Source organism: Nicotiana sylvestris, chromosome 6 (genome assembly GCF_000393655.2).
Source record: "Nicotiana sylvestris chromosome 6, ASM39365v2, whole genome shotgun sequence".
NCBI lineage: Eukaryota > Viridiplantae > Streptophyta > Magnoliopsida > Solanales > Solanaceae > Nicotiana > Nicotiana sylvestris.
In genome coordinates, this window is record NC_091062.1 from 72,648,497 (window position 1) to 72,720,585 (window position 72,089).

Genomic DNA, 72,089 nt, shown 5'->3' on the forward strand with positions numbered 1-72,089 from the left:
TGAAAGAGTTGAAGGAGCAGTTGCAAGACTTGCTTGAGAAAGGTTTCACTAGACCTAGTGTTTCGCCTTGGGGTGCGCCAGTGTTGTTTGTTAAGAAGAAGGACGGATCGTTGAGAATATGTATTGATTACCGAAAGTTGAATAAGGTTACAATCAAGAATAAGTATCCATTGTCGAGGATTGATGATTTGTTTGATCAGCTTCAGGGTGCCAAGGTATTTTTGAAGATTGACTTGAGATTTGGCTACCATCAGTTGAGGATTAGGGCATCTGATGTCCCTAAGACAGTTTTTCGCACTCGGTACGGACATTATGAGTTCTTGGTGATGTCATTCGGGTTGATAAATGCCCCAGTAGCTTTTATGGATTTGATGAATCGAGTGTTCAGGCCTTACTTAGATTCGTTCGTGATAGTCTTCATTGATAATATTTTGAACTACTCTCGCAACCGGGAGGAGCATGAACATCATCTTATAGTGGTTCTTCAGACTTTGAAGAATAGTTAGTTGTATGCCAAATTTTTGAAGTGTGAGTTCTGGTTGAGTTCAGTTGCATTCCTAGGTCATGTTGTATCAGCAGAGGGTACTCAGATTGATCCGAAGAAGATTCAGGCCATCAAGAACTGGCCTAGACCAGCATCAGCCACAGAGATCCGGAGTTTCTTGGGATTGGCAGGCTACTATTGTTGGTTTTTTGGAGGGGTTTTCATCTATCACAGCCCCAATGACCAGGTTAACCCAGAAGGGTGCCCAGTTCAGATGGTCGGACGAGTTTGAGGCGAGCTTTCAGAAGCTCAAGACAGCTCTAACTATGGCATCGGTGTTGATTTTTCCCACAGGTTCAGGGTCTTATACGGTCTATTGTGATGCATCTCGTATTGGACTTGGTGCGGTGTTGATGCAGGATGGCAAGGTCATTGCCTATGCTTCACGACAGTTGAAGATTCATAAGAAGAACTATCTGGTTCATGATTTGGAGTTAGCAGCCATTGTTCATGCATTGAAGATTTGGAGGCATTATCTATATGGCGTGGCATGTGAGGTACTCACGGATCACAATAGTCTGCAGTATTTGTTCAAGCAGAAGGAACTAAATTTGAGGCAGAGAAGGTGGTTGGAGCTACTAAAGGACTATGATATCACCATATTATATCATCTGGGAAAAGTCAATGTGGTGGCCGATGCTTTGAGCAGGAAATCAGCCAGTATGGGCAGTCTTGCTTATATTCCAGTCGGTGAGAGGCCGCTTTCTTTGGATGTTCAGGCTTTGGCCAATCAGTTTGTGAGGTTGGATGTTTCTGAGCCCAGCCGTGTGTTAGCTTACACAGTCGCTCGTTCTTCTTTATTGGGGCATATCCGAGATCGGCAGTATGATGATCCTCATTTGTGTGTCCTTAGAGACACGGTGTGGCACGGAGATGCCATGCAGGTTACCTTAGGTGATGATGGAGTTTTGAGATTGCAGGGTCGAATTTGTGTACCTAATGTGGATGGGCTTCGAGAGTTGATTTTAGAGGAGGCCCATAGTTCCCAGTACTTTATTCATCCGGGCGCCGCGAAGATGTATCAGGATTTGCGGCAGCAAAATTGGTGGAAAAGAATGAAGAAGGACATCGTTGCATATGTGGCTCGATGTTTAAAATGTCAGTAGGTTAAGTACGAGCATCAAAGACCTAGTGGTTTGTTCCAGAAGATTGAGATTCCTGAGTGAAAGTGGGAGCGTATCACTATGGACTTCGTTGTTAGACTCCCACGGACTCAGGAAGTTCGATGCAGTGTGGGTTATTGTTGATAGGCTTACCAAGTTAGCACATTTCATTCATGTGGAAGTCTCCTACTCTTCCGAGAGGTTAGCTGAGATTTATATCCGGGAGATTGTTCGTCTTCATGGTGTGCCCGAGTCTACCATTTCGGATCAAGGTACGCAGTTTACCTCCCATTTCTGGAGAGCAGTTCAGCGAAAGTTGGGCACACGGGTTGAGTTGAGCACAGCATTTCATCCTTAGACGGACGGGCAGTCCGAGCGAACTATTCAGATTTTGGAGGATATGCTCTGAGCTTGTGTCATTGACTTTGGAGGCTCGTGGGATCAGTTTTTTCCTTTAGCAGAGTTTGCCTACAACAACAACTACCAGACGAGTATCCAAATGGCTCCGTATAAGGCTTTGTATGGTAGGCGGTGTCGGTCGTCGGTTAGATGGTTTGAGCAGGGGAGGCTCGGTTGTTGGGTACGGATCTGGTTTAGGATGCCTTGGACAAGGTCAGGATTATTCAGGATAGGCTTCGTATAGCTCAGTCCAGGCAAAAGAGTTATGCCGACCGTAAGGTTCGAGATTTGGCATTCATGGTCTGTGAGGGGGTATTGCTTCGGGTGTCGCCTATGAAGGGCATGATGAGATTTGGGAAAAAGGGCAAGCTTATCCCTAGGTTCATTGGCCCGTTTGAGATTCTGGATCGAGTGGGAGAGGTGGCTTACAGACTTGCGTTGCCGCCAAGCTTATCAGTCGTGCATCCAGTGTTTTATGCATCCATGCTTCGGAAATATCACGGCGATCCATCCCACGTGTTAGATTTCAGCACTGTCCAGTTGGACAAGATCTTGTCTAATGAGGAGGAGCTGATAGCTATTCTAGACCGACAGGTTCGTCAGTCAAGATCGAAAAGTTTTCCTTCTGTTCGTGTTCAGTGGAGAGGCCAGTCCGCTGAAGCATCAACCTGGGAGTCCGAGTTCGATATGCGGAGCCATTATCCCCATCTTTTCCCTGACTCAGGTACTTCCTTCTTCTGTCCGTTCGAGGACGAATAGTTGTTTTAGAGGTGGAGGATGTGATGACCCAAATGGGTCCTCACTTGTTTTAAAAGTGAATTCTACATTTTGAGGCCTCAAAAACCACATTCGACATCACCTCGATTTGCGTGTGCAGTCTGGGCACATAACCGAAAAGCCATTTTGTGAAAATCTGTGAAAAATGATGAATTTTGTATTTAAAATGAGTTTAAGTTGACTTCGGTCAACATTTGGGTAAATGGACCCGTGATTGGACGGTCCCAAAGGGTCTGTAGGAAAATATGGGACTTGGGCGTATGCCCGAAATCGAATTCCGAGGTCTCAAGCCCGAGAAATGAATTTTTAAAGAAATATTATTTTCTAAAATTGTTTATGAGTTTTGGAAATGAAAAGTGTTTAAAACTTGATGGTATCGGGCTCGTATTTTGGTTCCGGCGCCCGGTACAGGTCTTATATGTGATTTAAGATAAGTCTGTGAAGTTTGGTAAGAAACGGACTTGAAACGATGTGAATCGGATCATTTTTGATAAAAATGGAAAATTTAAAGTACTTGGGAAATTCCATGATTTTGATGCTAAATTTATAGTTGTTGATGGTATTTTAGCGATTTGAATGAACGAGCGAGTCCGTATGATGTTTTTAGGTTGGTGTGCATGTTTGGTTTGGAGCCCTGAGGGCTCGGGTGAGTTTTGGATAGGCCACGGAGTGAAATTTTAACTTAGGGAATTGCCGGTATGCTACAGGCTTGCAGGCTTCGCATCTCACAAATGCGAGCAATGTGTCGCAAATCAAGATGTGGTCTGGGCTGCCTTCTTCGCAAATGCGACAACTGCCGGGAATTCCCCTTGGTCACAAATGCGAGACTTCAGTCACAAATGCGAACTTAGCAGAAGTCTGGGTTCGCAATTGCGAACCCTGGTCGCAATACCCATATCTGCAACCTGCAATTTTATAACTTAGCCAAAAATCTTTCATTTTTAACACTCTTTCAAAACCAAAACACTCTTGGGTGATTTTTCAAAGACAACTCTTCTTCCAAATCGATTGTAAGTCAATTCTAACTCGTTTTCTTCAATCATTAACATCTTTTCACATGATTTCAACTCAAAATTAATGATTTTCATGGGAGAAATTGAGTGTTTTGGGTAGAACCTAGGTTTTTCAAAAATTGGTAATTTGGACCTCCATTTGAGGTTCGATTTCAAACAAATTATATATTTGAGTTCGTGGGGGAATGGGTGATTGGGTTTTGGCCATATGGGCCTGGGGGATTTTTGACTTTTTGGGTAAAACTTTGAAAAACTCATTTTCATGCATTAGAATTGATTCATTTAGCATTTATTGATGTAATTAAGTAACTTGTGTCTAGATACGAGCGAATTGGTGGTGGAATCAAGAGGTAAAGCGATAGTAGAGGCTTGAATCATGTTCGTGGCATTGAGGTAAGTGTTTGGTCTAACCTTAGCTTGAGGAATTAGGAGTTGTGTCCTATTTGCTATGTGTTATTTGTTGAGTACGACGTATAGGCATGGTGACGAGTATCTATACGTTAGTGTCAAGCATGCCCGTGAGTCTTATACTATGATTAATGTGACTCCGTTTCGTATTGTTCATGCTCTATATGATAATTTCTATTGAGGAATATGACTTGTGGAAGTATTATTATTAATTGAACATGGTAGAGCGTTGGCTCAAGTTGAGAATTTAATTGTTAAACGTGGTAGAGCGTTGGCTCAAGTTGAGAATTTAATTGTTGAACATGGTAGAGCATTGGCTCAAGTTGAGAATTTAATTGTTGAACATTGTAGAGCATTGGCTCAAGTTGAGAATTGAATTGTTGAACATTGTAGAGCATTGGCTCAAGTTAAGAATAGAATTGTTGAACATTATAGAGCGTTGGCTCAAGTTGTGAATTGAGTTGTGAAGTAAATGTGAAAGAAGAAAGGAGAGAGAGAATCATGATATGTCTCCCTTGCCGGGATGTTATTGTTTTAATATTGTTTCCCTTGCCGGGATTTGATTGTTGTACTAGTGTTCCCTTGCCGGGATTTTATTGTGATTTCATTTATTTCCTTGCCCTTATTTCTTGTGATTGTTGTTTGGGTGAGGAAGAGTGTTAAAGCACGAAGGGTGATGCCGTGTATGATTTGTGAGGAAAAAGTGTAAAGCACGAAGGGTGATGCCACGCCGCACGATGTACCATTCCGTGCCTATTATATTGATTTTATGGTGAGGATGAGAGTAAAAGCATGAAGGGTGATGTTGTGTAGTTTATGTTGATTCTTATGGTGAGGACGAGAGTAAAAGCACGAAGGGTGATGCCGTGCACTTGTCCTTGATTTTCCTGATTCTTGCTGATAATTGAGTTATGTTGTCCTTTACGTTTACTTACTGATTTTCTGTTGTTACTTGATTTTATTTTGATGTTATAGATTCCCTTACCCTATTTGCCTTATAATTTGTTGCTTGGGTGAGGAAGAGTGTAAAACACAAAGGGTGATGTCGTGTATTGTTTGGTGAGAGAGTGTTAAAGCACGAAGGGTGATGCCGTGTATTGTTTTGGTGAGAGAGTGTTAAAGCACGAAGGGTGATGCCGTGCACCTGTCTTTGATTTCCTGATTTTTATTGATAACTGAGTTACGGTTTCTCTACATTTACTTGCTGGTTTCCTGTTGATACTTGTTGTACCCCGCAGCATGATTTCCCCTTTCTATTTTCAATTGAACTATGGTGATCCTCATATTTATTTGTTATTCTTCTGTTATTATTCGATGTTTCCCTGCAACATGTTCCCCCTCCCATAATTGACTGTATATTATTGTTCTTCTTTTCCGCTGTATATAATTAAACTGCACAGGTTTATTTGGTAGTCTGGTCCTAGCCTCGTCACTACTTTGCCGAGGTTAGGCTAGGCACTTACCAGCACATGGGGTCAGTTGTGTTGATACTACACTCTATACTTTTTGTGTAGACCCCAGTGTTGTAGACTTCGGACCGTAGTGAGATTGTTGTTTCTGGTTCATCAAGCGATCCGAGGTAGTCTTGCAGGTGTCCGCAGGCCTTGACGTCCCCTTCTATCTACTATTCCTGTTTCTTTCATGTATTTCGAGAGGCAGTGTTGTATTTATTTCTTTCAACCTTATTTAGTCTTGTTTAAACAGTTGTATTGGTTATACTCAGTAATTTTATTATTTTTCTTCCGCTTGATATAAATTCCACTGTCTTTAAGTTATTGCTCATAATTTCTTGTAAATGATTAAAATGGGTAAAAAGGTAATTTGTTCAATAGTCGGCTTGCCTAGCTCACATTAGTAGGCGTCATCATGACTTCCGAGGATGAAAAATCTGGGTCGTGACAGTTGATCATTTGACATCAACGACCAGGATCAAAGAGAAGCGGGGCAGGTCATTTAAACGAGTCGCGACCGAATTATTTATAGAGGGTTGTTTGGTTTGGGCTGGTGTGTTGGGCTAATGATTTGGGCCAAATTTGGTACGAAATTAGTCCTATGATGGGGCTATAAATTAAATATGCGAAATTATTTTAAAATAATTTATAAAAGAAATTAATAGATAATAAAAACGTAACTTATGTAGTAAAAAGATTTAGAATACTATCTTGGCATTATAAAACTATAAAAATACTATTTTAGCACAAATAATGTAATAAAATATAATTATGCATAGAATATAGGCTATTATTGCAAAATTATGTAAATAGCTTAAAAATACAAACATAATGATATGAAATAAAGTAAAATATTATGAAAAATATATATGAATGCAAATAATAAATTTGGATGATTAAGTCATCACAAAATAATTTGAAGGGGTAATTAAACCACATTCAAATAATTTAAATGCAAGAAAAATTAATTTTAAAGCTTTAAAAGTTATGAAAAATTATAGAAAATACTTATATGACCCCTATAAATTGGGTAATAACGCAAAAATTTTGTTTTGAGTATACATGATATTTATAAAATGTGAGGGCAAAACTGGGTATCAATAGTGATATTGGGCACTGAGGTGCGATGTGTGATATGTTGTGATATTGATACGCATGCGATAGTATAAGATTTGGGGATTGAAACACATACGATGAGATAAGGTGGGCTTGATACGTGTGGCTAGTAGGATAACTACTAGAAGCCATGTGGTATGATAAGTAGGGGTGTTCAAAATCGAACCGAAACCGAAGCTTAATGGCTTATTGGTATCAGGTTAACGGTTTACCGGACGGAAAAAGGATTGAAATTTTTTTATTAACGGCTTATCGGTTTGGGGGCGAATTATTCAATTTTCTTAACGGATAATCCGTTAACCCGTTAAGTATATATATAACATATAAAATTTATTTTATCCATATATATATATTAAATAATCAAAAAACCCTTCTTCCTCTAGTACTCTATCAAAGTGAATTAGAATAAAAGAAAGCCAAATAAAAGGAGTCATCTAACTGTGATAAAAGACAGAATTTGTTGTCTGAAACAAGATTACAACACCAGTTACACCACTGCTTCATCAACTTTGCTTGGGTTTTAACGCATCCTAGAATTCTAAGCATGACGAACATTTATTTTAACAACGGCCAATTGAAAATCGTTCACATGGACTAAGGTCAAGGTGTGTCTCTTTTGCTTCGTCCCTCTTAGTACGTCAACCACCTATTTAAACATACAGAGACTAAATTTTATTTTATTTGATTGAATTAGGCCAATAAACCGCCTGATAAGAGCTAAACCGATATCAATCCGTCCGATATCTTATCAGTGACCAGCGGATTAATACATTTAAAAGTCGATAACTGATAAGCCAAACCATTAAGAGTAAACAACCGTCCAATCCGCCCGATAAGCAGCCCTAATGATAAGATGGGCTAAAACGCGGAATGTTATTTCGGGAAAATAATTTTTTAAAATTAAATGCAAAGGCTCCCGCGATGATATAAGGAAATATTGTGAGTTATTCTTGTGATTTGGAACTACGAGGCGGTACCTCGATAGTGGCCCTTGTTGATCTTTTCTCTATTTGTTGTATTTGACTTTGGTTGTTTGTTTTCTTTGCATATTATTTGTTATTTTTCTCCATATTGCTCTATTTGTTTTAGCTCCGTGTAGCTAGCCTTTACATGCTATCTGTTGTTTAAATTTCATTATTATCATTGCTACACTATCATACTCTTGTACAGTATGTCCCTGACCTGACCTCGTCACTACTCAATCGAGGTTAAACTTGGCACTTACTAGGTACCGTTGTGGTGTACTCATACTACACTTTTGTATATCTTTTTGTGCAGATCCAGGTACCTCCAATCAGTCCTGGTACTAGTGATCTGAGTTCGCAATTGGAGACTTCAAGGTACACTTGCCGGCGTCCGCAAGCCTCAGAATCCCCTTCTATCCATTTTTATATTTTTTCCCTCTTTTACTAGATACAGTTGTATAGGAATAGTTTGGATATTGTCATAGAGCTTGTGACTTGTATTATGTCGGGCTTTGGGCTATTGTATATACATTGAGCTGTGAAGATTTTTCTTTATATATGTTGTTGGGTTTTTGAGATTTTTAATTATTGTTTCAGTCACTTCGGCATGTTTGTTAGGCTTACCTAGTCTTAGAGACTAGGTGCCGTCACAACATTCTGTGGAGAGAAATTATGGTCGTGAAAAAAAAATTACCACCATTAACGCTACTGTTCCGTTATTTTTCAATCACCTCTTATCTAAAGCCCAGTATCCTCAAAACCCTTAAGCATGTGAAAACGAAAATAATAGTTCTTTTTTCTTCTTTTCTTCTTTATATATATTCGTATTTATTTAATCTTTACGTATAAGCTTTCATTCTAAATCTCCAAGCAATTGGCAAAGGAAATCCAGAAAGAGGCCATGAAATTTACCAAGAAGTTGAAGGCCCAGAAAATCTATATATACTCCAAAGACAACAATTGATTTGGTGACTCCAATCTCGTCGATAAATTCGTGTGACCAAAAAAAATTCAAATAATTCTTGAAGCAAAAGGTACAGAGCAAACAAGACAAAATTGAAAAGGCAAAGAAAAGGAAAGGAATTTGGTGGAATTTGCATAGAGATGTATGAAGATGGTTAAATGGTATAAATTAATAGGGAAAAGAAAACAAGAGAGAAAGAAAAGGACAAAAAGAAAAAAATGCCATTCTGGTGCTTTTCATGCATAGGCACCAAGTACATCACACAACAAGTGTCACATAAGCTCAAAATGAAGTAATAATTTCACTAAAAATAAAAATAAAAGTCATAGGCCTCCCACAAAATTATATGGTGCATTAGGTAATATGCTACAACCTCAATAGGGTAATTATGTATTATCCCTTTATAGTTAAAAGTATGTAATAAAAGCGAGTAATAAAATGGTAAAAGAAAGTCAAAAAAGTCGTAGGTTAGGTTTTATATACTACTTAATGATATTTTTACCTTGTAGTTGTACAAGGTAAAAACATAATTAATTTAAAGTACTAAATATTAGGTTTTCCTACCTATTAAATAAGGAAAGATTTCAATATGTAAAAAATTAATTATTTTTAGAGTCCAAAATATTAGGAAAGTAATATAAATACTTAATCTCCCTATTTTTTTTTTTTATCTTTACTAATATAATATATTAATTGGTTATAATCTTAGGAGATAGAAGAATTCAAATCTACAATGAGTAATAGCTATCTTTTACTTATTATCAGTGGATATTTTTCAATTTTAGTATTGTTTATCTTTTACAAAACAGTTTTATTACAAAATTGAATTAAGAAAATAGGTTGCACAATATATTTAATATAATGATTTTACATATAGTTCAAATAAGAAAGTATGTAATGCATAATATTTAATTAATTTAAAACTCATAAATATTAGGGAAAGACTTAAATTCTCGAGGAAAAGTGTATTGCTACTGATTAAAGACGTCCAAAATCAAACAAATAGATACTTTTGTTAACTATCGTATGGAAAGCTAATTACAGCTTGTTTGGATGGTTGTTACGCATCGTTCATAATGTATCGTATTGTACTGTATTGTATTGTATTGTACTGTATCGTTTGATAAATATAATGTTTGGATAGATTGTGTCGTTTGTCTTCGTTTCATGATATCACGCACCAGCAATATGAAGTTTTAAACTTGCAAATATTATAAAGAAAAAATATGATACAAGGTAAAATTACTATATAAAAAGGTAGGGTAAATGATAAAATAAAATAATTTAATAATAATAAAGGGTGAGATTGAGAGAAAAATATAAGGTACCGACACAACCACACCAAATCGATCGTTATATAAAATTGCACATTTCGTCGTTATGTAACGACGGATTTAACGATACGATACAATAAAATTTAAGTAACAATCAAAACAAATATTGTATTTAAAGTAAGAATACGATACGATACAATGGGTAACAACCATCCATAGGCGGCTCAAGGGTAAGGCAGCACAAACAATGGCTTAGGGTCCCCAAAATTTGGGGGCCCCACTTTCCCTTGGTAGTAATTTTAATTTTTTTATATAAAATTTGAGTATCTTAATGTTAAAAAGTAAATAACTTAATACATAAAGGAAAAGAAAATTTTAATTTGTGACTAGCCTTGATAGTTGAGATTTTAATAATTTAAAGGGTATAAATATATTTTTGATTTTTTTATTTAGTGGGTAAAATTTAATTTTTTATTTAAAGGGTATAAAGATATCTTTTATTTTTGACAAGAGTGGGTTGCTTTAGTGGTGAGCACCCTCCACTTCCAACCAAGAGGTTGTGAGTTCGAGTTACCCCAAGAGCAAGGTGGGTAGTTCTTGGAGGGTGAGAGCCGACGTTAAAGGAAATATTACAAGTAGAAGATAATACTCCAATCTGTATACTCAATAAGATAACAAGAATTAATTTTTGTTACCTATAGCAATTTTGCATTAGGATCAATAATGTATTAGGAGAATCTAAATGGATCGGATTAGCTATATTATCATTTAAAAAGGTTAAAAAAATAGATTTCAAACAAAAATATACAAATTTATTTTGTAACAAATTAGGGCCCCTCATCGAAATTTTGCTTTAGCCCACCAATAATGTTAGGCCGCCCCTGCAACCATCCAAACAAGCTGTTAGTTTAATAACAAACTTTGAATTTAATATCATATAACAATAACATACTCAGTATTATCTCACACCGTGAGATTGAATTGAATATCTTAATAAGCATTTAAAACTGCATGCCTAGACTATGCATATCCGATTTTGCATACGAAATATATATTACCATATTTATAAGTAGAAATATATTTGCTTTTAAATTTATAAATATTAGGGCAATTGAAATAAGAAAAGATTTAATAATCAAAATTTTAGCTGATTTACAATCCCAAAATTAGCAAAATAATTAAATTACAATTTTGTCTAATGTAAATATTACTTTTAAAAGGTAAAAAAAGTGAACGATATTTTGCTAAGGACATATCCGAGAGATAGACAGATATAAATAGAGATTAAGCGAAAGTTTGATAATTTAGGAATAAATTTGGACCTCTTTCCAAGATAAATGAAACATATTATACACAAGGGCGTTTGATCTTAGAAATAGAAATTTTTGAGTATTTTTTTAAAAAAAAAAAAACTGGCAAAAGAAAGAATTGTTATAAAATAAAAACCGTAAAGTAAAGACAAGTATAGAGAGAAACTGTTATATTATTCGAATTCAAACTAATGTACATAATGAACTGAAATCTCTTCTATTTATAGAAGAAAGGAAGTTGATGTGTAAGCTGCTACTATACTAGATATGGACAATCTTCTACTGAGAGCAATGTTTATCCATAACGGAGTACTGAAAGGATAAGCTTATTATACTTGATATGGATAATCTTCTACCGGGGGTAATGTTTATCCATAAATGGGTACTGAAAGGATAAGCTTATTATACCTGATATGGATAATCTTCTACCGGAGGTAATGTTTATCCATAACTGGGTACTGAAAGGATAAGCTTATTATACCCGATATGGATAATCTTCTACCAGGGGTAATGTTTATCCATAACCGGGTATCGAAGTGATAAGCTTCTTCAGGAAGCTTATTTCCAATCGAGTACTTAAATAGATAAACATATTTACGGTGGAGTCCCATATGGATAAGCTTCTTCAGGAAGCTTATTTACAACAACGGAGTACTAAATGAACATCCATAATATAATATATTTATAACACTCTCCCTTGGTTGTTCATTAAAAGATAATGTGCCTCATTAAAACCTTACTAGGAAAAATCACGTGGGAAAAATCCTAGTGAAGGAAAAAGAGTACACATATTTAGTAATACGCATTGCTGACTGCCTCATTAAAAACCTTATAAGGAAAACCCTGTGGGAAAAACCTTAGTAAGGGAAAAAGAGTACAACGCGCATTTTACTCCCCCTGAAGAAAACCTTATTTCAAATATTTGAGTCTCCGCATTCCAATCTTGTATACCATATTCTCAAAAATTGATGTTGGTAAAGACAATCTGTTGAATTGTCACTTGAACTAATTTGATGCACATCAATGTCACAATTTTCCAGAAGATCATGTATGTAAAATAATTCTGGTGAAATGTTCTTCGTTCTATCTCCTTTTATAAATCCTCCCTTTAATAGTGCTATGCATGAAACATTGTCTCCGTATAATATTGTGGGTCTTTTATCATATTCCAACCCACATGTTTCTCGAATGAATCACTGATCTCAATCATATGCACTCCCTGCTTGCCGGTTTGAAATCGAGCTTTATGGGTATCGGATAAATAACCTGCATCTGCATTACCAATACGATCTGCACCACTTTTGTTAGCATTAGCAAGATAAATAAGTGCACCATCTACACCGAGATAGAGTATTTCAGGACCAAGGAGCTCCTCATCCTCTTCTAGAGGTTGGAACGGATCCTTATTCACTTCAAGTGATTGAATATTCATTGGTGTACTTAATGGGTACACTTTGTCCATGTAAAAGTATTTTTAAGACCCTCTTGGAGCTCTTCCGGAGTTCCAATAAGATTTATGTCACCAACATAAACAGCAAGTGTAACAAATTTTGATGACATTTTTTTTATAAAAATACATGGACAAATAACATAATTTATGTAACTTTCTTTCAGCAAATATTTACTGAGGCGATTATACCACACACGCACAGATTGCTTTAAACCGTACAAAGATCTTTATAATTTGATCGAGTACATTTCTCAAGACTTTGAATTATATGCTTCAGGCATTTTCAATCCTTCAAGGATCTTCATATATATTTAGCCAAATAAGTCATATAGGTTAAGACTTGTATCTAAATGGTATGACATCTTCAAGTGTCTGGACTGCTGGTCCGATCCTCACAATCTTTTATAATATTGTGCACTATATTGTATCAAATATATCGTCGACGATCATTTTGTGTCAGTTCCGAAGCGACATAACTTGTGGAGATCTCATCACTTTCTTTATTTTCAGGTACCTGAACTTTTTCGGGAGTTTCATGAAATGTTATGTCGTGGGCTCTTCTAGAGCTTATTTCCTCCTCATTATGATCATTTTGATCATTAGCTCCTACTATTTTTCAAGGATTGTTACCTTTGGAACCGATTGGTCTACCACGCTTCATGCGTACAGTAAACTCTATCCTTCAGGGACTTTAATTTTAATAGGAGCATTTGTAGCTGAAATATGATATTTAATTTTGGATCAGCAAATGCTTCTGGCATTCGACTTGAATTATCTTCTAAGTGAGGATCATATTAATGATAATTCGATTCATATAGCATATTTTTCAACTGTTTATTCCATCCCCAAATGTTAGAAAAACTAACATATATCCCCAATCATCTTTGGGACACATATCTTTGTGTATTATGGTAGAGAAATTAATCATATACCATACAACAAAAGATAGTAAAAATATTTGGTTTCTGATCCTAAACCAATTGTGAAGGGAGGACTTATCATATATTGTTGATCTGATGCATACAAGTGCTGCTATATGCAATTTAGAAAATCTTAGACCAACACATGAAGCTTTGTTCTCATAAGCAATGGTTTAGCCATTAATAGGAGGTATTCAATGCTAAACCAGCTTGGATATAAACCAGCATTATCAAGATGAACTGTCTTGATTTCATAATCTGAAAATTATGCTCTTAATCGAGAAAAGCAATTCCAAATGCCAAACTGCAGGTTGACAATAATTACACATGTAACCATCTCATATATGCACCTATAAGTGGTTCACATGATAGGTGAACGAGCCCATATTCACCTTTTATATATTTCAGAATCAGGGGTCTTAGTCCCAACTTTAGCTGGTATAATCAATTCATTATGAGAGCAAGCAACACATGATAATTCCTGAAGAATCTTCTAGTTCTTTAGTATATGCTTATCTGAATTCTCAAATAGCTCATTTAAAAATGGCAAATGAAAACTTTGAGTTTATCATGTCATGTGCTATCTCTTAGTAAACTTCTGGTTTACTATGGCATAAACTTTTGCTTTAGTAAACTTCTGATTTACTGTGATACATGATATAGTACAAATTAAAGAATAAGACGGGTAACTTCTCACATACATATTATTTTACCCCCTATGATTGTGGAAACATGAAGATTATCAATCTTCCAATCATTTGTAGTCTCAATATGATAGTCATTTGTATTAGTAAACTTCAGGTTTACTACAACATATGTTTTGACCATAATCATATAATATGAATGACATATTTGTATATAAGCTCTTCGAGAGCCTTCATTTATTATCCACAATCTAATATTTATCGGGCACTACTGGTGTCATGTATCCTTTAGGCAAACAGTTAGCTCTTCAGGAGTTGTTGATACATTTTGTACTATCAAATATTTCTCATACACTTCTGGTATCATGAGAGAAAATCACAATCAAATAAACAATGTAAAACAATTGTTTAAGCACAAGAAAACTCTTCTTCATAATATTTTCCTACTTCAGGAGGCAATTTCAATTGTGTTACTTCTTCAGGAGCAAATTTAAAATACGAAATATTGAGTATATATTCTCTCAATTATATTACCTCTTCTGAAGGTGAATTGTGATATATTCACATCAAGAGTGCATTCATATTTACCCGATTTATTAATATTGTCACATTCACTTCAGGGAATGGATTAATATTATCCAAAGTTCTCATCCTTCAGGAAATCGAACATAATTATCTGAATGCGCATTAATCACATCAAATTGTGATGCCTCAATCTCTTTTAAAATATTTACTACTTCAGGAGCAAATCGAGGCGTGCATTTAATATAGAGAATATTTATGTAGCTTATCTTCAATTGTAACCATAGAAAGCCTAAATTATCACTTCTAGTGATCATAGACATATACCACTTCTGGTGGTTAATTACAATGAGATATATGAAATATAACTACTACTAGTGGTTGTATATTTCTTGCAAACTCTGCTAGAGTTTAAGTTGATCTAATAATATTATCCATATTCTTCAAAATGACATAAATAAGATATATTATAGTAAACATCATTATCAAATCATAATTTTTTCTTTATGTACAACAATTACATAACCATACTATCTATTACAAACAACAAAAATTAAAATATTTACATTTCTATAGATTCACCACCAATTACATGACTTGTTTCTCCTTCTGGGAGTGCAAGGTAATCAGTTATATCCAAATGCATGAAGTCTAAATTATCTTCAGAAATAAAATTTGCTTCAGCATTTTTCTCTGTCTTTTTTAGGGAGGCTTAATAAAGCTCAACCAGGTGCTTTGGCGTACGACATGTACGTGACCAGTGCCCTTTTTCTCCACATCTATAGCATGTATTTTTTGCATTTGGTGCTTGCACCGCTTCATGCTTTTGTTCCTTCATTTTCCACTGCTAGTGGTGAGGAGTGTTCTTTGGTGCATTATTATTACCATGATTAGAGTTTCTTTCCCGACCACGACCATGACCACGATTGGGGCCACGACCTTTTCCACGTTTAGCCTGGTGGAAGTTCGTCTCATTCACTTCAGGGAATGGACAAAGACCAGTAGGTCGGCTTTCATGATTTTTCATTAATAGCCCATTATGTTGCTCGGCTATAAGAAGATGTGAGATAAGTTCAGAATACTTTTTAAATCCCATCACTCGATATTGCTGCTGCATGAGCATATTCGAGGCATGAAAAGTGGTAAAAGTTTTCTCCAACATATCATGATTAGTAATATTATCACCACATAAATTCAATTGGGAAATAATTCTGAACATAGCAGAATTATACTCACTGATAGATTTAAAAACTCTTGTAGCCTTAGATGAGTCCAATCATGTCGTGCCTGTGGAAGAACGACCATCTTCAGGTGCTCATATCTATCTTTCAAATTATTCCACAGTATGACTGGATCTTTAACAGTAAGATATTCCATTTTCAGGCCCTCATCAAGGTGATGGCGTAGGAATATCATTACTTTGGCACGGTCTTGGTTTGATACCTGATTTTTGTCTTTGATGGTGTCTGTCAGACCCATCGCATCAAGATAAATTTCAGCATCAAGCACCCAAGACATGTAGCTTTTGCCCGATATATCTAGGGCTACAAATTCAAGTTTAGAAAGATTTGACATTATTTAGGAAAAGAAAGTTCTTACCTCAGATACTTTCAAGATATTTGCTCGAGATGGCAAAGTCTCGTGTTGATAACGTGTTATAAAATAAAGACTGTAAAGTAAAGACAAGTATAAAGAGAAACTGTTATATTATTCGAATTCAAACTGATGTACATAATGAACTGAAATCTCTTCTATTTATAGAAGAAAGGAAGTTGTTGTGTAAGCTGCTACTATACCAGATATGGATAATCTTCTACTGAGAGCAATGTTTATCCATAACGGTGTACTGAAAGGATAAGCTTATTATACCCGATATGGATAATCTTCTACCGGGGGTAATGTTTATCCATAACTGGGTATTGAAAGGATAAGATTATTATATCCGGTATGGATAATCTTCTACCGGGGGTAATGTTTATCCATAACCGGGTATCGAAGTGATAAGCTTCTTCACGAAGCTTATTTCCAATAGAGTACTTAAATAGATAAACATATTTACGGTGGAGTCCCATATGGATAAACTTTTTCAGGAAACTTATTTACAATGGAGTACTAAATGAACATCCATAATATAATATATTTATAACAAGAATGAGTTTTTCTAGTAAACTCTAGTTAGGCAAGGCTTTAGGCGCCAACTGCCAAGCGCTTACGTGGTTTACCTGAAAACCCTTGCTATGTCACCGACCAATCCATATGTGAAACCAACGGTTTAGATCTTTCCAACAGAAAATAGAAGCTGATTGGCATCTCTCCTCTCCTGATTGGTCCATGTCATCTCCCATGACATGCTCCGTCTATTTACACTTCTTTTTTCCTCGTCATTTTAGCTCCAAATTCGTTTAAAAGCAAAGTGGCAGCTGCTCATTGGCTCTCACTCTCACCTATCTTGCATCTGATTGGTCCACGTCATCAGATATGACGCCTTCAGCAAAAAATGTTTTTTTTTGGCACGAGGGAAGACGAACCCTTTATATATGTATGCTGGATCTCTAGTTGATATTTGAAGAGTCCATAACCGTTTGTGTACGGAATAGAGAACGAAGAAGAGAGGCGAAGGAGGAGTTGTTAGCCTGTGTTTAAAGAAAGTTGATAAGTGGAACGTGTTCAGATCGTGGAGCAATGGCTGGTGGTGCGTGGAATAGACGCACATCCTTGATCGTCTTCGGGATCGTCTTGTTCGGTAAGCTTTTCGATTGTTTTGCATGCAAATCTTATCTTCAATTGTTTTTTACCTTTCTGTGTTGATGCAAATCTCATAGACAAAATTCGAATTTGAATGAGTTTTGAGCAGCTCAAAACGTGTTTAGCAATGATAGTTGCAATTGTCCGACAATTAGGTTAATAGATTAAATGTCATTTACTTTTAGATGTGTAGACTATAGTCAGTTTTTGCTATCATATTCTGCAATCTTCAGATCTACTACCTCTCTGTTAGTTCAGAGGGTAGTGGTATGAAATCACTTGGATGCAAGAGACTGAATGCCTAATTCATTTGATTTCTGATCATCCTGATTATTTAATCAAAAAAAAAATGAAATGGCATCTTATATACATTTATTGTTAAAAATCATGAAGTTTGAGTGGGTTTCAATTTTCAGTTCCTATTCCTTTCCTTTTTGTGGGCAATCATGTTTGATTAAATGCATATACAAGAGCCACTCTGTTATACTACTAGAAGTGTGATTGCAAAAATAATCCTCCAATGCCTTCTGATATATTCTTAAACCTCTTTTAAATGAGATATTTCTATTATTCTCAGCTTTCCAGCTTCCTCTCTGGGGAGCACTACAGAAATTTGTCGTATGTGTTAAAAATTGTAATGACTAGCAATGCTATTTTTGAAAAACAAATGTGAAAGAGACACCTGGATATGAAGGGACACTGAAGGACGTTAAGAAAAAAATTGCTATATTTGGTCCTAACGTTGGAATATTCTTTTGTTTGGGGAAAGGGTGTAGTTTAGTCACTTAAACTGGAAAAAAGTGATAATTATAGATGTTCATAGTCATAACTCATTACAATGTATTGACTAGCAAGGTTGTTTTGTTTCTCTACAGGGTGCTTGTTCGCATTTTCTATAGCCACTGAAGAAGCTACCAAGTTGGGAACAGTTATTGGAATAGATCTTGGAACAACTTACTCATGTGTTGGTGTTTACAAGAATGGACATGTTGAAATTATAGCGAATGACCAAGGTAATCGTATCACCCCTTCATGGGTTGCCTTCACTGATGGTGAGAGGCTGATTGGTGAGGCAGCAAAGAATTTAGCCGCTGTTAACCCAGAGAGGACCATCTTCGATGTCAAAAGACTTATTGGAAGAAAGTAATGCATTTTCTGTTTTGTTGAATATTATATCTGAATGTCTGTTTGATATAATAGCAATGACTCTAACCTGTCTATCTGATAGGTTTGATGACAAAGAAGTACAAAGGGACATGAAACTTGTTCCGTACAAGATTGTTAACAAGGATGGTAAACCATATATCCAAGTTAAGATTAAAGATGGGGAGACCAAGATCTTCAGTCCTGAGGAGATCAGTGCAATGATCCTGACCAAGATGAAGGAAACAGCTGAAGCTTACCTCGGAAAGAAAATCAAGGATGCAGTTGTCACTGTTCCAGGTAACATTGAAAGTTCCTTCTCTGGATTGTGCTTGCTCCAATTATTGTGTGATATGATTGTCGAGATTCTTATGCATCCTCTCCTTTAAATCCTGCAGCATACTTTAACGATGCCCAGAGGCAAGCCACTAAGGATGCAGGTGTAATCGCTGGACTAAATGTGGCCAGAATTATTAATGAACCAACTGCAGCAGCAATTGCCTATGGATTAGATAAGAAAGGTGGTGAAAAGAACATCCTTGTCTTTGACCTTGGTGGTGGTACATTTGATGTTAGCATCCTCACCATTGATAATGGTGTTTTTGAAGTTCTTTCCACAAATGGAGACACTCACCTGGGAGGTCAGCACCCTTTTTCTTAGCTCTATAAATTGCTGTACTTTTTGTTGATAGGTTTCTATATTTTCCCCATTTATTGATGTGATACTAAAAATTCCACTAGTTCTTTGTTTTTTTTCCCTTTCATTATCTGAACTAGCTTGGAGAAAATTTATGCTAGTTGATGAATTTCAAGTTGTAAACTAGTTCAATAGCTCTCAGTGTAAATCAGCTTTGTTCACAATTCACTTTTTAACACATTTATGGCTTCTTGATTGCAGGAGAGGACTTTGACCAGAGGATTATGGAGTACTTCATTAAATTGATTAAGAAGAAGCACGGAAAGGATATCAGCAAGGACAACAGGGCCTTGGGTAAGCTTAGAAGAGAAGCTGAGCGTGCCAAGAGAGCTTTGAGCAGTCAACACCAAGTTAGGGTTGAGATTGAATCTCTTTTCGATGGTGTGGATTTCTCTGAACCACTTACTCGGGCACGTTTTGAGGAGCTAAACAATGATTTATTCAGAAAGACAATGGGACCTGTTAAGAAGGCTATGGATGATGCTGGTCTGGAGAAAACCCAGATTGATGAAATTGTCCTTGTTGGTGGAAGTACCAGGATTCCAAAAGTTCAACAGCTTTTGAAGGATTATTTTGATGGCAAGGAGCCCAACAAGGGTGTCAACCCTGATGAAGCAGTTGCTTATGGTGCAGCCGTACAAGGAGGAATTTTGAGTGGCGAGGGAGGTGATGAAACCAAAGGTATTTCTTCTTCTTTATCCCTTTGATGGAGTTTTTTGAGAAGAACATATATCTGACAAATGACTTCTGGAATTTAACCAGATATTCTTCTTCTGGATGTGGCTCCACTCACTCTTGGTATTGAAACTGTTGGTGGAGTGATGACTAAGCTGATCCCAAGAAACACTGTTATTCCTACTAAAAAGTCTCAAGTCTTCACCACTTATCAGGATCAGCAGACAACAGTGACAATCCAGGTATCTCCTCAGAACTAATTTTTTTGGTGAGCTCAAAGTGTTGTGGAAGTCTCGAGAGATGACTTATGACTGGACTATTCTGACATGAAAATTCTTACCTTCAGGTCTTTGAAGGTGAACGCAGTCTCACAAAGGACTGCAGACTGCTGGGGAAGTTTGATTTAACCGGAATAGCTCCAGCTCCAAGGTACTTGTCTAACTGCACCTAGTTGAGATGTCCAATGAGCTGCTCTGCCTGCTTGACTTAAATAATATTATTGCCTGCTTGACTAAATTTTTTCATATGTTTTCAACAGAGGAACTCCTCAAATCGAGGTTACATTTGAAGTTGATGCAAATGGTATTCTAAACGTCAAAGCTGAAGACAAAGCCTCTGGAAAATCAGAGAAGATCACAATCACCAACGACAAAGGTCGCTTGAGTCAAGAAGAGATTGAGCGTATGGTCAAGGAGGCTGAGGAGTTTGCAGAGGAGGATAAGAAAGTAAAAGAAAGAATTGATGCCAGAAACAGCCTGGAGACATATGTGTACAATATGAGGAACCAAATAAATGACAAGGACAAGCTTGCAGACAAGCTAGAGTCTGATGAGAAAGAGAAGATTGAAACCGCGACAAAAGAAGCGCTTGAATGGTTGGACGACAACCAGAGTGCTGAGAAGGAAGATTATGAGGAAAAGCTGAAAGAAGTGGAAGCTGTGTGCAACCCAATAATCACTGCGGTGTATCAGAAGTCTGGTGGAGCACCAGGAGGAGAATCAGGTGCTAGCGAGGATGATGATCATGACGAGCTGTAGATGATTGCTAGTTTACAAGTTTTCTGTTATCACAAGTGATAGGATACACAGGGTTTTCTCATATAATTTTCCTGTTGACAGTGACTATCAGAAATAGATTAAGATGAGGAGGAAGACGTTTTCTAAATTGATTAATTAAGGACGGCGAAAGAACCTTCCTCTCGTTCATTCTTGGAAGACATGTATAGAGACATTCATCAATTTAGAGTTGGAACTTTTGTGTTCTTTCAGATATGAGATTAAAATTAAACTTTGCAGTGAAACATTTAACTATGATTTTAGTAGTTTTAACTTTGTCCCAAGTCGAAACTTTAAGAAAAAGCCTAAAGGATAAGGAGTAATTATGACAAGTTGACAACGTAGGAATCAGTCGTCTGTTCAGTTGGCATTTTATACCACTTCAACCGGCTTGCTGTAGTGCGGGAAATCATGGGTGCTTAAATATATCCTGGAACTAACATAACCGTCATGCCAGCTGAAAACATGAACTAAAGAAAGCGTTGCTGCTAACACTGAGTTGTTGTTTTTTTTTTTAAAAAAAAAAAAATCGAATAAGGCACACCTCTGCCGTTAAGAGAAGATTGTAATTATTTGATTGTAACATAAAAGAAAAACCAATAGAAAAAAGAAAGAAAAGAAAAACAGGGTGGAATTCTTGAAACCAAACGAAAAGGATTAAGAAAATTGTATCACTAACGAGTGAATTCACTTGGCATGCGCTATGCATCTCGATATCATCGAAATCAAGAAGTATCATGGCCCAGAAGCTGCTTCTAATTACATGTCCAGCATGTTACTAGAGTATGCATATCATCTTCAGAGCAACCAAAGATGGATATGGGTTTATCATGAATGGCGAATTAGTAGTTCTAAGGATTGGATGGCTTGGAGAACATGGGTGTCGCATACTTGTCTAGGCAGAGCTAGAGAGGTAGATACAGGTTCGGATAAATCTAGTAGGTTTGCTTAGACTATGTATTTGTATTTTGTATTCGAAATTCACTTAATATGTATAAATATTTAATCGCGAATGCAGTAACTAAAATAAGTTATGAGTCGGGTGGCAAATTCAAAACTCATAAACTTCAAATCCTTGTGTCGCCTCTCACGGACTCTATATATATTCTCCAATGGAAGCTGGGCTCTAATTTGAGAATACACACGACACAAGGAATGTGGTGTTGAATTTTGGATATGATGGTACAAAGACAACAAGGGCAGTGTGATAGAGTTTGCACAGACACGGACGAGGCTCCCAATCAATTACTTATTGGGAGCTAAATGTAACTCATTGCGAACAAGCATTACTAGACGTTGCTGCAACCTTGTTTGTGAAAGAAATAAGAAGCTGAGTGAGATACTCTTCTCTGTAAAGAGGTGTGCTCCCGCCAAAGAATATCCAATGGCTAGATGTAATAACTATATGTAAATATATCATCAAATTTTCAGAACTAAAAGAGCAACCATCAAGCACTTGCGCATCCGGGGAATCGAACCCCGGTCAGTACCGTGGGAGGGTACTATGATACCACTACACCAGATGCGCTTTGCTTGTTTTGCCTGTTCTCTTTTAAATCTACGTCCATCAAACTAAAAACGAATAAAAGTAAAAGGATATACTCACTATAATTGAATATGCCAAGGTGTCTTCTCCAGAATTACTATTTACCATATAATTTAACAAATTGTTGTGGTAGCTAGCTTAATTATATTACCTCCATTATATTATTGTATGAAAGATGACCGGCATTTCATGTTAGCACGTTTATCTTCGTGCAGACCAGCTTTGGAGAATCAGTATGACCAATTACTTTTGCACAAGAACATCATATATAAAAACTTTTGAGGTATTAGCCCTTTCCAGTGATATATATGGGGTTGTCAAACTTTTGCACAAGTCCAGTGTCAAATTCAGAGAAAGCTAGTGGCAGCCTAGCAAGGGACATCCTACCATCATTTGCTGAATATAATAAAATATTGCAGCTTCTAGCCTGTTTGGCCAAGCTATTTTTGGGGCCAAAAGTTCTTTTGGCCAAAAATTGAGGTGTTTGGCCAAGCTTTTGGAAGGAAAAAAAGTGTTTTTGAGGAGAAGTAGAAGCAGTTTTTGAAAAGCAGAAAAAAATAGCTTCTCTCCAGAAGCACTTTTCTGAGAAGCATTTTTGATAAAAATATACTTAGAAGTAGTTTTTAAAAGTTTGGTCAAACACTAATTACTGTTCAAAAGTCTTTTTCAAATTAATTAGCCAAACACAAACTACTTCTCACCAAAAACACTTTTTTTAAAAGTACTTTTGAGAAAAACACTTCTCAAAATAAACTGATTTTAAAAGCTTGGCCACGCTAGAAACTTTTGGTTTTATACACACATTAATAGCCTGTTTGGCCAAGCTTTTTTTTGGCCAAAAGTGTTTTTTTTGGGCCAAAAGCACTTTTGGCCAAAAATTAAGGTGTTTGGCCAAGCTTTTGGAAGGAAAAAAAGTGTTTTTGAGGAGAAGCAGAAGCAGTTTTGGAGAAGTAGAAAAAAGTAGCTTATCTCCAAGAGCACTTTTTTGAGAAGCACTTTTGAGAAAAATACACTTAGAAGCAGTTTTTTAAAGCTTGGTCAAACACTAATTGCTGCTCAGAAGTGCTTTTCAAACTAATTAGCCAAACACAAACTGCTTCTCACCAAAAGTACATTTGAGAAAAGTACTTTTGAAAAAAAACACTTCTCAAAATAAGCTGATTTTTACAGCTTGGCCAAACGGGGTATAATGCTGGGTATCTTCATTTTACATTCCCATTTAACATAAGAAAGCTAGAAGCAAAATATATAATAGTAATACCTTACTCCCTCTGGTTCACAATAAGTGACCAATTTGCTTTTTCATTTTGGCTCAAAATAAGTGTCAGGTTATGTAAGCAAGAAAGAATTCAATTTATTTTTACAAAATAACCCCTATGTATATATCCCTAAAAAGTTTTCTTATTCATCACATTAAATGTTTAATTAGGGGTAGTTTACTCATAGTAGGTATTTTTGTATAGAATTTAGGATTTTTTTAATGGGCGTGCTAAAAGCAAATTGATCACTTATTATGAACCGGAGGGAGTAATCTGCTAAGATACATGTATTCCTCTAAAGTTGCTTTAACTTAAATAAGTCGGGAAAAAAATCTTTCCTCAAAACTTTGAAGCTAACACCAACAAAGAATCTATGAGGGATATTGACCCAAAACCTTCACAGCTAAATTACTATTTTCGGTCCAAAAAATAGTATCTTTAGCCAACTCAATTTGGTCCAAAATAAAGTCTTAATTTGAAAATTAAGAAGACATTGAATATTTTTTTTTCCAGATATACCCTTAATCCATTACATGATATAAGAAGTGTACGGAGAAATAGAGGGTAATTTGATGAGATACAAAGGATAATCTAGTCAAATAATTTCTATGATTAATGTTATTTCTTACTAATAGGTACTCAAAATCTTAAAGGTTCGGAAGTAACAGTGATCCATGTCATTCTTAGTAAACAAAGTTTCCTAATTCTTTTGGGATAATATATAATTACCCTATTGGGTTGTCTACCCAGATACTTTGCGGGAATCCTATAATTCTCTTATATTTGTCAAAAGTGTAATAAGCATCACATTTTGAGCTGATGTGGTGATAAATGACTAAAAATGCACATTTTCTAGTATAGTTTCATATCATTTTGTATGTGAGTTGTGGAAAATCACATGTCTATAAACGTGAAATATATTCATTATGTGTTTATCATGTGTAGGAGTAAATTTGGATAGAAGTTGGCAAGAATTAGATGATTTGATACAAAAAGATATAGTTGCAAGAGCTGGAAGTGTGCAACAATTAGTGCATTGCGTGAAAGTAGGCACGAAATGACTTAGAAAATAAATAAAAAAACAGCGAAGTATGGAGGTTGGCACAAGACCTGGCACACGAAAGAACAAAGGAAAAGAAGAAATAACTGGGAGCGTGCCAGAAGTCGCGCGTTGCACCAACTCTGGCACGCGACTCAGCGTATTATTTTTTAATTAAGGGAAATCAAGGACGCCCCACATCAACCCTATTCAGTATAAATACAACTTCAAGCCATTTTTTAAGGGTTACACAATATTTTGAGAGGCAAGAACACACAAGGAGCAAGATGGAGAATTCTTCTATGAGTTTTTCACCTTCTTCTTTTTATTTCCATTATTCGTTATGACTTTCTATCTTTTAATCTTGCATAGTAGTATGAGTGGCTAAACCCATCATCTAGGGTTGATGGAACCAATTGTTGGATGAAGTTTTGATTGTGTTTTGATATAATTAAGCCGTTTTTACTCTTTAATTATTCAACTATGTGTTTCTTGTGGTTAATTGAAGGGCCCTTGATTAATCGTGTCTAGTTATCTTGTGTTGCTTGAGAGAGAACACTTGATTAGATTGTTGTTGAACAAAGCCACTTTCGAGTAAGTTAAGAGATTAATTACTTGAATTTAAAAGCGGGATTAGAGATAACGAAACTTTGGCATGTTATTTATGAGTACGAATTGTCAGCTAGAGTAGTTCGAGAGAATACTTTAGTAAATAACTTAATTGATCGAGAAATAATTTCAGTACATAAGAACTCATCATCTTTAGAGAGTATTGCGGCGAGAATATAGCTAACATGTCAGGAATTAATCCGACAATTGGGGAAATCATAAACCCTATACCCTTTTATCCTTGAATTCAACTTCATTCTTGCTCATTGATAGTTGTTATTGTCATTTTTCCCTAGTAAAACATCATACACATTGATCATATTATCCAAGTAAACATATCTTTTTGTGACATTTTTATCAAACACTGAATAGGTTTTTTAATTTTGTCCCGTAGCAGCAACTCCTAAAATAATATAGAATACTCAAAGGATTCATAATCAAATCCCATCACAAGCAATATAGTAAAAGTCAAATGAAGGAATTAAACCCAGTACCTATTATTACAAAACGAATATCAAACAAACGCAAAGCTAAAAACAAAAATCAAATTTGAGAACAGTTAATTTCTACCAAAATGGAATACATAAAATATTCTATCTATATAAGGATGTGGATAGCAAATGACAAATACAAGTAGAAAAATTTGTAAAAGAATCAGAGAGGTAACTGACAGTGATAGAGATGACGACGATAGTGATAAGGCAGAGGGTTTCGATCTATAACTAGTTAATCGGGCTTTGTCAATGTTGTAACGTTGATGTTCATCATTTTTCTTCCTTTTTGGTTGCTGCTATTATCTTCAATATTCATTGATTTCCAAAAGGTCTAGAAATTCTGAGATGTTTTAAATGAGAAGAAAGAAGAGAAACACTATAAAAAGAAAAAGGAAGAGGCATGAGGAGTAAGTTAGAGTGAAATGAAAAACATAGAGTTTACTTTTGGAAGCAAGATTAAAAAGTTCTTTTACTGGCCATTTCTTTTAATTGCTAGTAAAAATATAGCTTTTCCTGTCTAATATACATTAGCCGCTAACAATTTGATATAAGAAACTAATTATCGACAATTATCTTATTGCCACTAAATAATTGTCGTTAAAAATACTTTTTGTTGTAGTGAGAGTTGACAGAGTGAGTCATGGCTCTCGAAGGTCAAGGGTTCTGGAAAAGGGAACCCTAGTTCGACCACTATACTTAAAAGAAAGAGAAACACCACCTGCGAAGCCATCAATAGAGGAGCCACCACAGTTAGGCCTGAAACCGCTTCCAGCTCACCTCATGTATGCTTTCTTAGGGCCTAACTCTATTTTTCCTATTATTATCTCATCTGGTTTGTTAGCTGTGCAGGTAGAATAACTCTTACAGGTGTTATAGGAATGTAAGACTGCTATTGATTGGACCATGGAAGATATAAAGGGTATCAGCCCGGCCTTTTGCATGAACAAGATTCTCTTAGAAGAGGGGCACAAACCTTCTAGGGAACATCAAAGAAGTTTGAACCCGAACATGAAGGAAGTGATTAAATGGCTGGATGCGGGCATCATTTTTCCGATCTCGGATAGCGTCTGGGTAAGCCCAGTCTAATGTGTTTCGAAGAAAGGTGGTATGACTGTTGTACAAGATGAGAATAATGAGTTGATCTTTACTCGTACAGTCACGGGTTAGCATATTTGCATGGATTATAGAAAACTGACACTGCCACTCAGAAAGACCACTTTCCCTTGCCATTCATTGACCAAATGTTGGATAGATTGGCTGGGAGGTCTCACTTCTGCTTTTTGGATGGACATTCGGGGTACAATCAGATCATAATAGCCCTTGAGGATAGAGAGAAAACATCATTTACTTGTCTGTATGACATCTTTGCCTTTTGGAGATATCGTTTGGCCTATGCAATGCACCGACCACCTTTCAGAGGTGTATGTTAGCCATTTTCACTGATATGGTTGAAGATATTATGGAAGTCTTTATGGATGATTTCTTAGTGATGGGTAATCCATTTGAAGACTGTCTTCACAATTTGAGAAAAGTGTTGAAAAGGTGTGTGGCGACAAACCTGGTGCTGAACTGAGAGAATTGCCATTTTATGGTACAAGAAGGTATAGTTTTGGGACATTGAGTGTGAAGCAAGGGTATTGAGGTTGACCATGCTAAGATTGACGTGATTGAGAAGTTGCCAATGCCCACTTTGGTCAAGGTAGTAAGAAGCTTCCTTGGGCACGCCGGTTTTTACAGGCGATTTATAAAGGATTTCTCTAAAATTGCTAACCCCTTATGTAAACTGCTTGAAAAGGATCACCCCTTTGTGTTGTCTGATGATTGCAGGTTAGCATTTGAGGAGCTGAAGAAGAGACTGGTGACTGCACCAATCATCGTTGCACCCGACTGGGATCAACTGTTTGAGCTCATATGTGATGCGAGTGACTATGCTATAGGAGCAGTTCTGGGGCAGCGAAAGAATAAAATGGTGCACCCAATTTACTATGTAAGCAGAACGCTAAGCGGTGCACAACTCAATTATACCGTGACTGAGAAAGAGATGTTGGTTGTGGTGTTTGCATTCAACAAATTCAGGTATTATTTGATTGGTTCAAAAGTGATTGTTTATACTAACCATGCAACACTTAGATACTTGATAGCAAAGAAGGAGTCAAAGCCACGCTTGATACATTGGGTTCTTTTGCTACAAGAATTGGATTTGAAAATCCGCGATAGGAAAGGAACGGAGAACCAAGTGGTAGATCACCTTTCAAGGTTAGAGGGAGCTGAAAAGAAAGTAGAGGTTGAAGATGTAACAGAGACATTTCCGGATGAACAATTACCAGTAGTGGCAATAGAGGAGACGTCTTGGTTGCTGATATTGCTAATTATTTGGCAAGAGGTATTGTACCTTATGAACTCTCTTCGATTCAAAAGAAAAAGTTCTTGCGTGATTGTCGGTCTTATTACTCGGATGAACCTTTACTTTTTAAAATATGTGTAGATAACATGATCCGGAGGTGTATCCCCAAGAAAGATCAATCTTCTATTTTGCAGGCTTGCCACGCTTCACCATATGGTGGGTACTTTGAAGGAATTCGAACATCTTCGAAGGTGTTGGAGTCGGGTTTGTATTGGGTGACTCTATTCAAGGATGCCCATGCCTGGGTGAAAAGTTGTGATGAGTGCCAAAGAACTGGCAACATATCTCGCCGTCATGAGATGCCAATGACTACAATTCAAGAGGTGGAAGTATTTGACATGTGGGGGATTGATTTTATGGGACTATTTGTCAGCTCGTATGGTAACAAGTACATGTTGGTAGTAGTTGACTATGTCTCCAAATGGGTTGAAGTTGTGGCTCTTCCAACAAATGATGCCAAAGGAGTGATAGGATTTCTAAGAAAAAATATTTTCACACGTTTTGGCATTCCGAGAGCTATAATCAGTGATGGTGGAACCCATTTTTGCAATAGAGCGTTCACAAGGCTATTAGAAAAGTATGGAGTTTGCCATAAGGTTTCCATACCTTACCACCCGCAAACAAGCGGGCAAGTGAAAATGTCCAACAGGGAAATCAAAAGTGTCCTGACCAAGACAATGAATGCGACTCAGACTGATTGGGCAAGGAAGTTGGATGATGCATTATGGGCGTACCGCACAGCATTTAAAACTCCAATTGGTATGTCTCCGTACAAGTTAGTATTTGGAAAAGCATGCCATCTTCCAGTGGAGCTTGAGCATAAAACCTTATGGGTACTGTGACAATTGAATTTGGATATAGAAATCGCAGGCACAAGTAGAGTTACAGAGTTATATGAACTCGACGAATTTCGGTTCCAAGCATTCGAGAGTGCAAGATTGTACAAACAAAGGATGAAGATGATGCATGATAAGCACACTCTAGATTGGAACTTCAAACCCGAAGATCTAGTGTTGTATACAACTCGAGATTAAGATTGTTTCCGGGTAAGCTGAAATCTAGATGATCAGGACCTTTTAGAATTGTGCAAGTGTTCCCAAATGGAGCAGTAGAAATTGATTCTGAAGATGGAACGAATAGGTTTAAAGTAAATGGGCAAAGGTTAAAACACTACCTTGGAATGATTGAAGAAAAAAGGGAGAAAGATGTGATGTACTTGGAAGAGCCCCAATATGTGAGCGAAGTGTAATCCTGAAAGCATGCATCGTGCCGTGACGTTAAGCGCGCTTCCTGGGAGGCAATCCATGGTCTTGTTATAAGTCATCGTGCCGCAACGTTAAATTAAGCGCTTGTTGGGAGGCAACCCAAAGTTCATGATTTCTTTCATTTTTCTCTTTGATTTTGATTTTAATTTTTGGGGTGTATGACATGTTTGTGAGTGTTGCAGGTATAAAAAAAGTGCAAGGAAGCATCGCTCAAAAGAAAGAAAACAAACCGTGACTGAGTGTGCTAGGTCTAGCGCATTGCACGAATGTTTGGCGCGCTAACAGTGGTACCAACTTCACAAAACAGTGAAGTACAGAGAATTGCACTGGACCTGGCACGCTCCCAAGTAAGTTACATTAATAAAATTTTAAAAAGAGGAAAAAGGGAAATTAGTATAACCCAACTCCCCGCCTCTCTTTCTCACTTAAACCCCACGACCCTTTCCCCCTCACGCCTTTCTCTCTCTGTCTCTCACGATCATCTCCCCCCACTGCCCGCTCCTCTTTTCACCAGCAAAAACTCCCACCGCTCCTTGTCGGCTAGCAGGTAAAAATGTTCCCCTCCCTATAATTTTTTTTCTTCTCCCTCTCTTTATTCTCCTTCCCATGTTCCATCCCTCTTAGGTTAATTTTATTTTTCTCTAGTCTTCTTTTCTCTTTGTTTTTCTTTGTTTTTTATTGTTGTTGTATTTCGAATGGGGGGGGGGGATTCTAGCTTGCAATTGGTTGATTGTTGCTCATAGTGAGGTGGTTAACTATAATTTCCACCACCTCACTATAATTGGGAGGGTTTTCAACTACAATTTGAATCACAAATAGCTTAGGAAGAGTAGGCACCTCACATGTTTGATGAATTTCCCAAATGAATTGTTATGATAGGTTTAGCGAAGTCTGAGTAGCGAACATAATTGTAATGGTGGCATCAGTATATTTTGAGTGTAGGGTGGCCATTTGGAGGTCATTGGAATTACATTCTATTCGTCTTGAGCGAATGTACAACCACAACCGACTTATGCACAAGTCGTGCGCGACTCGTGCATCACTGTTGCCCACTTGCTTTCCAATTGTGATAACTAATCTTTAAATAGATTCTAGTGCTTTCTAGTAGTGGTTCGTGACTCATCTTGCAAGTGTATGTTCAGGCGTGCAGTATGAGGTGCGATGCGAGCTACTTTGCTTTGAATTTGCAAGCCTAGATAATCTAGTTTGGTAATTATTTTGCAGGTACTATGACTACTTCTAAGAAACCTATCTGTAGCCACGGCGTAGGAGTACATGAAAAACTTATTCCAAAAAAGATGCAGAATGAGGCACACACGAAGAATGTGCATGACAGAGCTATGCCAAAGAATATTGGAGTGGTATCTGAGGCCACCACGGTGCATATGGAGCCGCCTTCCCCACCACCATTGAGGGCTCAGTGAGCACGACAATATAGGCCTAGATAGGTCTATATTCAAATTAGGGAAGGCAATTCACAACCACAACAGGCTAAGAAGCATAAGAGGATTGAGGTTCAATGAAAAGGGAAAGCAAAGAAAGTAGTTGACTTCAACTCTGAGGAGGATGATGAGTTTGAGGACGAGGTCCAGCCGCCAGTGCTCCTGTTGATAAATCTGTTTGGAATACAGACTTTGTAAGTGAACTTGCATGGCGGAAATGGGGTGCAATTAAGCAGAAGCAGGTAAATCCAAATTTGTTTGAACGCCCGTTGAACTTTGATGCTGCTAGGAGGAGTTGCCTGAATATTGTGACTGGGATTGAAAAGAGAGGTTGGACGCGGTTTGATCAAGGTCCTAAAGGTGAGGCCAACCTGACACTTGTGCGGAAATATATGCAAATTGGAATCCGAAACAAGGTGATGACATGGTTTGGGTCCGTGGACAGATGGTATATATTTCTGCATCTACTATCAATAGATACTACCGCGTTTGCCCACAGCTTGTGTCTGGGTACTTGAGGAGGGCACATAAGCCAAACACTAACCACATGCTTGCTATTCTAACTTATAACACAGGAAGAGCTAAATTTGATACCAAAAACAGGTTGATAAAGACATACTTCAACAAAGAAGCCCGATCATGGTTGAACTGGATCTGCTCGCGGCTGATGCCGGCCACTCACAAGTCTGTTGTGATTTGTCCACGAGTATTTCTTGTATATGCCTTGATGACAGGGATACCAATCAATATTGGTGTGGTCATGCGAAGTCAAATGCAAAAGACCCGCACTAACATGCAGTGGACGCTCTACTTCGCCCACATTTTAACTGCATTATGTGAGAAGTTCAAGTTAGGTAAGGCGACTGATGAGTTGAGCAAGGTCATAGAGGATCAAATCCATGACTACTGCAACGTCCGAAACCCGAATGAGAAATAGTTAAAGAAATTGGATCAGGGTGATAGAATAGAGATTATGGAGCGTGAGATCCACCAGTTGAGGTTGGATTTAGAGGCACGGGATAGTGCATTGCAGGATGCTCAGGATGTCAGAGATTGATGGATGCGAGAGCAGTTTGCCAGGCTTCTTGATGCAGTTCGTGGAATGAGACATATAAGCATGTTAGAATCCAAACGGATTTTGACGCGACCTTGATGAGTGCTATTGAAGACACCCTTACTGATGAGCAGACTGAGGTTTGCGAGGAGGTTGTGATAGAGGTTGCCCCGACTAGGGAGAGCGAGTTGATAGCGGTGGTTGACACATCTGGTGTCTCACTACAGGATCCATCAACATTGAGGACTGAAGCTCATGACCGGTCCTTGCCACCGCCAGAGTGATAATGAGGGAGTTTCTGACAGCCGCTCTACTTTTGATCTTGCTTATTTGTATTTTTGTGATATTGTGCAACTGAGGACAATGCACATTCTTGAGAGTGGGGTGGGGTGTAATATTTTGATATTTTTGGCATGTGCTTAATTGCTAGTGACACATTTTTAATAGCATGATATGGCCATAGTAATTGTATAATTGTAGTAGTTTTTTTTAAGTGGCTCAATCCCGGGTTTTCTTTAAACCACGGTTCTTTCCCGAGGATGCCATTTTCTTGAACCAGGTATTTTTAGGTAGATTTCTCAAACTTTATAATTAAATTTGTGGACTTTTCCCAACGACGGATTCCCTAGATAATTTTCTGGAGGGACTAAAGTCTAAAGAAAAATACAAAAAGATTTTTTTTTGTTTTGTCTTCTTTCGTCTCTCCCCTATTCTTTTCTTATTGAACTGATAATGGAATGGGAGAGCTTGAGTAATCTGTGTTTTTGACATGTTTTACATCGGGGCTTAGGTCCGGAGCATTTGCGTTGAGTACTTTCTTCTTAATTCTTGTGACTATATACCTTAGAGAGTATATGTGACTTTATTTTGACACTTGGGTTTGTCTATTGACTATGTTGTTAATTCCTAGTGTTTGAATGATATGATGATTGTACTAGTTACTTTAACTTGAGAGTCGGGTCTGAGCCGTCCTGAGTAAGTCATGTGCATTGTGTGAGGTGAGATTTTAGTTGTACTCTATGACATCCCTTGTTAGTCTAGAACTTGCCCCGTATATGAGTCGAAGCGAAATAATTAAGTCTTGTGAGTCTAGGAAATGATATAGGCATTTCTTTGATTGACCCTTCAGCCTATATGTCTACCGCTGATAATATTATCCGTAGTCATCCCTTTTGAGCATGCAAACCTTTTTCTTTGGCACCCATATTACGAGTCAACCCCTATTTTGTTTTAAATCGTATTTTGTTCACCCATTACCTTTGAAAGCACTTGGTCGCTGAAACAGTGAAGGAAGAGATTGGGTAGCTTTTGAGTGGAACCATAAAAAGGCCGAAAAGGTACACTTGTGTTTAAAAGCCTTACTAGCCGGAAATAACAAATTAAGGAGAGTGTGAAAAAAAATAATGGCACTCCCATATCTTTATTCGGGCTAGTGAGTATCTATATGTTGATGTACTTAATGAAAAAGGGCGTAATTGTGTATGGTTTCCTAGCAAAATATTGAGTTGGTCATGACAAGAATGTGCTTGAAAACGTGGTGTATTGAAGTGCTTAGGAGGGTTGGTCACTATTTTCCTATATATATATATATATATATATATATATATATATATATATATATATATATATATATATATAGGAGGGCTGGTCACTATTTTCCTCTATATATATATCATACCCCTCCCTTAGCTTACATTACAACCTATAAAGTCCTACTTGATCCTAGATTTTTCAAGCTTAAATTAGTCGAGTCTTACACTATTTGAATATTTGAATTTATACTTGAGTGTGTGGACTATTTTTCTCTGTGATTTGTTGGTAAGGGAACATGATTTGCGAAGGATTGGTAAAGTCCTTGGTTTTTGAGTTAGCACAAGAAGCAAGTCATAGAATGGAATATATTAGAGTCGATTTTTGAGGCTAGGATATGAGAAGAGTCACACAAATATTTTAAATAGTTGTGGCATTGGTCTAAAAATGAGGAAAGATATCAATCACTCTTATGCTGGGTTCTAAACGTTGATATAAACCATTGTCATTGCTCTGATGCTTGAGTATGCTTTGGAGTTGTGTTACTTGCCGATGTGGTTAATTTTGAGTTGCTTGAGGACGAGCAAGAGTTTAAGTATGGGGTGGTGATAAATGACTAAAAATGCACATTTTCTAGTATAGTTTCATATCATTTTGTATGTGAGTTGTGGGAAATCACATATCTATAAACGTGAAATATACTCATTATGTTTTTATCATGTGTAGGAGTACATTTGGATGGAAGTTGGCAAGAATTAGATGATTTGATGCAAAAAGATAGAGTTGCAAGAGCTGGAAGCGTGCCACAATTGGTGCATTGCGTGAAAGTGGGCGCAAAATGGCTTAGAAAATAAATTTTTTAAAAAAACCGAAGTATGGAGGTTGGCACTGGAACTGGCAGCCGAAACAACAAAGGAAAAAAAGAAATAACTAGGAGTGTGCCAGAAGTCGCGCGTTGCACCAACTCTGGCACGCGACTCAACGTATTATTTTTGAATTAAGGGAAATCAAGGACGCCCTACATCAACCCTATTCGGTATAAATACAACTTCAAGTTGTTTTTGAAGGGTTACACAATATTTTGAGAGGCAAGAACATACAAGGAGCAAGACGGAGAATTCTTCTACGAGTTTTTCACCTTCTTCTTCTTATTTCCATTGTTGGTTAAGACTTTCTATCTTGTAATCTTGCATAGTAGTATGAGTAGCTAAACCCATCATCTAGGGTTAATGGAACCAATTGTTGGATGAAGTCTTGATTGCGTTTTGATATAATTAAGCCGTTTTTACTCTTTAATTGTTCAACTATATGTTTCTTGTGGTTAATTAAAGGGCCCTTGATTAATCATGTCTAGTTATCTTGTGTTGCTTGAGAGAGAACACTTGATTAGTTATCTTGCCTAGTTATCTTGTGTTGTTGAACAATGCCACTTTCGAGTAAGTTAAGAGATTAATTACTTGAATTTAAACGCGGGATTAGAGATAACGAATCTTTGGCGTGTTATTTATGAGCTTTACGAATTGTCAGCTAGAGTAGTTCGAGAGAATACTTTAGTAAATAATGTAATTGATCGAGAGATAATTGCGGTAAATAAGAACTCATCATCTTTAGTGAGTATTGCGGCGCGATTATAGCTAACATGTCAGGAATTAATCCGACAATTGGGGAAATCATAAACCTTAGACCCTTTTATCCGTGAATTCAACTTCATTCTTGCTCATTGATAGTTGTTATTGTCATTTTTCCTTAGTTAAATAATTTCTGTTCAAATTAAATCTTGAACTCTGAAAGTTGTTTGAGCTTATCATTAGCGATACTAAAAGTTGTATTAAATAGGTTAGTTCCATGTGTGATTCGACTCCGGACTCTTGAACCGGATTATTTTTGCAGTGACCGCTTAGTCCTTTTTATAAGGCATAGCTGGACGTGACCATGTGACACTTCATTTTATTTGCACATGATGATTGCACATGAAAACTCTAAAATTTTATTTTTTTCATTTCTTTTTCTTTTCTCTTTCTTTTTTTTCTTGTCGTTTATTCTCTTTCTTGTTTACTTCTCCCTTATTAGTTATTACTCAATTTGCCATTTTTACACACCAGCTAGCTTCTACACTTTTTTTCTGCTTCCTTTTTTTTTTCTTTTCTATCTTTTCTCAATTAATACTTTTTTTTTTATTTTCACATTTATTCCTTGCTATTACTCGCCGGAAAAGTTGATGATTCCGGCGAGAAACAAATCTTATTTTACAATTATCTTTCCTCTTTACTAATTTATTTCTTTTTTTATTTTCTTTCTATCGTTTCTTCTTTCTTTTTCATTTTTTTGCTTACAATGTTCTCACTGGAAAAAATGGTGATTCCGGTGATGACATCTTTTTGCTAAGTTATCTCCACCATTTATTGTCTCGTTCTCCACATATTTAGAAGATCATTTTTATGTTCAAAGATCCTCACAAATTTTATCTTGTCAAGTATTTTCGGGCAACCTTTTGATTTAAGAGAATTTTGCGATGGGTGATGAAGGGTGGTCGACGACGAGGAGCAGGGGTTGTAGATGTTACGGGAATAAAGGAGAAAAAGTGGTGAAGAAAAAGAAAGAGAGATAAAGAAAAAAGAAATGCAAAAGAAAATGAGTAAAATAAGATAAAAAGACAAATAAAAAGGTAATTTGAAGGAATAAATAAAAATTAAAATGAATTTGACATGTGACAAGTAAGGATTGGTGTGTGATTTGCACTTCTTTTTTTAAAATTGGACTTGGCCTGAAAAGTGGTACTTATTATACTTGTGATAAATATAAGGGAGTCATATGACCCTTGCAAGTAGAGGTGACAAAATGATTAAAAGAAATCAGCTATTCACCCATATTATCTAAAAAAATGGGTTGGATAATGAACCATTTAAAAACGGGTCGAATATGGATAAAGAACCATATTATCCACTTAGAAAATGGTTAACCAAATGAATAACCAATGGATAACTAATGTATTTAACTTTTACATTTGTAAGCCTCAAATTGGAGTTCCTCAGGTTTGGAAGATTAGGAATTCTCTAGTAAGTGATCATATTTAAGAAGTCATGGATAATATGAATATTCATATTATCCGCCGAATAAACTCGTTTTTATCCATCTCAAATACAGGTCGGGGCGGATAATCTATACGTTTTCTAAATTGCCCGTTTTGACCCGCTCATATTCAATCCGACCCGCCCGTTTGCCAAAGTAGGAGGGTGTAACCGGTAAAGTATGTATTATACTAAAACTATTGAGGAAAATACTTAGACATTAGAGGCATGCGGGTTAACTTTTGCAGGTAAAAAGCAAGACGAATGAATGACAACAACCCAGTATAATCCCACAAGTGGGGTCTGGGGAGGGTAATATATACGCAGACCTTACCTCTACCCCGAGGGGCAGAGATGTTATTTCCAGGAGACCCTCGGCTCAAGAAAGCAACAAGAGAAGCTATATTAGTAATATCAATAGATTCATAATAAAATAACATAAAATCCATAACATAACATAAAATACCATAAAATAACAAAATAACAGCAATATAAGAAATATAGAAAATACGAGAAAGATGTAAAGTATACTAATAACCAACAGATAAAGCCCATCATCAGTAGCTGGTCAGTAGCATCCTAAGACTAACTCCTAACTGGCTAGTCTTACTCTAGTCCGCTGTAGAAATATTCACAATTTTCCCCTAACCTACAACCTTAATACTCGACCTCCACAATTCCCTGTTAAGGGCCATGTCTTCAGTAACCCTAAGTCGCGCCATGTACTGCCTGATCACCTCTCCCCAATACTTCTTAGGTCTCCCTCTACCTCTCCTCGTACCCACCACAGCCAGTCGCTCACACCTCCTCACCGGTGCATCAGTGTTCCTCCTCTGAATGTTCCCGAACCATCTGAGTCTTGCTTCCCGCATCTTGTCCTCCATGGGGGGCCACACCCACCTTCTCTCGAATATCTTCATTCCTAATCTTATCCCTCCTTGTATGCCCACACATCCACCTCAACATCCTCATCTCTGCAACTTTCATCTTCTGGATGTGTGAGTTCTTAACCGGCCAACACTCGGTCCCATACAATATGACAGGTCTAACCACTGCTCTATAAAATTTACCTTTCAGTAACGATGGCACTTTCGTCACATAGGACTCCCGTCGCTAACCTCCACTTCATCCACCCCACCCTTATACGGTGTGTGACATTCTCGTCGATCTTCTCGGTCCCCTGAATAACTGACCCAAGGTACTTGAAACTACCCCTCTTAGGGATGACTTGAGAATCAAGCCTCACTTCCACTCCCGCTTCCGTCGGCTTGGCCCCAAATTTGCACTCGAGGTATTCCGTCTTCATCCTGCTCAACCTGAAACCTTTTGACTCAAGGGCATGTCTCCAAACCTCTAGCCTCTCGCTGATGTCGCATCGTGTCTCGTCAATTAGGACTATGACATCAGCAAATAGCATGCACCATGGCACCTCCCCTTGAATATGATGCGTTTTGGCATCTATCACCAGGGCAAATAGGAAAGGGCTGAACGCAGACCCTTGGTGCAACCCCGTAACAACCCGAAAATGCTCGGAGTCACCTCTTGCTGTCCTAATCCGAGTCTTAGCTCCATCATACATGTCCTTAATTACCCTAATGTAGGCAACCGGGACCCCTTTAGCCTCTAAGCATCTCCATAAGACCTCCTTAGGAACCCTGGCGTACGCTTTCTCTAGATCGATAAACACCATGTGGAGATCCTTCTTCTTATCCCTGTATTGTTCCACCATCCTCCTAATAAGGTGGATAGCTTCTGTGGTAGATCGCCCCGGCATGAACCCGAACTGGTTGTCTGAAATAGACACCGTCCTTCGCACTCTCATTTCTACCACTCTCTCCTAGACTTTCATGGTAAAACTTAGTAATTTGATACCCCTATAGTTGTTACAGCTCTGGATATCGCCTTTGTTCTTATACAGCGGAACCATTGTACTCCACCTCCACTCTCCAGGCATCCTATTAGTCTTGAATATAACATTAAACAACCTAGTAAGCCATTCCAAGCCTGCTCTACCCACACACCTCCAAAGTTCAACCGGAATTTCATCTGGCCCGGTAGCTCTGCCCCTTCTCATCTTACGCATTGCCTTTATGACCTCATCGACCTCAATGTCCCTACAATCATTGGTATTCCTCAATTCACCCAGTACAATATCCTGATCCCCTTCCTCATTTAGAAGTTTATGAAAGTAGGTCTACCATCTCCTCTTAATCTGGTCATCCCCCATCAAAACTTTGTCGTTATTATCTTTTATGCACCTCACTTGGTCTAGATCCCGAGCCGTCCTCTCTCTCACCTTAGCGAGTCGGAGTAACTTCTTCTCCCCGCCTTTGTTCCCTAATTCCTCATACAAACGAGCAAAAGCTGTCGTCTTAGCCTCCGTCACTGCCATCTTCGCCTCCTTCCTAGCTACCTTATATCTCGCAATGTTCGCTCTCTTCCCCTCCTCACCAATGCTCCCTACTAACCGCAGGTAAGCCACCTTCTTCGCTTCCACTTTACCTTGGACAACTGCATTCCACCACCAGTCTCCTTTGTGGCCACCGGTGCGGCCCGAAGATATCCCTAACACCTCTCTCGCCGCCTTCCTTATATAGTCCGCCGTCATCGACCACATAGTATTTGCGTCCCCACTACTTCTCCAAGCTCCCATTGCCGACAACCTTCCTTCCAACTCCTGAACGAACGAATGAATATACACAAAATTCTCTCAAGAAAGGCAATAGCCAACCACCTGTCATATTTGACCATTCTCCTCGCCTTTCTTCTTCTCTCTCTCCTCCATTTACTTTTTCTCCAAATCGAAACACACAAAGAGGAGAGACAGACACCTCTTCTCAGACTAAGGGATTCTTTTCTTTGGTCGAGTTAGGAGGACCCAAATTGACAATAATCGAATCAAAGACACTTAATTATGTCGTGCGACAAGATTGATGGGCTCGCGAGGTGGTTCGGGACGAGTGTTGCTTCGGCATTCTTTGCCTCGTTGGAGCGATGCGCGTGCGTCAATCTCACCACCTACGCATCTGATGATGAGGAAGAGGAAGAAGCTAAAGATCGCCCCTTGTTTATGAACAATTTGCCTTCTCATGTTGATCCTTGTCCTCACTCTAACATTTCTGCCTCCTCCGTCGATAATTGACTCTCCTCTCCTCTCCTCTCCTCCCCTCTCCTGGTATATTATTTTCATAATTGTACGAGCATTAATTTTGATCTGTTGCCTTTCTGGAAATTATACAATCTGTTTGGATGTATGTTTTCCGCTTCTGAATATCAAATTTAGTGTCTGTCCTTTTTCATTTTAATCAATTAGACCACTATGAATTAACTCTAAATTAGTTTAGATTCAAATGATTTGTCATAATTAGACTATTAAAAGGGCTTAGCTCGCCTAGGAAGTTCTCTCTACCTAGTGTAAGGGTAGGTCTATAAAGAACTTAATCAACTCAAGTTTGAAAAATGGTTTAAGGAACAAATGGAGTTAAAGGATTAATGGACTTGTGGTTCTAAGCTATGTTGCGCGGACTCTCCAAACTGTAGCCGCACCCGTGTCGGATCCTTCAAAAATGCATTGCTTTTGGAGGATCCGACATGTATCTGGTCACATTTTCGGAGAGTCCGAGCAACATAAGTTCTAAGTGCATCTATAGAGGAGCTATCTCTTATAGTTAGTTGGACATTGTATCTGTTAAATGGAACAGAGATTTCTTTGAAAACTAACTTGGGCTGTTAGAGAATTGGCACGGCAGGCTTGTTTCATTCTTACTGCCAAATTGCTAATGCTTCCTCGTGTGCAGAAAATATTTGTTATTTACTTCCAAATGTTCCCTTTAGGAACTGAACTCCATTCCCTGAATTATTGAACATATTATGACATTGTAGCACAGGGAATTTGCACAATGTATCGTAAAAGAATCCACTTCACATAGATAATAAGTAGTGATTTATCTGATTTCTTAATTAGTTTAATTTTAAGATCATCTGTTGTAGATGGACACCGTCTTTTGTTACTTTGTTTATCACAGTACTTGGATGGCTTCCGACGACAATTGATTTATGATCTCAGAAAGAAAAAACTGAGTTGACTAGGATTGTGTAATTATTTACTCTAGCTTGCAAAGGAAGTTGCCCTTGGAGGATCTCTGGAGGGATTAATTCAATTGGTTAGATTGTGCCTGTTAGAGGAGCATTTGAAAACCATAAGTCTCAAAGTCAAGAAGCTTTTAGACGGTTGGCTTTATATGTTGAGTGCTTTGATGTGTGGTTGGAATTTCTAAATACTCCTACCAAACTTGAAGAAGATAAACAAATATTTTCTTAATATAAGTTAATACTAGCAGATGGAGCTTATGCTTGGTGAAATTCAGATATCATCTTGTCCAAATCAATCACTTAACTACTGTTTGACTGTTCATTTTCACACAAAAGTGAGTAGGTTCTATGAATATGGCATTTGGTTATTATTTGTCAAAGACTTGTGTAAATTTTGTTGATGGAGAATGAGACAAATCTTCTTGTCGCTGGGACATATACTATTAGATCATGACACCAAATTAAGTTGTGCTTTCCATGTTTCCAAGTTGTCTTGATGAAGCCCACATCTCATAAAAATGAACTCCCCATCTCATAATGTTTGCTTTTTTGCCTTTGGTCATTGTCAAAATTTTGCAGCCCTATCTCTACTACGCTTATGATGCAACCTTTTTTTTTCCAGATCTGGCATCACCAACTTCATCATATTAATCCTTTGGCTCCAACGGAAATGTAATTCCGGTATTAACTGTAATATTTATTCTTTTTCTTCTTATAGACCATTTTTCCATTCAAGTGTTGTATGAGGTGTTTTTCCTTTGGTCAGTTTTGTTACAAGGTCAAACATTTAAGCACGTACAAGACACCTTTTATTGTTCCTTTACCTCGCAATTCTTCAACAAGAGTTTTGCTTGCTCTAGGAAACTAGCAAATGCCAGTAAGAGGCTGTTGTACTTCATGCTAGCAGTGCAAAATTGGCCCTCACTTGCCTTGGCAAATGGCAACCTGTTCGAGGCAATTATAAATTTGTGGTTGTAGGGTTATACTAGAGTAATATTATTTTTCATTACTCTATTTAAGCAAACTTCTTAATCAACCAGATTATTTAAAACCCCAATAGGTGACGAGTTACGCTAAATGTGTTATTGCTCACTAATTCAGGCGTTACAGCTTTTGTGGTTGTAGGGGTGTTCATGGTTCGGTTTGGATCGGTTTTTCCCTAAAAAGAAACCAAACCAAGTAAGTTGATTTTTCAAATATTAGAACCAAACCAAACCAAACCAATTAAGTCGGTTTTTTCTTGATTCGGTTTATGTCGGTTTTTCGGTTGGTTATTTGTCGTTTTTTTCTTAAATATAAGACACACTACCAAACACATATCTCGGCGACCACATTTTCAACGTAACACTATCAAATCAATTGCCTTTTGAGAAATTTATTATTTACCAAGATAAATTGATGATAATTGAATCAAATAGTGATGAATAATTGAAGGACTCAATTAAAAATATATTATTTTTAACATGAAATAGATTCTTACACTTAACAAAAGAAAACTACCAGTCAAACTAGAATGTAAAGGTAAAGACCTGTACTAAAAGTGCAAACGATTAACATTTACTATAAAATTTTTGAAATTTTGTATAAAAGAATACATCCATATACATATATATATATATATATATATATATATATATATATATATATATAGGTGTAATAATAAATTTAAAATAGCTACTTCTATATTCGGTTTGGTTCGGTTTTTTTTTTATTAAAACCAACCAAACCGAATTTGATCGGTTTTTAAATTTCAAAACCAAAACTAAACCAAACCAAAAAGTATCGTTTTTTCTGGTCGGTTTGGTTTGATTTTCGGTTTGATTCGAATTTTCGGATTTTTATGAACACCCCTAGATGTAGGTTAATAGGTTTACTTTAAACTTTGTTTATTTCCTTCTTATCGTCAAAGAATATTTGATTAAGCAAACATCTTCATGAGCCAGAACAAAATGCAATAGGTAACAAATTGTGCTAAATATGTGGTTATTACTCCATTCATTTTATCAATTTATCCATCTTCTATGCTGATTATGATTCAGAGAAAACTAGCAAGTTGTCTTTACTTGAATCGCCTTTTGATATCGAGAGGGGGGATGAGTGAACCTAGTCAAGGAAGTGAAAATGTAAGGGTACACCTTTAGCATGAATGCACGTAATTGGTTTCATGGAGAGCAATGACACACTTTAGTCCAGTTGGATAGGCCTTTCACTGCCTAATAATAGGGTGGTTGACACAAAAGGGACTTTTTGAGGGTGGTTTTAGTAGAATGTCCCAAAATTGGCGGTATTTGAAAAATGACTTCGGACCCGCACAAGCTCTTTAGGGGTTTTTTCTACCGGATTAAATTGCTCATCAAAGTTTACCGGATTATCATACTATTGCTCTTCAATATTTCTCTACCAACCTGATAGAGCTGATGCCATTATTACTCTACCTATTAAGTTGTTGACTGAAACCAGAGCGATTAAAACGAGAGCGCCCCTTTCACCGGGACAAACAACCCATTTGATCAGGGTCCCCTGGCTGACATAAAGTTTCAACATAAAAAAAAGAAATCGTCTCGTCTTTGGGAATACTTATAACTTAAGTGGGGATAATGCATACTTCTCTTCAAGTGGAAGCAATCATAGGGGGTTCGGGTCTGAGGTAAGCCTTCCTCTATCATTGGTAGGCAAAAAAGGGGTAAGCGAACTTGGCTGTGTTTGTGGTATTTTCTTTTTTATTTAGGATCTTTTTTATTTACCTTTAAGGGATCCTATTCCCCGTTTTGACTTTTTTTTAGAATCGTCTTCTTTTAAATAAGATCTTCTCCCAGAATCAAATAGGCTCGCCCTTTCCGAAAGGCAAGTATACCAAGCTTGTCCCATTGGTCCTCCGAGCAACTCCTTGGTCAGATGACCAAGATATGGGCGTTGCCCCGTGCGGCCCCTATCTTTAATCTTAAGTAAAGTGAAGTCAAATCAATGAAGTAAACAGCCCAACCACTTACTCTTATGGAAGCAGGAGCCGAAACAATGCTTTAGCGGTAGAAGCGGAATCCCCTTTTGGTTTGGAAGGTTGATATAGCAGAAATTCAAGTTTTAGACCCCTTCCTATCAGTCTCAGAAACAGGCCTTCAAACGCTTTTTTATGGCAAATGCTGAGATTCTTTAGTTCGACGACCCAGGCTTTGTCTCGGAATGCTTTTAACGGATTGTCATACTTCTTCTCTTGAGGGATTTCTCTAGTCGATAAAGTTGATGCTATATTTTTTTCTATCTATTTGTTAAGTTGTTCATCGAAGTCTACCGGATTGGCATATTTTTTTTTGGGTTGTTTTAACAAAGTATTCTTCGAATATGCAACTTCAATTTCGATCAAACAACCTCAAATCTGCTCCAAATAATCTCAAATTTAAAACAAAGCATCCAAATACCAACACAAGCAATCCTCACTCACCAATTCAGTCAAATAACACCAAATCAAAAAGACCTATTTTGTCTTCTTCACACTTTGTAAGGGCCAACAATGGAGTTAGAGATTTTTACAGTAAATGACCAAAATCTGTGTTTGAACTAAAAGTCTAAGCACAAATTATTGACATTCAAACGATTTTAACAATAATTGATCATAAACTTTATTTTTCACCATCAACCAAGAATTTCAAGCTTTAAAAATTAAAGAACTATGGCGTTCAAATAAAAAGGGGGACATTATGCCAAGACACCATCCCTTTTTGGGGATCACGCCATGCTAGTTTCGTCTAATAATGTAGACAATTTGATTGGGCCATCCTTTGAGCCCAAAAGGAAACCCGAGGGATGACTTTGCTGACTAATAATAGGGTAGTAGCTTCCCCATGCATGCAAATTGGCTCGTAGTCACCAGAATACAGCAAGGAATAACAATTATCTCATATTGCAAAAACTACAATGATGACACTAGGAACAAAATTGTTGAACCTTAAAATAAGGTTCAGCTGCTATTTGCAGGAGAACGCTCAGCTCTATGCATATACAAAGCATATACACTAATAACTACTGATTTCTGTACAGAATAAATCAATTAAGTCGCATATCTCACACTTCTGTGTTTTATATCAACATTGTGACACTACTAAATACAATTTTGGAGCTGTAAATTTGAAAATGACATCTATGTTAGTGTAACAATGTTACCAGCAACATTGGCCCCCAGGACTTTGGTCTAGTGGGGTAAGAAAGCAGAGCATATGTGTGGGTTAGGCGCACATCACAAATTCAAACTCAGCCGCAAACAAAAGCCTAGTATTTAAGTGGAGAATGATAAAGGGATGGACGGACCCATTATCCCTTGAATTTTGAACCATACACTAACTGGCTAAGTGAAGAAGGGTCAAGGTAGAGGAGCGGACCCCTACTATCCATCAAGTTTCGAAACCAACTAGCCTTTGAGGATTCCTCTGTTATCCAAAAATAAGACCATGTTATTACCAGCATCCTCTGTAGAATGAACCCTCCCACTTTGACTAGAAAAGGCATGCTGTTCCAAGCAGAGGTAGACCAGAGCACCAGCCACAAAGCATTCTAACTTTTTTAGCAACTCACATTAGCACTGAGATCTCATGCACGTTTAGTTGCTACAACACTCCAATTCGGCAGGAAGTGGCCCACTCACCTTCCGCACAACCAACCTATCTTCAATGGACTGACCGACCGTATGGCAGACAACAATTCAATCATTCAGAACAGCCAGCATGCCATAAAAGATGAAGTTCCCCACCATTTCTCCTTGAGAAAATTACAGCCACTAGCTCCTTCCCTGGTCTCACTTAAATAACAAAGGAAAGAGATTATGAAAGGTCCCGCAGGCACCTCATATGGATAAGCATACCATGTTGACCTCTCCTTGTGTATTCATTTCTTTACAGTGACAGTGGATAAATGGCTCTCGTAAATTAAAATTAGGCTGTTATCTCAAAAATGGGATAAGGCAAATCTGAGATATTTACCAACTAGTGGCCAGATCAGGTATATAAGCAAACTCTGATATGACTTGCTAAAACCTGAAGGGACCAGTCAAACATGATTTCTCATATGGAGCTCTCGCTGAAACAGTAAACTCTGTCAAGTAGTTCTATCACAAAGGATATTACAGAGTTTCCCTGATCCAGAAAGGAGGTGCCACAAGAGGAGATAACGTCCACTTTCTTGAAAACCCTGAAAGCAATACTTCTCAAAGTGGCGAAGGCAATCCATAATTATGAAATGACCTTATTCGCCCATCATAGCCTGCAGTAACAATAACTAAACCCCAGGCATGAGAACGGGATGAACTCTGGCAAGAAAGTTTCAGAAACTTGTAATGAGATTTACACATTGCAGAAGGCACAGACCGAGGATGTGACACAGGGAGCTTCTCTTCAGGCCAGGTTGCAGATCCCTTGGGAATTGCCTCTAAGAACAACTCTTGTCCTAAAGAGAACCAAGGAGAAGCAGGGAACGGGAAATTTGTTAAGCTTTGACTTAGTCCTTGTGAGTGACACCGGTTTTCATGGTTGACATTTTTCAAACCAGACCAAGGTATTGCAATGGTCGCATCGCCATTGAAGAACTCAAATGAACTCAATGTTCCAGGTTGAGACACAGAAGACTCTTCTGGAATGTGGAAGTTCCATAGATAGACATTAGAATCTTCAGACGCAGAGATAATATGCTTCCCATCTGAGGTGAAAGCAGCAGAGAGATGGCTTCCTGCATTTCTTAGGCCTAGAGAAGTAAAGTAGCAAGAAAGTTAGAGAAGAAGGGACAATGGAGAAACAAGTTAGAAATAAACACTCAATAGAGATATCATATGACCAACAAACTTAACTACAAAATAAATTAAGTTGACCGCAAGTCCCATGATTGCAGAAAGTCTCAATATCAACTACAAGGATTCCTTATTGACACGAAAAGAATGAGAAGCCACTCAAATGATAGGAAAATAGGCATACAAATAGGTTATTATCTAAAACTCGAGAAGGGAACATACCTCTGCACTTGCCGATCACATTGATCCCACTAAGGATTCTTACTTGGGAGTCAGCACAAGTAACAATTACTTTAGTTGGGTCTTCTGGTAGAAACTGCATAGAAGTAATGATTTATCAGCATCTTATTACATTGCTAACCAGAAAATGTAATGCAGTACGGCCAATGGTATCTGCGTGATGTATACTAACCTGAAAGCCACTAATTCTTTTGCAAAGTGACTTCTTCTTACTGCCCAATGACATCTGCTCCTCCAGTTGGATCTTGTGATCTGTGACGGTCCAAAAACATAAAAAAAAACATTTCAACTTTGATGTAAACTCTGTATAACAGACTATCCACACATTAGCCACAAAAACATGAACCACTTCTCGGTCACTGTAAACTATATTCGCACTCTCAGATGCTAATTTATATGATGCTCATACAAACTGATATTAGGATCCGATAATTCTACTATCACAAATCCTGGAGAAAGAAAGAAAACTGAGCAATGGCGGGAATGACTGAAAAATCAAAAGACAGAAATGAAAAATGCAAAAATAGCCACTCAGCCCACTCCAAACACCCATTACAAAAGAAAAAGGGAAAGGATAACTGGGCAGTTCGTTAATAATACTAATCAAAGAATAAAGATTTCAAGTAGAAATAACATCTAGATGGTCAATCAATTGAAACAAAAGCAACAACTTGTATTAGTTCTCGAGTTCCTAACTGCAGGTGATCAATGCCAATTTTGGATCTATACCAAAGAAAAGAGGCAAAAATTTACCTATTAAACTAAAGAAGCAACACGCCCCTGCCATAGAGCCAATAATCCCACCCTGCATGAGAAGTAGATAATGTTTTTGATGAATTGCTTGAATTTAGGAATCTATAATTGAAGTTAGTAACAGGAAAGACTGTGCATATTATTAGCATACCTTCCCATCAGGACGGTACGATACAGCAGTCACAATGTCTCTTATATCTTTCCAATCCACAACTTGACATCTATTAATCGCCCAAATGCGAACTTTTCCATCTAATGAACCACTGATGAAGTAATCATCATTTACTGGATTAAATTGTATGGAAGTTACTGAAACAAAAAGAAGGAAAATACTGAGTAATGGATTTGGAACTAAAACATCAGAAGCTTAAAACTGTTGAATTGGAAAAATACAGAATGATCTCACAAAAGGCTTGGCGCATACCATAATTACTGTGTGAAAAAATTTTGAGGCATTTATCACATCCAACTTGCCACAGACGAACAGTTTTGTCTGTTGATGATGAAAGCAAATACTGCAAGGAATATATTAATCACAAAAACAAAACTTGATTAGATGCATAATTTTTTCAGAAAACTTTAATCAAGTAGAATGTCACTAACATACGTTGTTCTTTGACCATGAAACATCCAATATCTCCCCACTATGTCCTTCGAACACATGCAGCGGTTCTTCCAAAATCCGAAAGACCTTAGGAGGGAAAATAACACAGGACGATTCTGTTGTTTTCTTTAGGCCCCTCAATTTATTGATTCTCTCTTTCTCTGTCACCAAAGGAGACAGTTGGGATTGATGGTTCATCGAGAAGTACATGCAAGACGGATCCAACTCTAGAATGTCAATTTCGTTGGATCTCTCGTCTTCCACCACTTTCCATACACGCAAAATCTTATCTTCACCAGCACTGGCTAAGTATTGCCCATCAAGACTGAATTTCATAGTTAAGATTGAACCTTTATGAGCCTGGATATCTTGCTCCACAAAAAGAGCGGAGAGCTCCTTTAATCGCTTCTTGCGGTGGTGAACCTTAACCCTCTGAACTCTAGACCTTTGAACAAGGCTGGAGCTGATGTCGGCCTTCACATTGTTACCTCTCCCTTTGCCATTTACAATGCACGTCAGTGATCGCAATTTACTTAACAAACGGCTCTTGACCCGGTTCAGTTTCCTCCCAGCATATCCACTGACCTCTAATTCCCGCAGTCCAATTTGCTGAATTTTGGGGGACATATATGAGTCCTCAGGCTCACTAGACATCAACTGTCGTTCCAATTTCACAGTTTTGTGGCTATTCTCAGCCAGATTATGTGCATTGCAGTCGCTTCCACCAAGTGGATTACCATGCCGAAAAAGAAATGTTTCATTTGAATCCAACTCTTTATATGAACCCAAAACTCCAACAGGCAAATCAGAAGGAAAATCGTCTTTAAGAATTGAGGTTGGCCACATAGCCTCACTATTGTCCAAAATCCGTTCAATCTCACAACTAGATAAATCAAAATTCCCATATACAGTCACTGGATCTTCTCCATCATTTACGTGTAAGTCCATCCAACTAAAGAATTTCCTTCGGCGCTCTGTAACAGTGGTAAGACTTGTAGTCCACACATCATAGGGGTAGCTACTGGTGACACAATTATCAGTTCTTGAGCTAGACTTGAGCACCTGGGGATGATGGTAGTTGGAACCCAAATCAGAGAAGTGACCAATGTTCTCAGAGGCATCAAAAAATACACATTTTTCATCATCATCACTGAAGCTACCCATTACACCTTTGAGTTCACCCCATCAAACTCCAACCTCAAGAAACCAACTTTTTTATAAGCTCTAGGCAATGTGCTGAATTATTGGGTCCTCATTAGACCTAAGAAACACAAAACAAAGAGAATCATAAAAACGACTACCAAGATAATAAGTAAAATAAAGCTGTACTTATTTTAACAACTAACTACAAAAAAAATAACTGTATTAGTCTAGTGGAAACAATGAAAATTGTAGTACTACTTCTTTTAACATACGATAAACAAAAAAACAAATAGATCCAGCATGGATCCCAATCCACACCCAGTAAACCTTGGTCCTTGTCTCCCCCATCCCCAAAACACAATATAACTTCACAAAGTATAATTTCAAAAAAAGGAACTTTTCTATCCTCTACTATAGCTTCTGTAGTTTCTATGTACATACAAATATCACTGTAAGTTTCCAACCAAAGGAATTAGCAAATACCCAGTAGTCATTTGCACCCAAAAATGAAAACCCACATAGCCTATTACCAGCATTAACACAAATAAATCATACAGTAGGAAATATGAAAAAAAACAACCCGACATAAAATTTTTTTGCTCACATGGCATGGGTCTGGCTTGTGTCTACAAGATTGAATGGATGAGATAAACAACTTATCTCACGCACGCACACACACACACACACAGAGTCACTCCACTCTGTCCTATGAAGAAGAACAATTTAAAAACTGAGATGGAAAATAAGTAGTAATGATTATGGAAGAAGAAGGGGGTTTAAACTGGGAAAAGAAAAGAGGAAAAATTTGCCAAGAAAGGGAAAGGGAAGTTGAATGGAAACTGAAAAATAAATAAATTCCTGGATAGACGTGAATATGGTTGGACCGATAAACGAGATTTTGAGACTAGTAAAGGAAAGTAGGCTCTGGGCACCTTTTTATACTTTATATATATATATATATAATGTGTGTTTGTTCCGCCAGCCTATTTTGCCCCACCTTGCACAGCAGTGTCACAAGACTCATATAACAACCCCCACCCCACCCCACCCTAGTAAACTTATTGCAATATTTTTATTTACTTCATGGGATACCTATTTTCATGTAATTTTATCTATTTATCAAACAGAAAGAAATTATTTAATAATTTTTATTTCCATCTAATTTTGAACATTAGTGCTCACCATTCTACTCTCACCTCTAGGATTTTATATTTTGCTTTCCTCTTTTCTTAAAAAAATATTTCACTAGGTATTTAATGAATTATATTTATAAGTTTATTTGGTTTCGATTATGGTTATTTTTAAATATGTACTCTGTTTGTTCTATTTTATCTGAACCTTTGTGGAATACGAGGGGTTAAATTGACTATATTTTATTGTGAATTTGAACATAAAAATTTTGAAATAAAATTTGCATATTTAGCAACTATATAAAAAGTAATTTACCCTTTTACCCTTCTTAAAATATAATTACCCTCTTTATTATTAAAAAGAAATCATAACTCACGCTTGATACGAACAGATGTGTTCTTTTGTAGAAATTCCTTACGGATATGAATGGATATGCTCCTTCATAATAGTTGTCTGTAACTTAAATATCCGAATCTAAATTATGATATTATACCTCCGACTATTCAATTGAACTTCCTCATCAAACCAATTTACCTTTTTGTCTTCGATTATCAGTTTTTGCTACTATTTTGAGTGTCTGCATTTTGTTCATTTCTTATAAAGAAGGCATGCCACAATGCGACTGTATTTTTACGTTTCGCGATTTACCACTTTCTCTTTTATATTGCTTCGGATCAACTTTAGTAACGATTGCGACTATATTTCATTGATTTTTATCATAATCTAACATGGGTTTTGATATCTATCAAAATCTTTGAACAACGACATCTTTGACAGAATTTAGATTGCTAATTATTAAAAGAAAATGCTAATGTTTTCTTTATGCCATATGAAAAGATATAAGCTTTTAGTTTGTAAATTGATAATGTCGATTATGTTGTGGTGTCTGAGAGTATATCATATCGATCAAATTAGTTACCAATGATTAAAAATAAGAAACTATTCTAAAATTTTAATTTTGTACGGAGAATATATGAGAAACATGAACTTACAAATGAAAATACCGTGAGACTGGGATTACTATTATGCTAATCTTGTCGAGAGTATTTGGTCCTTGAGATAACTTTTATTACGTATGGTTGGATGGTTAAGAGCGTAGCTTTTTCACGCTTCAGAATGTTTTAAAAAAATATTTTTTGAGTGATTCTTGTATTGAATATATAGATTCTAAAAACAAAGCAGAAGTATTCGTATATTTTTTATGTCTCAAGTTTTAAATAATTGATAAGTTTTTCTTATCATTCCGAAGAAATTATTTGAAAGGGAAATATATTTATCTTATTTTTCCGAAGATGAATGTAAATTTATGAAGTATGAGTAGATGAATCAATGTATTGGATTGTGAGAAAATGATTCAAGAATTCAAAGTCTATTCTTGTCCTCTTCCATATGTTAATGAAAAGTCTAACCCACTATATATGAACAAAGTGCCGAGACAACTTTAGACGTTGCTCTCAGTTGGAGGATAATATTTGCTTTATTTCTCTAATTTCTAATGATAGACAAATAGAATGAAACGTGCTTGGTACTTGAAAAGTTGGATCATTGTTTCTCATCCAATTAATTAACTCTTTACAGAGTGTTGAAAAATTTATATTGAAAATTTCCTGTATGCCTGAGGTTTATAATGAAAATGAACGCTCTTTGCCAATGATCTATTTTGTTTTCAGTAATTGGGAATTTATTTGGTGAGGTTTAAGGGTTTAATTTTTAATAAATCAAGTGCAATGTACAATGGTCAAGTTGGATCATTTTCATCTGGCTACCTTTTACTTTTTCTTTGTCGTATTAAAATTAGAATTAATTCATGTTTATTTGTTTTTATTCATGTGGGGTGATCTTTTTTCGCACATTTCTACTCTTTTTCCTCTTTCAAACTAGGAGGAGTGACATTTGACCAATATATGATCTATCTCTTTCTTTGGTTATAGTGAAAATTTGATTTTATTTAGTAAGGAACCGTTTCACTCGGCTTCAAATGATCAAAGCTAAAAACTTCAGGCATCTGCATTATTTCTATATATGAAGATAAACATGTGTAAAATTATTTTATTAACAAAGAACTTTGAAAAGTCTTATATTTCGTTCCATGTACTATCAAGACATGCTAGACCTCAGACTTCTTTGACTCCAAGTATTTGTTTTTGGATTGAAAAGAAAAGTAGCTTGCTCTATATTGCACAATATTATTAACTCCGAGACAACAAGATTGTTCTTTACTTTGACTCATTTTTATAGTATACACACTTTTGTATTGCCATTTTTTACTACCGTATTTATGTTAATACACTCTTCAATGATACCTAAACAAGGTATTTCTGAGCCTTTATAGAGAAAAGAAAAATAGATCCTAAATATTTGTAATAAATCATTTATCACTTGGTGGAGGAATATAAGTATTTCCTTGCTACAAGCATGTATTATTGAAAATAATAAAATATGAATTTAGATATTTCCCTTTAACTATTCATGTCAACTAAACAGGGAGATTAAGGGAATTTTGTGAAGAGAAAATGGATTATTGGACTGTGTGACTTGAACTATTGATTGGTTTGTGTAGATATATGCTTGTCACATTGGAATTCACAACCAAATATGTCTTTGTTTTAATCGTCGTGTAAGCTCATTCGCTTAAAAAGAATTTTTTCTATAATCAGGTCCAAATCACGTTGTACATGAGCAGGCTCCGTAAGATCCAATATAAGTGAACTAGATAAATCGGAATCAAGATTTTATATTTTGCTTTCCTCTTTTCATAAAGAAAAATCACTAGGTATTTAATGAATTATTATTATAATATTACTAGTTGATTTGGTTTCGATTACAGTCATTCTTAAATATTAACTCTGTTTGTTCTATTTTATGGGAACTTTTGTGGGATACGAGGTAAATTAACTAATTTTTAGTGTAAATTTGAACATAGAATTTTTGAAACAAAACTTACATATTTAAAAATTATATAAAAAATAATATAAGTCACAATAATTATATTTCAAAATACTTAAAAATATTTGCAAAAAATATGGTAATTTTTTTTTATTTGACTCCTCAAATAATAAGACGTTCTCATAAAGTGAAGCAAGGGAATAATTAACTAGGGGTACCTGTTATATGGAATAACTGCTCTATTATTCAATAGACAAATTTGGTTGATTCTCGTAATATCCAATTCTTTTAACTTTTAAGTATATATTTATGCTTCAACTAATAAAGAAAAGTATTTGTGTCCATCCACAGATAAATGTAACGAACTTTTAATTGCACATATATACCGTGCGAGTATTCGTATTTATAATTTCAAAACTCTCCACGAGGAATGTAAATCCTGACATCATCCCTTTTCCCACTTCCCGCTTATTATAATTTTTTTTTAAAAAAAAATCCACCCTTATCCTATCGTCTGAGATGAAGTAATGAACACATCATCCATTTCTTCGATTTAAAAAAAAATAAAGTATCATATTCTAAAGTTCAAACAATAAAGTCACGTTTTTAAGGATGGATGGAGTAGTAAGACTCGTCCGTCCTGATCTTGTGCCCTATTATTTAGTTCTTTTTTTTTAAAAGAAGAAAAAAAAGGAATGGCCACTAGAGTCTAAACTCATCTAATACAATAGTATCATTATTAAGGAAATAAATGAAGTTTGTTTATTGTTTTTTGTTACGGAACCCTTTATTTTTGTTTTGGTTATCCAATAGCAACAACAAAAAAAAAGCCAACAATCTTTGTGAAGTCAAATCGGAGTAAACAAGTAGGGGTGGGCGTAAAGCATCAAAATTGGTCCCAATTTGACCAAGAACAAGTCCATATGTTAGAATTCAGTGCTTAGGCGATTCAACAACAACAATAATAATAATAATAATAATAATAATAATATTATTATTGGAACAATTGAAATCTCCTAAAGGAATCCATCATTCTTGACTTTATCATTGTATAGTTACCTCAATGGTGAATGCTACCTACTACCTATCAATTCTGATAATAACTTAAGGACTACAATTGGTTTAACTACTTAAATGATAACTCAATCTTGTTTAACAACGTTCTTCCTTCATCGCTTTTAGGGGTCAATATTGCTCAATTATATTTGTTTTACTGGTAGACCTCGGTATTAGCTCGAAAAAAATGTAAATCTGACATGCACCATACAAATGAACGTAAGATATATATTTTGTGTAAAAACCTTTTTTACTTAACTAAAGTTAAACTATACCATGTATTTTAATTTTAATTTCTGATTCTTTTTGTTAAATTATTTAGTTCATACCAGTATTAGGGTGCCAATATATTTTTTCCGTCTCAGCAATATCGTTAAGTGCATTTGTATCTTCTAAGTAGAAACTTGTTATCTTGAGAGTTGCTAAGCATGGACTTCTTGCAAGGGTTGATATATATATATATATTTTAAAAATTTGAACGGCAACGGGATAAAGAAATGACAAGTTCAAGATTGGCAGCTACAAGCAGTGGGAATTTTCAAAGAAGCAGAACCTCAATATATAATGTAAGCAGCAAGAACAAAGAAACTGTATACCAAAAATTGAAATTATGAGAATCATGACTGACCCAAAAAATGTTGAGAACCCGTCGTCCAAATTCTTTGGACACGTAGTGGAATCCACTCATTTTAAGTTAAAATTTGTAAGGACAAATAGGAGACTATATACTAACAACAAGAACATGAATTAAAAATAAAAATGAATGACAAAATTGAGAATAATACATAACAAATTTAAACAAATAAAGTAGATAAGAAAGACAGTGTGGATCCCCGAAGGCAAGGAATTAAACATCTTCTGATCTCCAACCCATATTTTCTTGTTTGTTCTCATTTTTCTCTTCTAAAACCATAGTTTTCAAGTGTCCTATTCCTATCTCAGTGATAAAGAATCAAATGTCACATTTTTGGTGAACTGTCTCTGGTTTAGCTATTTTGCTGCAAAATGAGCTGCCACAAAGTCATGGGCTAAAGATTGGCTTATTCTGTCATCAAAATTTTGAAAGCTCCCTCCATCCCGACACCTCTCATTTAAACTAAGTCAAGAGCTTCAGTTTTCTGACATTTCTCCATCTGTATGGTTATGGCTTTTACCCATTGCCTCCCCTCGCAACACTACATCTATTAGTGGCAACATTTTTGAAATAAAATTTTAAAATTACTTCTTTGAGTATCTATTTATACTATATTAAAAACACGAAACCTTTTAGTGAAATGTCGTTCGCCTTTTTTATACTTTAAAAATAAATTTCACATTGATAAAATAATAATTAAATTATTTTCTTAATATTTAGGACTTTGAAAGCAATTAAATATTTGCTTACCAAATCTTTCTTTATTTGAATTACTATGTAGGAAATCCGAATATATAGAACTTTTAAAATCAATTGAAATTTTAACTTATATATGTATAGAGCAAAATCAGTTTATATTAAATGGTCGAATGATAGCGTGACACGTGGAACCGGAGACATGCGGATGACAAATCGAGTAAGAATCAAGACTGGGAACAACCGCTGCAGTTGACATCGAATAGGCCCCAAAGGGAGCATAGTCAATGTGAGCGGATCAAATGTTTGTCACCAAATAGCATTTATTGAAGAATATTACCTAGTATTAAAATAGGCAGCCGTTGCAGAAAATTATGGTATTCATTGTCTGTCGTTACATATTCATCAATAGCCCCCTTTATTGTCATTTAAGAGAGGCTTGATCCTAGGATGTTGTTTTCTAGGTACAACTATAAATAGTAGCTTCAACAATCATTGTAAGGACACGAAACAATTGTCAAAACTTATGCTACATTCTACTCTCAAGCTAAATAAGATAACTTTACTTTTTCTTGCATATTGTTCTTATTTATGTCCTTGGAAGCATCGCTCCCGGAGCCAGTCCTGCCATTTCCTTTGATTTTAATGGTAATTCCTATTTTAGTCTATTTTATTTGTCATTTTTGTATCAAGTCGGTTCGCTTGTCTATATATCACGTAACAAATTCAACTGTAGTATTTTACGGGTAAACAATTTGATGCCCACTGTGGGGATTAGATAGTTGCGTATTGAGTTGATCTTTGCATCCATTACTAACTTGTTTGATTCTTTGTTTCATAGCAAAAAATTGAAAATGGCAGCTAACGATGTCAAGATCCCACACAATGTTGAGGCGCACGAAAATTGGCCTCAACATGAGGATTCAATCAGTGACACCCGTAACGAGGGGGACGTGGCAACTCCGGTCCATGATAGACAGTATCCTCGACATGTAGGGGAACCAACTCCCGATGATACGAAGGACGAACACGTTGTGGAAACGGTAAGGATCTTGAGAGAGCAACAAAAAGCCATCATGGGCCATCTCTCAAGGTAGGACCAAGTAATGACGGAATTGAAACATGCATTATCATGTGCTTCTAACAACGGAAATGGAAGAGGCCCAGTTCCTCCCGACGCTCCTGCAAATCAAATGGCTCAAAGAGTTGATAACAACACCCCGAGAGGTGAGGTCGGTTTCGACGGAGCCGGGGGAAACCAATAGCGGATCCGGTAAAGACAATGGTAATGATCCCTTCAAAAACAAACTCATGAGATTTATGAGGGAGATGAACGAGGGGGTGGATCAGAACGCGAAGGAGTTTCACGCTTGAATGGACCAGATTTCGGGCGCACCACCAGTTTTGAAGGGCCCAGATTCGAAGAAATACACCCAGTTGCCATTTAAGCCAAGCGCAACACCAAAATTAATTCCGAAATGGTTCAAGGTGTCAGACATACCTAAGTACGACGGGACTTCGAATCCTCAAGAGCACATTACAACTTATAAAACGGCGGTGAAAGAGAATGACTGGCTCAACATGAGATTGAGTCGATTTTACTGAAAAAGTTTGGAGAAACCCTCACGAAAGGGCCTTTACATGGTATTCGCTATTACCCGAGCATTCAATTAGCTCTATTGAAGTGCTTGCATATTCACTCATTAAGGCCCATGCTAGGACCAGAAAGGTCCAAGATAGGAAGGTATACATATTCAGGATTGCACAGGGTGAGTCTGAATTGTTGCGGGAGTTCGTTATTCAATTCCAGAAATAGAGGATGTTGCTACCGACCGTACCAGACAAATGGAAACAGAGGCATTCACTAAGGGTTTGAAATCAAGGAGCCCTAACGCCTCCTGAAAGTTGAAGTAAAGCTTGCTCGAAGTCCAAGCGACTACATGGGCGGATGTCCATAATCGCTATGAATTAAAGATAAGGATAGATAATGATCAGCTCGGGTTCCCGATATCAACTAAGGGGGCGGACCGAGACAAGAACTAGGATACATTCAAGGATGATTTTGATGCACACCAACGATCTTCTAAAGGATGTTTTTTGCCATACGAGAGAGCCGAGGGACGTGGCAATAAAGGGTTCCAATCCTCAGATAGGTTTGCTCCCGAAAGAAGAACTGATAGTGGCCGGAATAATAAATCCTTGCAATATAAAGAGGTATCGGAGACCCGGGATTCCACTTATCCCAGGTTGTCAGATTACAATTTCAATATCAGCATAGTGGAGTTGGTGTTGGCAATGAGGAATATCAAAGAAGCAATTCCCGAAGCCAATAATATCCGATCCCAACCAGAGGGATCCTAAATTATAATGTGAATATCATGGGACTCACGGACATAGAACTGGGGACTGCCAGTATTTGCGTGAAGAGGTGGAAACACTGTTGAAAAATGGCCATCTTAGGGAATTCTTGAGCGACCGGGCCAAGAACAATTACGGTCGCAGTCAAGATAATGCGGAACCCTCGAAGATAAGAGAAGACCCTCTTCAGTTGACTATCAACATGACTTTTGAAGGGAATGAAATCAATGGTGTAACCTTCTCCGCGGCCAAGAAGACAAAAGTATCAGTGACCCACAGTAAGAGACTTTGAGAAGTTGCCGAAGATGTCATCACCTTCACGGAAGAAGACGCCGACGGACTTCTTCTGCCGCATAACGACACCTTGGTAATTTCTCTTAATATTCTAGATTTCAAGATTAAATGTGTTTTGGTTGATCTAGGAAACTCAGTCAACATCATTCAATAGAGAGTGCTGGAACAAGCCAAATTAACAGGAAGTATCATTCCGGCAACAAAGCTCATCGTCAGGTTTAACTTGGCGAGTGTGACAACCTGAGGAGAGATCTTGTTGCCCACGAACGACAAAGGGGTTACGAGGACCACCTTATTTGAAGTGGTGGACGGTTACATGGGCTATAACATAATTCTCGGTAGACCATGGTTACATGAGATGAAGGCCGTACCATTAACATATCACCAACTGCTGAAATTCTCGACCCCAGAGGGAATCAAGCAAATAAGAGGAGATCAACCGACAACAAGATAAATGAACGCAATGTCAATTTCCAGCAGTAAAGGGAAGAAACCCCAGCAAATAGTAATTACAGGAACCGACGCCTGCTCCCGAGCTGAGTGAAGATGATAAAGGCGAGGAGTCGTCGGAATCCCCTAGGTACCGAGATACTTTCAGGTATTGGAAGAGACAGATGCGACCAAGTCCACGGCTTGAAGAATTCTTGAAGAGGAAATTTCACTTAGGAACATGACTCAATCCCGAGCTCAGGTCAGGATTGATTACTTTCCTTAAAACTAACATTGACTGTTTTGCATGGTCGCACTCAGATATGACATGTATCACAGGTGGTCGTGCATAAGTTAAGCCTGGACCCAAGCGTCCCTCCGGTAAGGCAAAAGAAACGCCCGACAGCCGAGGTCAGAAACAAGTTTGTTAAGGAAGAGGTTACTCGACTACTTGATATCAGTTTATTCGGGAGGTAAAGTATCCTGAATGGTTAGGTAATGTAGTTGTAGTTTCGAAAAAGAATAATAAATTTTGGATGCGCATAGATTATAAAGACTTGAATAAGGTGTGCCCTAAAGACTCATTCCTCTTGCCAAACATCGATCAAATGGTTGATGCAACAGTGGGACACGAGTTAGTGAGTTTCCTCGATGCCTATTCCATATACAATCAAATTAAGATGAGCCCGAAGGATCAGTAAAAACTTCATTCATATCGAACTTTGGCATATATTGTTATAATGTGATGCCCTTCGGGCTTAAAAATGTCAGAGCCACTTATTAGAGGTTCATGAACAAGATGTTCAAAAAGTAAATAGGTAAAATAATGGAAGTGTACATAGATGACGTATTGGTCAAGTCATTGAATGTAGGTGATCATCTAAAGCACCTCCAGGAAACCTTTGATATCTTGAGGAAGCATAACATGAAGCTCAACGTGGAAAAATGTATGTTCGGGGTTGGCTCCAGTAAGTTCTTGGGTTTCTTGGTTTCACAAAGGGGGGTCGAGGTAAATCCCCAAAAGATCAAAGTCATCGAGGACATTTCGGACCATCTGACAAGTGTAAAAGAAGTCCAAAGGCTAACCAGAAGATTGGCCGCACTAAGCTAGTTCATCTTTCGATCCTCAAAAAAATGTCATCACTTCTTCTCACTTTTGAAGAAAAAGACCAATTTCGAATGGACTTTAGAATGTCAACAGGCCTTAAAAGACCTGAAACGTTATCTATCAAGCCCCCCGCTACTATCAAAACCCGGGGGAAGATGAATAATTGTAATATACCTAGCAGTCTCGAAAGTAGATGTAAGTGTCGTTCTAATCTGGGAGGATGAAGGTACGCAATTTCCTGTCTATTATGTGAGTAAAATTTTGTCGGGAGTGGAGACTCGTTATCTGCACTTCAAAAAGTCCGCCTTAGCTCTCGTAGTCGCCTCTCATAAGCTTAGGACCTATTTTCAATTCCACCCGATAGTCGTTGCGACAACCTTTCCCTTGCAGAATGTCCTTCATAAACCTGAGTTGTCAGGCTGGTTAGCCAAATGGGCAGCTGGATTTAGCGAATTTGATATTGAGTATAAGTCTAGGACTGCGATCAAATCACAAGTTTTGGCCGACTTTGTGACCGATTTCAGCCCCAGATTGTTATCGTTGGCTGCTAAAGAAGCGGTGATGGTGTCGAAAATAGTGTCAGGAGCTTGGACCTTGTTCACAGATGAAGCTTCCAATGTGAAAGGGTCCGGGCTCTGGATGGTCCTAATCACACCTTCGGTGGAAACCCTGAGGCGGGCCATAAAAACTATTCTGTTAATTAACAATAAAGACGAATATGAGGCTTTGATTATAGGACTCAAACTAGCTCGGGAACTTAGCTCCAAGGTCATAGAAATCAAATGTAATTCCCAACTGATAGTAAATCAAGTGTACGGGATTTTCGATGCGAAGGAGGAACACATGCAACAGTACGTGATTAACGTTTAAACTTTAATTGGACGACTTAGGGAGTGGTCTATCACACACATCCCTATAGAAGAGAACATAGAAGAAGATGCATTGGCCAATTTGGGGTCGTCTACGGAGATGAAAGGATCCGATTTTGGTACTGTCATTCAACTTATGCATTCAGTGCTGGATATGGACGGCTATTGTGAAGTAAATACAACCAACCTAGTCTGGGACAAGAGAAATGATTTCATTGATTATCTTCCACATGGCAAGTTTCCCAAAGACCCGAAGACGTCCTAGGCACTACGCACCAAAGTGGCTCGTTATAGCTTTTTGGGTGGAATATTATATAGGAGATCATTCCAAGGCCCCGTTGGCCCGATGTTTGGGAGCCTCAAAGGCGGATTACGTGATGAGAGAGGTCCATGAAGGAATTTGCGAGAACCATTCTGGTGCAGATTCGTTGATACTAAAGCTGGTTCAGGCAGGATACTACTGGCCCCAGATGTAACAAGACGCAAAGGTGTTCATTCAGAAATGCGACAAATGTCAGCGCCATACACAATTGGTGCACCAACCGGTGGAGCTCTTGCATTCGATACTATACCCATGGTTATTCATGAAATGGGGGATGAATATAGTTGGGGCGCTGCCACCGAGCTCCGGAAAGGTAAGATTCCTTTTAATTTTAACTGATTACTTCCCTAAATGAGTTGAAGTTGGTCCTTACCAAAAGGTCGGTGAGCGCGAAGTGATCAACTTCCTATGGGAATACATAATTTGCCAATTCGAAATACCGAAGGAGATTGCCTAGGATAACATACCACAATTAATAGGCTCTAAAGTTACAAAATTTCTTAAAGACCTGAAAATCAAAAGGATTACATCCTCACTATACCATCCGAACGCTAATGGACAACAGATTTAACCAATAAGGTAATTATCCAAAACCTCAAAAAGAAGTTAGAAGACGCCAAAGGCAAGTGGCCCGAAGAGTTACCAAACATGCTATGGGCATATCGGATGACAGAAAAATCAAGCACGAGAGAGACACCTTTTTCTCTCATATACGAGGAAAAATATCTGATCCTAGTGGAAGTAGGAGAACCAACCTTATGGTTCCACCGAATAGATGAAGAAGCAAATAATGAGGCATTACTGGTAAAGTTGGAACGACATGATGAATGCAGTGACTTGGCACACGTGAGAATGGTGGCTTAGAAGCAAAGGATGGAAATATACTAACCAGAGGGAAAATCTTTGCAACTTTAAAGTAGGAGACTTGGTTTTGAGGAAAGTGACTTAGAATACTTAGGAAATCAATGCTGGGAAGCTGGGTCCGACATGGGAAGGCCCCTACCGAGTTTCAACTGTCACTGGTAAAAGATCATACAAGCTGGAGAATCAAGATGGAGTCAAATTTCCTAGAATTTGGAACGTGACTCACCTGGAAAGGTATTATTGCTGATGGATCCTGCCTATACTGAATGTATGTGCTGCGCTTTTTTTTTCCTTCGACCAGTTTTTGTCCCAATCGAGTTTTTCTAGCAAGGTTTTTAACGAGACAATAACGGAAAGCATACTACGAAGGAAATGTCATCAGCAAAGTTAAGACCTTTAAATGAAAAACATTAAAATGATAAGACCATATGGGATGATTAGATAATCTTTGGCTCGATGGCAAAGTTCCTAATGGAAAGCAAAACTTGCCATCGAATCAAAGATTATTTAATCATTCACAAGTGTGTTGCCCAGTAGAACAAGACTCCGAGTGTTTCAATTCGTATACTTCGAATAGTATGTTCATTACTCCTTAACCAAACTATCATTCTATAAAATTTATATACCAAAAATATAAATATACACTCTAATAAATACTATAATACGATACAAATTATTATGATACCCATAATAATAATATCATTATTATTATTATTATTATTATTATTATTATTATTAATTATTATTATACTTTTAAACTTTTACTTATTAAATCTTTATTTATTTGAACTACTATGTAGGAAATTCTAATTTTTAGAATTTTAAAATTAATTAAAATTTTACCTTATGAATCCTTGTATTATTTGAACAAATAGATAAATCAGCACCCCGTCTATTTTTCTTAATCTTAATTATATTCTTATAACATGTTATAGAATAAACTCAATCAACTATATATAATATAATTGTCATGGTTAAAAAGAATATAGAGAAAGATTTGTTGCAAAAATAATATATGATTCTCTGAGTATACAATAGTATTGAGGTTACTAAAATTGATAATATCGATCAACACTCCTTTTATTTTTCTTATTCTTAATTATAGACTTTTTTTGGTAGCTAGCTTTATATTAATCACCAGGAATCAACATTACAATACCATTAGCCAGTTTAACACAACTAGCTATCTAAAGAAAAGCACCAAAAGCCTAAGCTGAATTAGCAAAACAGTAATCAAATCTAGCTAACCAAGCTAAACAACATGCTATGTAACAAGCTTTGAACACCATGAGATGCTCTAACATTGGACAAGTAGGCAATCTCTCTAGCTATAATGTCCCAGATCCTTGATTTCTTTTCGAAGATTCTCTAATTTCTCTCCACCCAAATGGCATAGACATATTCTGCATAGACACTTCTGAAGATGTGAGCTTGTTGAGTCCTCCCTTTTGCATTCTGGATTATCCAAGCTACATGTTGGTCCCATCCAATGGTCGGCCCTGCCTGCTTCTGAAGCCATAAGAGAATCCTATTCCACACTGCTCTAGTGAAATCACAGTCCAAGAACAGATGATTTCTACTTTCAGGTTGAGTATGGCACATGACACATGCTAAGTCAACAGCTACGCCCCATTTTGCTAGCCTATCAGTAGTGAGAACCTTGTATTGTAGCTGCAACCACATGATGAATTTGGTCTTAGGTCTAGCACCAATCTTGTACATCACACATTTCCAGGGTACTTTAGGGTAACTAGATAGCAGCTGCTCATAAATTTGTTTGGTCAGGCTGCCTGGCCCCTTTCTTATCTGCACTTGCAACAAAGTCTGTCGAGCTTCCAAGAATTTCCTCGTGATTTAACAAGCTTGTTGGGGAACTCTGGCTGTGGTGAGAGGCTGACCTCTGAGGTAGCACTCATGGATCCATTTGATCCATAATTTGTTATCTTTTTGAGCAGGGTCCCAATGTGTCTTAGGTAGATCAGCTCTATTCCAGATCCTTATGCTAAGGAGGTTTAATCTTCCAAAAGTCCTGGGCAAACACATCTTTTTCCAAGAGACATGGGCCTTTTTTGTAATTGCCCGGCCACACAAAATTTCTATAATATGCATCAATCAGTTTAAGGACCTTAGTTGGCATTTGAAATAGCTGAGACCAATATGATTAGACTCCAAAAAGAATAGATTGTACCAGTTGAAATTTCCCAGCATAGGAAAGTTTCTTAGCTGTCCAAGAGGTAATTCTTGCCATTATTTTCTCTATTAGAGATTGCCATTGAATAAAGGAAATCTTTTAGTGGATAGGGGAACTCCCAGATACCTAATAGGTAACTCACCAACAGGAATGCCAAGCTTATGTACAATTCTATCTCTTTCTACCTGATCAACTCCACCAAAATAGATAGAGCTTTTTTGTAGATTGGCTTGTAGCCCTGAAGCTTCTGAGAACTGTTTGAAAGCTTGGTGAAATACATTAACTGAATTCAATTCATCTCTAGAAAATAACAATAAGTCATTTGCAAAGCTTAGATGGGTGATTTTCAATTTGGCACATCTGGGGTGGAGGTTAAAGGATTTGTCGTCCTTAAGTTCATATAGTTTCCTGCTCAAATATTCCATAGCCATTGCAAATAAATAAGGAGAAATGTGGTCTCCCTATCTCAATCCTTTAGCAACATCAAATGGCTTTGTAGTTCCTTATTTACCATCACAATGTAACTAACAGTTTGTACACATTCCATTATCTAAGAGACAAATTTGTCATGGAACCTCAATTCACTCATAACCTGCTTCAAATAGGGCCATTCTACTGAGCCATAGGATTTTTGCAGATCAATGTCCACCATACATCTGGGAGATGCATTTTCCTTCCATAATCTTTGACTAATTCATGGGCCAAGATAATATTAACTGAGATTTTCCTTCCTGGAATAAAGCCTGCGTGAGCATCACAGATGATACTAGGTATAACTTTCTGAATCCTAGCAGCCAAGATTTTTGCTATGATCTTATACAATATGGTGCAACAAGCAATTGGTTTATACTCCTTTACTATCGGAGGACTAGGATTCTTTGTAACCAAAGTGATCGTAGTACAGTTAATAACTTTAAACATTTTTTCTGATGCAAAGAATTGTTTAACTGCCAAAGTCACCTCATCCTTCAGTATTGGCCAAGCTTATTTAAAAAAATGAGAGTTATACCCATCAATACCTAGAGCTTTGTCATCCTCTATGGCATGTAATCCAGACCATACATCTTGGTCAGTAATCTCATCACATAACTCCCTTCTTTGTTACTGAGAGAGGGTTGGACCTTTCATCATTGTGAGTCTGGTAACTACTAGTATTGAAGGGGAAGCTGTACCCATAAGGAATTTATAGAAAGCAATAATTTCCTCCTTTATAGCTAGAGGATAGCCAGTTGTGCACTAGTAAGGGATGTAAGATGTAGTATCTGCTTCTTTTGTGTTCTATCCTTAACCAAAGCTGAGAAATACTTGGTACTGGAATCCCCAAGTTTTATCCATTTTGCACGAGCTTTCTGCCTAAGAGCACTTTCTTTCACAAGTGACCATTTTTCCAAATCAAGCAAGATCTGTTTCTCTTTTCCCAATAGCTGGTCAGTACATTGAGCATTTATCATCTCCTGAGTTAGCTTCAGTTCCTCTCCAGCTAGGACAATTTTCTGAGAAATACCCTTGAATTCTGCATTGTTCAGCTACTTCAACAAAGGTTTAAGCAAGTTAAGTTTTAACCATATATCCTTCATATGCCACATGTCTTGTTTCTATTCCCAACTTTGTTGCACCATAGGCAGTAAATCCTGATGACCAGTCCATACATTGAAGAATCTGAATAATATATTGATGTTTCTAGCCTTAGTCTTGAGGGACAAGATCATAGGAGAATGATCAGAGATGAAAGGAAGTTCACACTCAGTTACTACATGCCATCCATTCATGATTACCAAATACTCTATCTAGTCTGCTACAGACCCTATCAGCACCACTTTGCTTATTTGACCATGTATAATACTCCTATTTCCATTATAATTCAGACACTAGAAGACCAGTAATACACGCAGAATAGGCTTTGATCTCTGCATAGGTAACTAGGTTCCGAAATATCCTATCTTGAGGGAGGAGCATAGCATTGAAGTCTCCTATAATCATCCAGGGAACATGAACTCCAAATGAAACCTGTTTCAATCCTTTCCACATAGGCTCTCTATGTTTAATTGCATTATAGCCATATATTATTGTAACTATACAATCTAGAGGCCCTTGTCTCTCATTGACATGACAGTGTAAAAATTGAGCATCCACCTTCAATATAGATATCCCGTATAGATTTTTGTCCCATAGTACCATATTCTCCCATTCACAGCCTTATGGTAATTGTTTTCCAATTCCCAACAAGGGGCAATATTCTTCCATACTTGTTTAGCATTGGGTGATTTAACTTTGTTTCAACTAGTCCAGCAGGCTTAATATTCTTTTTTTAAGTAATTTCTCAACTCCTTTTGTTTATACCCCTTATTCATACCTCTAACTTTCCAAGAAAGCCAATTCATAATGAAGGTTTGGAGTCACCTCCTTTATCAGGAGGTAGTGTAAGATTCACACTAGCCCTTTTTTGGCTAACACAGTACCAGAAGATGATGCAGGGCCCAGGGCAGTGAAATTTGCTAAATTAAGCTCAGGGATGCTCATCAAGACTTTCTCCTTCTGTGCATGAGGTTGACGAGCCATAGTTTTACTTTTCTCAACACACTAAACTACTACATGAGTAGCAGGTGGAACTTCTTTAGGAACATTGTTGATCATCTCAATACTGGTAGCACCTACTTTAATATTAGGTGAAATAGCATTTGGAGGGGCTGGTCCCTTAGTTTTCTATTCCATAGTAACTTTTCTTGGTTCTCTTCTTCTTTCCTATGGTGCATAATTATGGGTGCCAGGCTTAGGAGGAGATGGACACTTATGCCCCACTACTTGGCATAGTTGGCAGAACTCAGGTTTCCAATCAAATATAACTTCCTGGGTGAATTGTTGACCATTTGGATCTAGCACTGCAATTGCTTCAGGTAATTCTGTGGTGACATTTACTTCAACAAGCATCCTATCATAGGATATTTGTGTCTGCTTAGAAGTAAATTCATCTGCAAAGATGGGAGTTCCAATAACACTTGCTATTTTACTAAGGGAGTTGACAATTCGTAGGGAGATTTGGGAATTTCATCCACAGTGGAATCTCAACAGGGAATTCAGTGTTGAAATCAAATTCAGGTGTCCAGGGTTGAAGAATAATAGGTCTATTATTGATTGAATAGGGTCCAAAATAGTAGACTTCATTCAGATCTTTAATAGTTTGGAACTTAATCACATAGTAACCCTCGTCATGGTGATATAGATCAGGATTTGCAGCTTGTGCCCAGTTTTGGATAACAAATCTACGCATGACATTATAACATGGTACAACACTTATGAAATAGGCTATTAGCACACATTGCCATTTAAATGTCTTCTGTTCAACCTCAACTTTCTCCAACTGGACGATCAGATGCCCATCCACAATTTGAGGGGGATATAGGATAGAGCTATACCATTCTTCGCTAACCTGTTATTCTTAAACAAGATGGTCCATGCAGGTAGCTTCCCTTTTTCATTTGGTGTCACGATCCGAAATTCATTAAAGGTCGTGATGGCGCTGAACACCACTATCAGGCAAGCCAACACTAAATAGTTAATTAAATCCTCATTTTAATATTTCTGAAACCATAAATTTTCTTCAATTTAACTAGTAAAAGAAGAGCTTTACAGAATAATAATAATGTTTTCCAATTTCAATACTAAATATCCCATAATCACCCCAGAACCCAGTGTCACAAGTGCATGAACATTTACTAAAAAATAAAATAAAATACAATAACTGTCCGAAATACAAATTTGGACAGAAAAGAAAATACAAGTGTTTACCTCGAAAAATGTGAGTGACAATAAAAGATATTTTGTGGTTTTAAAGATACGTGATATATTTTATTACTAGTGATTAAACAAGTATTGAGCTTAAGTAAGAAGAAATAATAAACCAAATTAATGTTACTAAAATAGTAGGGGGCCTCGAGTTCGTCTATCCAAGGACCTCGAGGTCAGCTAAGACCAAGAAGGTATGAACAATAAAGTAAAGGCAATAAAGGTGAAAAGTAATTGCTGAACACGTTAAACAAGAGAAGAATAAGAATGTTCTATTGCTGTAAAATGATCTGATCCCTTACAAATGGTTGGGGTCCCCTTTATATAGAGGGGAAACCCCCAATATAGTACATTCCTTATAAAAGTAAAGAATTCTGTTGGTATAGGTGTATAACGGCCTAGTACGGATCTGTACTATTTCGTACAAACCTTATCCTTTAATTAATGCCCTAATCCACGTGTCCCTGAGAAGTTCCCGCTCTTTCTTGATTGACTTCGAGATTGTGATGCCCTCGATATAGATCGTGCCAGGCCTTCGATTAGCTTCCTCGATGAGGGTGTCCCTCAGACGGACCCGATCATCACTTCGAGTCTCCCGAGCTTGGACCTATAGCCCATTTTAAGACTTCAAAATATCAAGCTCCTCGATTTTGACCGCATACAAATAGTCCCCACATTTCTTAGAATGGAATGATATGAAACGATTTTGACCTCGATTTCATCAAACCTCTAGTGATGATGTTATCCTTGTGAAGACAACGTTCAAAGTGACCAAAATGTCCCATCGGCCCACTTTCCCAAAAATATTAAATGCATGTCAGTGTTGGTTGGCCATTAGTGCCTCCGAACCGTCACTACCCCTCTATAAATATGGGTGTCTTCCTTTAGTAAATAACTTTACCTTTCTTCAATCTCTACCAATCCTCATCTCTTTTTTCAATCACCTGTTTCCTCCGCCTCTTTAAACACCGTTAAATACCAAGCTCTAATTGGAAACACTTTGTCCCTGTTCGCCCCCATTTCTTACCTTACAACCATGGCCAAAACTTCCAAGACGGTCCCTAAAAAAGATACAACATCGTCTTCCTTTGCCTCCCGGCCAGCCAAACCGGTGGTGCCGCCAATACTTGAAGAGATCACCCCTGGTGATTGTATCTTCAAGAGGGACTTCAATATCGAGAATCCTCCCAATGTCGAAGGCCGATGTGAGCACGTATTCCGGTACATTAGCCTAATAACGGAGCAGCTCATCAAGGATGTTTGGAGGGATTGTCGATGGGGGGACGAGGTCAAGATTCAATTCCTGGAGCCTGATGAAAGCATAACTACCCACAAGGAGGGTTTTTTGAGTGTTTACACTTACCCCTTCACATTGGGCCCCCTCGATTCGGTGGTGATCGATTTTTGCAAGACATACGAAGTCACCGTCGGCCAAATCCACCCTTCATTCTGGCGTAGCATTATCATGTTGCGGTACTTCTCTGAGAAGGCCAAGGGTTTAGAATTCACCCTCATCCACCTAGTTCGGCTGTACCGGCCCCAGTTATTCTGAGGGCTCATCAAGCTACAACATCGAACCACGAAGTCCTTCTTTTCCAGTACCGATGAAACCAAACATCGAGGCTGGATGAGCCGATTTGTTAGAGTCAGGACTTCAGACATCATCCCCGAGGAAAAGATGTCGTTCCTGGAGAGGTGGAATTTTAACCCTAAGTGGAGTCCACATTTTCCTTCATACCTATTCTTTTTTTTTCATTTTTCATAGCTTACTCATCTTTATTTTAGCAGCCGACGCTTAGGCGCCCTTGGCGGTGCGTGACCTTAAGGATTGGATTAGGAAACTAGCTGCCACATCCTATTATGACAAGCATAAGCGGCGTGATTTGGCGATGGGCAAATAGGAGGACAATAACCACGACCTTGGAGATGCGTCCAAGATGAGGCCGGCCCCGCTCGGAGAGACAACTAAGCCTTCAAATCCAAAGCCCGATAAGGATAATAAAAGAAAGAGGGTCTCGAATCCCGAACACCCCCAAGACAGGAAAACCTCTACTCGAAGGCTGCGGAAAAGGTTTGCTCAAACGGACGTAGACTCCGCTCATGACTCCTCGGATGGTGAGGAAAATGATGAAGAAGAACCGGCGCTGGCAGCTCGGACCTGGAAGCCAGTCGAGGTTGCCAAACCTTCCGAAATAGAAACCCACCTTGTGATTCCCCAAGGGAAGAGGTGGGCAAGGCCCCCATATCTCCGAAGGTTGAGATTGTCCCTCCGTTTTCAACAACTATATCAGAGGGGGTAAATGCTGAGGCCCCCAAGGATAATGAGAACGCCTCGAGTGAAGAGCTAGGGGCCGCGACAACAGGTCATTCCCTTTCATTGCCAACCTATTCTGGGGAAGCAATCGAGGAAGCCAACACTTTGCACATGCCCGACACAAGTAAGGTCATCGAGGACGATCCTTTCCAAAGTTGCTATGCTAGAGTCGAGGGTACTGATGACTTCAATGATTCATCCTCCATTTTTGAAGAGGCCCAATGTCTCTTTTCCTGGGTAAGGATCTGCCCTTTAGTGTTGTGATTTTTTCTCTCTTCTCATTAGATTGACATAAATTTGTTTCATGTATAGGTTGTTGCAAAGTTCAAGGCCGAGCTGAAATAATGTGAGGTCAAGCTCAATAGAGTCTTGTGCGAATAGATGGCCTTGAGGCTCCTTTGTAATCAGAAGGAAGAGGAGCTTAAAGACCTCCGAATTGCTTTGGCCAAAGCTCAAAAGAGCGAGTTCGAGCTAGATGAGCAGGTAACTTTGATTTTAATAGAGTTCGGCATTCTTGGCCCTGCTTCGAAGGCTAATACTTCGATGTCTCAGCTGCAACAAAAGTTGGACATGATCGGGCAGCTCCGGTGCGAGGTGAATCAAGTTCGGGATGATTGCCATCGGTGAAAGAGGAATATAGATCAACTTGCTGCTGATAAGGAAGCTATTGCGGCCCAACTGGCCTCGGCTGAGGCCAGTTGGACAAGCTAAGGCCGAGGTTGCACAAACTAAGGCCAAAGCTGAGAAGATGAAGATTGCAGCCGATAAATCCATCACCATATACTAGAGAGAAACCGCAGTCGTTCAAGCTGAGTTGAGGGCGGCCTCCAACCGGGCAAAACAGAGTAGTGAATTGGCTAAGTTTCAAGCCTGGAGGGAGACTCTAGAGGAAGTCCGTGCTCGAGGATTTGACCTTGCCGAAGATATAGCCGAAGCACAAGCACGGGAAACTAATGCTAGGTTTATTGTTTCCTTTGATGATTAAGATGTGGTGAGTGGCTCCAGGGACGAGGAAAATAAAGAAGATGCTTCTGAAGGGAAAGAGGCTTCAGAAGATAAAGCTATCGGAGATGAAGACGGCACTCCCGGGGACGTGGCCCCGAAAATAGAGTAGGCTTCTATTTTTGTATAAGGGTCCTTTGTTGTAACATGCTTTGTAAATTTTCCGGATGAATATAAAGTAGCTTTTTGCTTCATTCTTGATTTGTGTTGACTTTTTATTTTGTCTCCGTTCATAAGAATTTCTGATGATTCACATGTTAAGTTTGAGTATAGGTTTAGACTCACAATAAGCCCTTAGGCTTTTATTGCCCGAGATCGTACCTCTTAGGGTTTTAGATAATCCCCGAGCCAAACTTAAAGTCAAATTACTGTGAGCTCGGGGCTTTTGGGTTCGAGTTAAATGAGATCAGGGCCTCAGACTCCCATAGGTCTTTGACCCTATCTTTCCTTTTAAGTTGGCCCTTAGGCTCTTTTTTAGGTTGGCCCTTAGGCTCTTTTAGGTTGGCCCTTAGGCTCTTTAAATTGGGCTATTTCGACCTCTAAAAATGGCTATATAGTTTTCCCTCACTTCGGCTAAATGACTTGATGAAATTTTAGTTATGCCTTAGCATGTATTTTATACTCATTGGGTTTTTCGAAGGCTGGTGTTATCGAAGCCCTTGGAT

At 37.6% G+C, this 72,089-nt stretch overlaps 2 protein-coding genes, 1 long non-coding RNA gene and 1 other non-coding gene across 4 annotated transcripts; 2 read left to right on the forward strand and 2 right to left on the reverse strand.

Annotated features, from left to right (window-relative positions):
* The first annotated feature begins 17,418 nt into the window (after positions 1–17,418).
* Positions 17,419–21,420, forward strand: LOC104236508 (luminal-binding protein 4). Its single transcript, XM_009790434.2, has 8 exons — positions 17,419–17,603; positions 18,481–18,748; positions 18,834–19,048; positions 19,147–19,389; positions 19,647–20,126; positions 20,208–20,362; positions 20,467–20,549; positions 20,659–21,420. Exons 1-8 carry the CDS (start codon positions 17,543–17,545, stop codon positions 21,155–21,157), a joined length of 2,004 nt encoding a protein of 667 aa, XP_009788736.1. The 5' UTR covers positions 17,419–17,542; the 3' UTR covers positions 21,158–21,420.
* A 1,212-nt stretch (positions 21,421–22,632) lies between these two features.
* Positions 22,633–22,703, reverse strand: TRNAG-CCC (transfer RNA glycine (anticodon CCC)). Its single transcript has one exon. It is a non-coding gene; the product is annotated as a tRNA-Gly (tRNA).
* Positions 22,704–39,566: 16,863 nt separating this feature from the next.
* LOC104236507 (uncharacterized) lies at positions 39,567–41,795 on the forward strand. Its single transcript, XR_713442.2, has 2 exons — positions 39,567–40,060; positions 41,600–41,795. It is a non-coding gene; the product is annotated as an uncharacterized lncRNA (long non-coding RNA).
* A 3,052-nt stretch (positions 41,796–44,847) lies between these two features.
* Positions 44,848–50,411, reverse strand: LOC104236506 (uncharacterized). Its single transcript, XM_009790433.2, has 8 exons — positions 50,092–50,411; positions 48,348–49,605; positions 48,165–48,255; positions 47,892–48,049; positions 47,741–47,792; positions 47,160–47,239; positions 46,970–47,063; positions 44,848–46,704 (listed from the first exon to the last, which is right to left on the reverse strand). The coding sequence occupies exons 2-8, from the start codon at positions 49,506–49,508 to the stop codon at positions 46,172–46,174; spliced, it is 2,169 nt and encodes a 722-aa protein (XP_009788735.1). The 5' UTR covers positions 49,509–49,605; positions 50,092–50,411; the 3' UTR covers positions 44,848–46,171.
* Positions 50,412–72,089: the final 21,678 nt, after the last annotated feature.

What these genes read in the sequence shown, in the direction of transcription:
- LOC104236508 (XM_009790434.2), top strand. Translation starts at nt 17,543, where the DNA reads ATGGCTGGTGGTGCGTGGAATAGACGCACATCCTTGATCGTCTTCGGG. An exon ending in AAAAGACTTATTGGAAGAAA is followed by an intron (nt 18,749 to 18,833) that starts GTAATGCATTTT and finishes TCTATCTGATAG; the next exon opens with GTTTGATGACAAAGAAGTAC. An exon ending in GGGAGGTGATGAAACCAAAG is followed by an intron (nt 20,127 to 20,207) that starts GTATTTCTTCTT and finishes GAATTTAACCAG; the next exon opens with ATATTCTTCTTCTGGATGTG.
- LOC104236506 (XM_009790433.2), bottom strand. Translation starts at nt 49,508, where the DNA reads ATGGGTAGCTTCAGTGATGATGATGAAAAATGTGTATTTTTTGATGCC. An exon ending in TTTTTCACACAGTAATTATG is followed by an intron (nt 48,050 to 48,164) that starts GTATGCGCCAAG and finishes TTTTTGTTTCAG; the next exon opens with TAACTTCCATACAATTTAAT. An exon ending in TGTGATCGGCAAGTGCAGAG is followed by an intron (nt 46,705 to 46,969) that starts GTATGTTCCCTT and finishes TTACTTCTCTAG; the next exon opens with GCCTAAGAAATGCAGGAAGC.